Here is a 72089-nt window from a genome sequence, read left to right on the forward strand (position 1 = left end):
GGTGTACAGTAATGAGATTTTGGAATTCTTGAATAACAGGCATAGACTCAGAATCAAAGTGTTAGACAGAATGTTAGAATTCATTACTTCATTCAGTAAGTATTTTCTGAATGCTCCCTTTGTGCCCTGCCCTGTGCTGTGCTGGGAATAGAGGATTGAAGAAGACAAATGTGATTTCCATGCTCGTGGGCAGTCCATTCCAGAATCATGGAAAAATCAGAGGTGGGGGCCCGGGAAGGGCTTCTCAGGTTTATCTTTTCATTTTCCCAGAAGAAGAGGGAATGGCAGGCTTGTGGAGCACCTGGCATCGGAGGGGAGGTCAGAAGGAGCATGAATTAGGAAGATTCTTCTGATCCCAGGAGAAAATCAGCAACAAAGCATGACTAGAGAGTGTGCCTTACTCCCCGTCCCATGCAGTTCAGTCCCCAGTGTCCTCATTGCCTTAAAGTAACTGCTCTTGCTCCTGTAGATCCACCTGGGTATGAGTTGCTGCCAGGAAGGCCACTGCAGAGAAAGGCAGTCATGGAGTGGCCCCTGCCTGAGGCTGCCTGAGCTCCCTGGGAGGAGGCCAGAGTGGCAGTGAGGGGCCTGGCTGCCCACCCCTCCCCTCGTTCCTCTAATAACCACCATTTCTATCTCCACCAACTCTGGAACACTCACCTGCAGGTTCAAGACCACTCACACTTGGGCACTGATGGGCCTTTATGGGGGTCAAGGAAGGACCTCTCAGGCAGTGGACCCCTGCCAAGGGGCCAAGCCCAGCTTTTGTTGCTTAGCCTTCTCTAAGGAAGACCCTCCCTGGGAAAGTTCTGATGACCACCACCTCCGACCAAGCTATACTTCCTGTAAACACCAGAAAGAAAGTGATTCCAAGCTCTATGAACTTTACACTACTTCTACAAAACAAAGCATATGGCTTTTAATGCTCAACTTTCTTAGTTATAAGTGTTAGTTTTTATCTTTAAATGAGCTCTTTCAGCTGAGTCAACTTGAGGAACTGAAATTATGTTGTGTTCCAACCTTACTTTTGAATAGTTCATGCATATATGGTTCATGCATCTGGTTTTAAAAATATTAGGACAGAGACTGATAATGAAAGTAGTGGCTCCTTGAACTCTGCTCCTCAGAGGTAACCAATTTTCATTTGTTTAGCTATGTCTCTTATTCATTCTCTCATAAAGCTAAATAATACATTTGTACCACTACCTCCTAGCTTCCTGCTGTGATGCTTATTTCTAGACTAGCCCATCTCCCCTTCTGCTGATATTATTATATTTGTAGTCCTTCTTTGGGTTACCTTGGAAACTTTACTTAATGGACCCATACACTTATTTCTGTAAAAGTAATGTTACATATTTTCAGGTACAGGGAATCTCATTTGCTGGCTCATGTGACTGGAAAATATGAGGAGTAGAATTCATCTGGTTTCTGGCTGGACCTGAGGCTCAATCTCATTCCTTCTATCTCTTATCTCCACTTTCCTCTGTGCTGACCTCATTCTCAGGCAAGCTTTCTCCACATTGAAGCACAGATGCTTAAGCTACTTGGGTTCTATTCCTTGCAATGAGAGGGTCTGCCTAAAATAAGCCAAATTCTAGGGACCAACCCAAATACCTAAAGGGAAATGAGGCCTGGAGCTGAGACATGAGTCACATTCACCAAAACCAAGCCCCTGACTGCCCAAGGCCCTGGGGATTTCCATGCAAACCAAGACCAACACAGTCTCTGACCTCATGGAGCAGATAGGTCTAGTATAACAGACAGATGCCAAAGAATACAATAAATTAGTGTGAATTTCCAACTGTCATAACTAATATGAAAGAGAGGGCTGAGGTGCTATAAAGGCATGTAGATAAGGGAATTGTCTTGTCACAGGAGTTCAGAAAGGACATCCCTGTGGGGAGATTAAAGAGTGAGAAGTGGACTGGGGAAATGGGGTCAGGGGATCATTCCATCAGAGGGGACAGCCATGCAAAGGCCCTGTGGCAGGAAGAAGTATGTCACTCAAAGGAGACCAAAGATATGTGAAGATCTGGAGATTGGTCGGGGAGGGGGATGGACATGTTAGGTATTATCCCAGAAAGAGAGGGGGGATGGATGTGACAGAGCAGGGCTGTGCAGATCAACATACTAGGTCTATTTTGTATCCTAAGAGAAAGGGAGTCATGGTGTAAGGCAAGAGAGACCAGGGAAAGAAGTAACCAGTTATGTGTTTCAGGAATATTCCTGGGCTGCCACATTGGGAACAAATTGCAATGGGAAAGTAGTGGAATCTGAGAGCCCAGCTAGGAAGCACCTGCTGCTGGACAGGCCCCTAAGCTAACGAAGGGCCTCCTGTTTGCCCCAGCCCATGCACCTGTCCCCTGAGCCAGGAGACAGGAATCATCCTCTTTTGAAAGAATCCAACATCTTTAAAACAGCAAATAAACAAAAACCTTTCAAGATGTCCTGGATAAAGTCCAAAATTATCAGAAATATGAATAATATAAAAATATGAACCAAAATGAAGAAACTGATAATCAATGAAGAACAATCTTAAAATTAATATAATTCAGATATTAGGATTATCAGACACAGATTTTAAAGCACATATTATAATTAACTAAAGGTTGTAAAATACATATATTCTCAGAATAATAAATGAAAAGATAGGAAATCCCAAAAGTGAAATAAAAACTCTAAAAATAAACCCAATGAAGAGTATAGAACTGAGAAATAAAATATTCTACAAATTCCTAGATGGTGTAATCAAAAATTGAAGGCAAAAGAAAGAGTAAGGAAATCCCAGATTTAGTGAGAGAGATATTTACAGATTGAAGAAACTCAGCAAACCCCAACTGGGATGAATGCAAAGAAAATTATATCAAGGCACATCATAGTCAAACTGCTAAAAACCAAAAAAAGATTTTAAAAGTTGAAAACAGAGAAAAATGGCACATTATATATAAGAAAGAAAAAAGTTGATTGATTGCTAATTTCCAATAAGAAGCAATGGAAGCCAGAAGATAGTGGAATGACATATTTAAATCATGAACAACACAGAATTCTATACCCAGCAAAAATATCACTCAAAAGCAATAATGACATAAAAACATTTCAGATGAAAGAAAACTAAGATACTTTATTAGCAGTAGCTCTTAACTGCTGTAGAACAGAACTGCTATACAACTGCCAAGAACTTAACTGATAGTTAACTCAATTTATAAGAAATGCTAAAGAAAGTTATTTAGGCAGAAGGAAAATGGTAACAGAAAATCAAATATTCAAGGAAGTAGTAAAAAACAAGAGAAATGATTAAAAATATGGGTAAATCTTAATATAAAATTCGATTTCTCATTTTATCTTTAAGATCCATTAGATTCTTTAAAGCAAGACAATACAATATTACATTGTAGAGTTTTTAATGTCTGTGGGTGCAATAATACATACAAGAGCTACAACTCACAGCATAGTGAGAGAGGACAGAAAGCAGACCCATAAAGATGCAAGGTAAAAAGTTAAAGGCATGTTTTGTCATCCTTGGATCCATCACCTAAAAATTTAAAAAACAAAACAAAAACAAAGAGGTATACCTAAAATACCAATAGATAAGTAAAAATGAAATTCTAAAAACAGATTCAGGCCAAGCATAATGGCTTATGCCTGTAATCCCTGCTGAGTATATGATAAATTATATTGTTTGCTAACAACAGAGGTGAGGAAAACCAGGCTGGCCTCCCCAAACAGAAAACTGCTTAGGGTGTTCTAAAGTAGTAAGCAGTATGTGTATATATCATACACCAGTTAAAACTAATTCTTCAAGCATGGGATATGTGACCCTGCCCCAGTGGCTCCCTCGTGGAGAATACTTTTTAGTTTGTATTTGATCAGCGGTAAAGAGGCACCAGCTGTCTGCCTGGTCTATCTTTGTTCTATGAGAAAACACAGAACACCTGTTTGTTAATAACGATCACCTGTTCAGAGAGAATAAATACGTGGGTCGGAGTCTGCTTGAGGATCTCAGCCTGGAATGCTGTCAGCCCTCTGAGGCTCTCAGCTTGGAAGGCTGTTGGCCCCCTGATCATACCACTTTGCAGTTCTAGCTGAGTATGTGCTTCTTAATTTCCTCAGCACCACCTGGGTGGTGGTCTCTATGGCAAAGCTGGTCTCAGTAAATCCCAGCACTTTGGGAGGTAGAAGGGGGTAGATCACCTGAGGTCAGGAGTTCAAGACCAGCCTGGCCAACATGGTAAAACCCCATTTCTACTAAAAATACAAAAAAAAAAAATTAGCTGGGCAAGGTGACACATGCCTGTAATCCCAGCCACCTGGGAGGCTGAGGCAGGAGAATCACTTCAACCTGGGAGGTGGAGGTTGCACTGCTTCTGTCTGGGCAACTTCATCTCAAATAATAATAATTTAAAAAACAGATTCAACTAATTGAAAAGAAGGCAGCAAAGAAGAAGCAAATAAACAACAGTGGAGATGAGCATAGTATCAATCGTTGGATAGTAAATCTTACTTCGACCACATCATGGTCATATTCAATGTGAACAGTCTAAACACTAATGAGCAGAGCCTCCCTTTTTCACTTTCTTTCATTCGTTCCTTTCAAACTTCTCCCTACCCTGAGACGTAGCCAAAGGCAAGGTTGTGCTACATTTTAGAAAAGAATCCACGGTGCAGAAAGAGACAATGGGTCAGTGGCAGAGTCCAGGATGGGAACTTCGGCCTGTCATTGACCTTCATGGGGCTGGGCTTTCCTTCGTGGTTCTGAAGAGGGGCATTAGGAATTGGTCTCTCCTCTGTTGCGAGTTGTTCCAACAAATATCAAATAGAAAAAAAAAAATGAAGCTCAGGCTGTTAAAGGTGGATTAAACTTTGTTTAGGGGGCTCAGTTCCCATGGAGAGGATCATGAGAGCAGGGACAGCTCCCTGCAGATGAGATCCCAGGCTCCAAGATAACTTATGTAGAGGCAGTAGGGGAAAGTGACAAGGGGCAGCGCCGTGCTAAAATGGGGCAGCATGGTGCTGGAGGTGTATCAGGAGCTCAGGCATCCTGTATAGATCTGAGTTCCCCCAGCCAGCCAGAGAGGTAGGAGCAATGGCCCCATTGTACAGATGAGGAAGGTGAGCCCTGAGAAGGAAGCAGCTCCCAGAGGATGCAGTGCTCAGACTTGAACCCAAGTCTCTGCCCAGTGCCCCATTCTCCCTGCGTGCAGGACAGGGACTCAGAGAACAGTCAGGCCTGTCAGTGCCAGAATTGGTGGTGTGTGTGTGTGGGTGGGGGAGTGGGGGTTGGGGTTGCATTGATTTGCTTCCTTCCACAGAGAGCCACCAAGAGGTGAGTCTGCATGGCGAGGTAGTGAGCACCGGGTCCCTGAATGGGGCAGGACCAGCACTGCAGTGCTCACAGGACTCCCTGCTGGTGGAGATTTGGAGCACCAAGGCCCCTGGGAGGAAGCTGGTTCGCACCTGGGGCTGGGGCTGCACAGAGTCTTCAGACCTTGCTACCACCCCTGTCGGGGCACAGTGGGCTCCACTGTATGCGGCTGAGGTGAAGACAGATCCAGGCTCGCCAAGCTGGGGAAGAGCAGGTCCATGGCAGGGCCGCCTGGGCCCAGAGCCCCATGCCAGCCCCTCTGAGGTCTCATTCTGAGGAAGGCAGCAGTGAGGTGAAGGCACATGTCTGCAGCTGGCCTGCTGCTCCCAGCTCTCCAGCCCAGATGCTTCAGCAGCGACTGTTTTATTATTTAAATCACATTCAATTATTTTCACCCCTTTGGCCGGACATTGAGAAAGGGTCTCAGCCACCGGGGGTGGAAGGTGAACACGGCATTGCTGGAGAAGAGGGAAACAGGATCAGCTCCACGGAGGCTGGGGCAGTTCAGGATGCAGAGAAAGACCCAGGCCAAAGAGGCCGGCCAGGGTCAGGGCAGTGGGCTCCCAGCAATCCCATTACCAACTCCTGCGCGCTGGAGAACCAGGGAAGCTGGTAGCAAGGCTCAGCTACCGAAGGCCTGAGAAACAAGGGAGGTCACAGTTGTAACTCTCAGTCTGAGGACAAAGACCTGAGTCCAGGGAGCTGCTGATGCGAGTCCTGAGTCCACAGGCTGGAGAACCTGCAGCTCTGACGTCTAAGGGCAGGAGAAGAAGGGCATCCCGCCTTTTTGTTCCCTCAGAGCCCCCAGCAGGATGAATGTCGACCCACGGAGGGCCGACATTCCCCACTCAGTCCACTGACTGTCATGCCAACCTCCTCCAGAAACACCCTCAGTGGCACACCTGGGGCAGCCCAATCATGCCAATCAAATGCCAAGCCAGCTGGAGTTCCCTTTCAGCAGAAGAGGCCCAGGCTCCGTGTCTGCTGAAGCATTGGGAGTAGTGAGTGCTTTCCCAGCTCTCCAGGCGTCCCTTAACCCAGTCACACTGACGTGCAAATCAACCAGCACAGGTGGTGAGGATCATTCTGCGCAGAGGCCACAGGGACCCTGGGATTCAGGATAAACAAACCCTCTTTAGACACAGCTCTCAAGGGCTGAGGTCCTGGATTTCCATCCTGACTCTCCACTATCCTAGAGCGTGGCCCTGGGCAAGGCACTTCCCTCTCCTGGGTCTCGGTCAGAGGACGGAGGGGCATTTGCTGACCCTGTGGCCTGGGCCAGGTGCCCTCACCTGAACATGGGAAGGATGGTAGGACCAGGGTAGTCGTAAGTAACAGAGGAGTCAGGAGTCGTCCTAAATCCAGCTTCACCTTCTCCAGCCCCACCTCCTTAAAGGGCCCGCTCTCTCCAGAGCAAATAGTGAACTCCCACTTAGGCAGAGTGCACCCCTCGCGCCCAGTGCAAAAACTGCTCCCTCAAAGGCAGAGCGGGTACTTCCGTGGGTGCCGCAGACAAGCATTGTGTAGATGAGGACTCCACCTGCTCCTCGAACACATTAGGCCAGGGGAAGCCACCGTGACTTTCCCACTCCTAATCACGTAAGGGGGAGGTGGCAGAGGCTGCCCCCGGCTCTGGCCCCCAGGACCAAGCACAATGTCTGAGCACAGTGGGTGCCGTGGTCATCCCTGACATCTGGGGGCCGAGGGCAAGAGCACAAATGGACATCCACATTCCCAAATACTTAAAATGATAAACCAAACCACCAAACTGGCAAGCAAAAGATGTTCTATCCTTCTCCCTTAACAAATGCAATTTTGTAACAACCTAGGAGGCCAGTTGTGAGTTTAAAGTGCTCAGGCCCCCTGGGGTCCCACCCCAGCTGTGGAGGTGCGGGGAGAACTGGCCTCGGCCCCTCCTTGACTCACTCCCTTCTTTTCCTACCCCAGGTCCCTCCCGCACCATGACGGGCTCACATGCTCGTGGACACCAGAGCACATCTTCAAGTCCATTCCATAACCCCCACAAACACTGGCCGCTCCTCAGGCCGGAGTGTGCACTCACAATGCAGGCCACCCTCAGGAGGATGGATCAGGAAGTGGGCTTTGGGATATCTGGGCAGGGAACGCTGCAGTCCCAGGCATCAGGCAGTGATCTAGAACAGCGGGAGGTGTCAGGAAGACTTGAAGTGATCGCGTCATCCCGTTGGCTCCACGGATTCCTTGTCCTCTGGGGAGACGCATGGCCAGAGCAGGGTCCTCTAAAGTACAGGACCCCAGGGCACAGGCCTCTTGCCCAGGTCTGAGGATGCTGTGAAATCAGCCCTGCTCCACTTGCCAGGCTGTCTGCTTAGCTCTATTGCGGGATGGACACCATCTGGTTCAAGACATGAGGGAGAGCGAGACTCACAGACCCCATTCCAAAGGCCATGGACAAGGGTCCAGAGACAGGACCCGAGTTCGGGCATGGAGGCCTAAGGATAGAGTCAGACAGAAAAGGGGCCTGGACTCCAGGGAGCCGTACAGGTGAGAGGATCCTGATGACCTGGCTGCTTTACCTGGCAGCGCAGGGCTAAGAGGCCTACATGGGCTGTGTGGCTTCCCCAGGTGTCACAGTTTAAAGTGGAAGCCGTGAGCACCCGTTAGGAGCAGCTCATTCCAGACAACTCTGCAGCAAATCAGTTCCCCCTTATATTGTCATGTTGCAATGGCCCCACGAAACTGCCAGCGCTTACACACTCACAGAGCCGTATTTCACGCTGCAAATGTTTTTAGGAGCCGCAGCTTTCCAGAAGTTCATGCATTCCCAGAATCATCCCTCTTTTGATAGCTTCCATGAGACAGAAGAATGAGTCAGAGGTGTTGACATTTAAAGAAAACAAAAGCGGGGAGAAAGGAAGGACTCGCGCCGTGGAAATGTTGCTTGTTACATGATGTGCCTTCAGAGTGTTGGCTGCATTTCCCCAGGTTGTTAGAGATGAGTCCCCCGCTGGTGAGGGCAGCCTAGGGGAGGGTGATGCAGCCCGAATTGCTCACAGAGACATCACACAGGCCCCTGACACGTCTGCGCTCTTGCCATTCACTGGGGAGAGGAGAATAGCAATTTCAGGTGGATTCACAAGGTCACGAGCACAGAGAATCCATTTCTGCACACCAAGCTCAGACCGGACCCACACTGTCAACCTAGGTCAGGAGTGAGAAAGAACAGGGGGCAGAGAGAAACAGCTGTTATGTGGGGTTCTGGAAGGGACAGGCAGAGCGAATGATAGCTGTGGGAATGACAAACCCTCCTCTGGTCCAGACTTCACTGTCTAAAAGGCCCCTGCAGGCCCCCCAGCTTGGGGTGATACCCACGGCCTGTGCCAGGCACTTTATGGGGATTATCTCCTGAGTCCTTGCTGCAGGCTGGAGGAAGGTGCTATTAGCATCCCCATTTTGCAGAGGAAACTGAGGCTCAGGGAAGGAGAGGGGACTTGTTCTGGGTCCCATAGCCATCAGGCAGCAGAGCAGGACACAAGCCCAGATGTGCCACTGTGGAGCCCACAATCCTGACCCCTGGGGGGTCCTGGCTGGGGGATGAGGAGGGAGGCTGTTTGTCAGGTGCCGGCCTGAGCATGTTACCCATGTATGCCTAGTGATCCATTACTGGAATGCTAAGCTTGCAGGAGTTATTTATATTCTACTACTCAAGGTCATCGCCAAGGTCTGATTTTTCACACAAAAAAATTTGCAAACTTCAACGTAAATGGGTTAAGGTTATCTCACTCCTCACTGCAGTCCTGGGAGGAGGCATTCTTTTGCCTGACCCTGGGTCAGAGTGGTGAGATCACTGGCCACCTGGGGCCACAGGGCTATGTGCATGAGGCAGGGTCCAATTCCCTCCACTCGCTCCACACCCAGAGGCTCTTCCCTACAGAGAGTGGCCCCTGGGACACAGAGTGTCCCAGCCACTCTGACCCTCTCTGTCCTTCCTGTGGCCGCCAGCATTGGGGCTCCTGCCTCTCACCCTGGTGCTGCTGCCCAGCCCCTTCCTGGGCTTGTTCTGCTTCCAGGCCCCCTGCTGGGCTCACCCTCCGCCACTGCAGCGTCTCTGCCTGGTCTGAGAGGGGTCCCGGCTGCTGGGCTCATGAGAGAGGGGCCGGCTCACCCCTTCCAGGCAGCATGGGCTTTAACTGGTGCCTCCGGAGACAGCACGCTACACACAGCTTCTTCAGAGTTGGATCTGGACTACCATGTTGTCCAGAGGTGCGATGTCCCGATCAGGGGACAGAGGCGGTGGGAGAGAGAGTCTCTTATCTGTGGTAGGCATCCCTGACTGTGTGCGCTCAGAAAGATCACTCCTGATGCCCTCCTGCACCGCCCAGACCTCAGTATGGTGATGTGGCTGCGTTAGCTCAAGGGGCCTTCCTAGCCCCACTTCTCTTTGAGTCCTTGAGCCCCGGATGAAGGGTTTCATTACATTCTCACAATCCCGGGTGGCCTGAGTCTGTGAGAGTTCAGGGAGTCCATGAGAGAGCCCACGAGAGGCCTGAGGTCCAGGCTTCCATGCTTTGGAGCGGTCAGCATCCCTCACCTGCTCACAGGTGGCACCGCACACCTGTCCCCTACTACTTACAGTCTTATTCTCTGAAGCCTCAGGCCCCACTTGGACCACCCTACCTGCTATCATAAAGCTCCTGAGTACCTTCCCTTTCACTGCCACGCGCCACCCCCCCATCAAACCTGACAACGCAAGGCAGCTCCAGCCCCTCCTGCCTTTAGGGGTGACTCAACTCCACTTTCTTCCTCATTCCCCAGAAAACAGGTCCTCCCTGACTGACTGGGACTCCAGGATGCCCCTAACCCCATCCCACCCTCCTTCCAGCCCTGCAGCACCAGGTCCCACAGAAAGGCGCAGTGGTCTTCATTGCAGACCGCACAAGGGGAATCGAAAACCAGAGCTACACTGAGGTTCAGCCCTTGAATTGAGAGCCTCGAGATCTGCCTTTCCTTCCTCCCGCTCCGGCCGCACATCTGGAGGGGCTGCTGATTTCACGTGACTAGAAACCCAGCTGTGTCTGTGCCTTGGCTGCGCTTCGGCTGTTCTTCCCACAACCAATGTCTTCTACTTTCTCTCCGGCCTCCAGCCTCCCACTGCGGGGCCCACAGGCTTTCTCCTCCCTAATGCATCCTTTCACGTTCCTGCAATTGCTTTTGGTCCCAGCAACACAGGTCTCCAACTTTGCAAAAGCGCATACTCTCCACCCTTGGAGGGTACATCCATACCTACCTTCAGCTTCCTCCCACCCAGACAGACTCCCTGATTTCCGGAGCCTCAGTGCAAGATGAAATAGCACATTTGCTGTGAGAGAAAGCTCTTTTCCATCTTGCTGAAGTCCATGAACCAGCCGAGGGGGTCCACCTGCCATGTTTACCGGTAAACACACTCCCCACGGAGAGATGGAGGCAAGGAGACGTGGGACCATCATAGGGATATTGGCAGGAGCCACCAACATCATGGCAATCACCCGGCAGGCTGCTGAGCTCAGATTCCTCGGACGTGGCCTGTTTGCTCTCAGCAATGCTGGCAGGGTGCCGGCGTTGGCCGCACCAACTTGGCTAGGCACACCTCCACTCTCTGCTCCTGTTTCTCGTTACGAGGGGGGTTCACGCATGAGCGTTGCTGGCAGAAGAACAACAACACTCATGTTATAGTAGCCACATTGTCACGGATCTACCGTCCCACTGAGCACAAAGGAGTTGGGCCTTCGATTGCTGTCCATTCTCTCCAGATCCTGCCCCCCTTCCTTCCAATCTCCTATTGGCTCTGCTCCTCTGGCTGAGCCCTGACTGATACATACGAAGTGCGAACTATTCATATGTCTAGTCTACAGCTTACAAGTGGAGAAGAATGTTGCCCCAGAATGGATCACATGAGGAGTCTCCCCAGACACCTGTTTTAGATGATCTTAATGATGAGAGCTAGGGCTTTTGAGCTGAAGAGATTTAGATGAGATTTTGCACTCTGAGTTGATGCTGTCATGGGTTGAGACTTTGGGAGCTGTTGGGACAAACTGAATGCATTTTGCATTTGGGATGGATGGGAATCCTTGGGGGCAGAGGGCAGACTGTGATAGGCGGAATAATGGCCCTCAAAAGATAACCACACCCTCTATCCCTGGAACCTGTATATACGTCAACTTTCATATCAAAAGGGGCTTTGTGGGTATGATTAAAGCAAGGAGTAGAGATGGAGAGATTACCCTAGATTTTTCTAGATGGTCTCCATGTAATCACAAAGCGCTTATAAGGGAAAGAGGGAGGCAGGAGAGTCAGAGAAAGAGATGCGATGACAGAATCAGATCAAATGATGTGGGGCCACGAGCCAAGGTGTGTGGGCAGCCTTGAGAAGTTGGAGATCAAAAAGGCCACATGGGAAAATCAAGGGGAAAAGGGCAAGTTCTCCTAGAAACTCCGGAAGGAGTGGAGCTCTACTGACCCATTTGAGACTTCTGATCTTCAGGACTTGAGGATGATAAATGTGCATCGTTTCAAGCCATTAAAATTGTGGTGGTGATTTATTATAGCGGCAGAGGAAACTAACAGATTTGAGTACTGTCAAATCTCAATTAAAGTACTGTACTGTTTAATCCCATCACATACGTTGATAAGCCAGTGGGTCTTCATGTCTAACCAGATGCTCGTTCACACACCAAAGAGAACACTCCCTCCCCCAGGCCCTGCAGACACACGCCTGCTGCACTCACGAACACACGTCCCTGTGTGCACTGATGAAAGGTCTTCATGTGTGCACGGATGGGTGTGCCCTGTGTACACCAGTGATGCCCTCCCCTGCACACAGCTGACCCTGGTCCCTAGGCATTCTGGATCCAGCCTGGCACTGGGCTCTGTAATGAGTGCATTTTCAGTACCCCTGTAAATCCCCGTCTAGGAGGCCCATTCCAAGTCCAGGGCCGCTGTTGTGGAAACGCTCACTAAGAAATGCATTCTTTCTCTCTCCTTCCTCAACAGTGGCGCTCCACAGACACTGGAGAGGCTCCACAAGTTTTGTCTCTTCCTCTGCTTAAGCTGATTTAACCTTTGACAAAGACCCTAATAAAGTGGGGGTGCCGGCAAAAAATGAAAATGACAAGCTCTGATTTGCCAGTTTCTGTGTGTCAATATTTCCACCGTGGCCAACTTCAAGCTGTCGATGGTTTAACAACTGGTTTGGAGAACTGAACGTTTGGCTGCCAATTGGCTTCTGTGAACTCCAGTGCATACCCACTGCCCAGCCCCTGAAGTCAGCCTTACTCCTGCAGCATAAAAAGACAGTAAATGGCAATTGTCTGGGCTTCATCAACTCCAAACACAGAAAGACAGTCGTGAGGAAAGGAGGCCCAGGCTGGAGGGGAGGTGAATTATGTGCTCCTGGAGCTTCATTACTCTCTGTTACCATCTTATTTGTCTTATCTTTATTCATTCTTGCAAATTAAATCAGCACTGTCTTTCCAATCTCCTTCTCCCGGTAGAATTAAACCACAGCAGCAGAGTGAATCGGTCATAATGAAGGTGTTTAGCACACTTTTGACCTCTGCTCCCTGCCTTTTAAAGTTCCACAACCTGAAAAATACCAGACAGGCACACCTCCTGGGGAAAGCGGTTTGGGGCACTGGGTGAGACGCTTACCTCTTCCTTACCCAGAGGGGAAGGAGTCTGCAAGGCCAGATCCAGGGGTACTTCTCCAGCTGCAGGAGCATTCTTCACCTCATTTGTCCCACCAATGAAATGAGTCCAAACTGGTATCCGTATAAAGAGCACAGGCCCCCGGGGACTAGAAGTGTAAATACAGGCTGGTCTCAGGATGCCAGGTGAACTCACAGCCTGGCAGCAGGGAAGATGAAGAGCAGGAAGAGTTTAGCTAGAGACGCCTTTTTTTAAAGCTGGAATGATCTTTGAGCCATCTCACAGCCCTCTGATCTGAGGACGCTCCACTCCAGAGGTGGCCAAATCTGTCTATTCATCTGTGAGACAGGTTAAAACATAGATTCCTGGACCACAGAATATCACTCTCCAGGACTGTGGCCTGGGGCACCTTTATTTTCTGAAAACTCTCCTAATAGTGCTGATGCAGCTGGTCTGCAAATAAGCATTTAGAAACCCCTGCTCTAACCCAAAGCTTCTTCACCTGGGCCATCCAAGTCTTGTGCTAAACAAGACCACGCTCTTTCCTACCAGGGTCTCCTCTCCATTCTGAGTGCATGAAAACTACACTTCCCAGCTTTCCCTGCAGGTAGGCGGGCCATGAACCAGTTCCAGCCAGTGGGAAAGAGACGCGTATCACTTCTGGGCTGAGGAAGGAAAAGGTCCCTGCCAGCCTTCAGCTCTCTCTTCCTAGTTGTGGAAAAGTATGGAGGCTTTGTATTAAAATGGGCAGTATACAACATTACAGCAGCCTGGATCCCCAGGTCACCCAGGACTGCAGTCACAGGAAAAAGTAAACCATGCTTGTTAAATTACTGAGATTCCAGGGTTGTTTGTTGCTCCAGCATGAGCCTAGCCTAGGATCATGGGATCCCTGTTCCTCTAAGAATCCAGTACTTCTGTCCAGGAAAAGTGCTGCAAACATTATTGCAGGGGGAGGTGGCAGAGCCCGGGCATCAGAAAGTGGTTGACTCACAGGTTGGTCAGAAGAATTTACCAACAACAGTATAGGTTTCAAATAAAGTTTTTTTTTTTTTTTCCACACAAATATATACAAGTATATTTTCATGGCACCCATTTACTTAGTCTGGCATTCTGAGGTTCTAGCAATATTCCTTACATTTAAATTTTTTTATTATTATTTTAAGTTCCACTATAGATGTGCAGGGCGTGTAGCTGTGTTACACAGGTGAACGTGTGCCATGGTGGTTGGCTGCATCTATCAACCCATCACCTAGGTATTCAGTCCTGCATGCATTAGCTATTTATCCTGATCCTTTCCCTCCCCCCACCCTCACCCCCCAGACAAGCCTCAGTGTGGAAAGGAAAGTTTGATTAGAAAGAAAGAACAGCGCAGAAGCAAGAGGGGACTGAGCACACCCTGATGGCTTTTTCCTTAGGGGTATTTATGGACCTTAAGGCGGGAGCTTAAGCCTCATCTGGACCATATTAGCCACATAGGTCAGGATAAATGATTTCATATGTGGACATTTTGGTCCCTTAATGTCAGCAAGGGTTGCACAGTGAGTTTCGACATGCGTGCATTCAGAGCTGTATAGAAATTTTTGTTACTTATATATATTCTTTAAAGCCTGGTACCGGATGCCTGCTTTGTGTAAGAGGACAGTCTATTTCTGAATTCCTCAGATGAAGAGTTTTCCCTCTGGACCATCTGCTTGATGGCCACCAGGTGATCTTTGCTTTCCTTGATTATATTTGGGGTTTCCTGGGTATCTGCTCTGGTCCCCTTTCCTCCTGTCCGAGTTTCTCCCCTGCAGCCTGGTAAAGGGCGACTCCCTGAGTCACTGGGACCTGGATTCAAATGCCAGGTCTGCCTCTTGTCAGCTGCCTGAGCCTGCCGGCCTCTGCTGTGTGGTCCACGTGTAAGAGAGTGTGAGTGTGTGTGTGCACACCTACCTGCCAGCCTCTGCTGTGTGGTCCACGTGTGTGTGTGTGAAAGAGAGTGTGAGTGTGTGTGTGTGCGCGCACCCACCTGCCAGCATCTGCTGTGTGGTCCACGGGTAAGAGAGTGTGAGCGTGTGCATGTGTGTGTATGTGTGTGCACCCACCTGCCGGCCTCTGCTGTGTGGTCCACGTATAAGAGAGTGTGTGTGTGTGTGTGCACACCTACCTGCCAACCTCTGCTGTATGGTCCACGTGTGTGTGTGTGAAAGAGAATGTGAGTGTGTGTGTGTGTGTGTGTGCACCCACCTGCCAGCATCTGCTGTGTGGTCCACGGGTAAGCGAGTGTGAGAGTGTGTATGTGTGTGTATGTGTGTGCACCCACCTGCCGGCCTCTGCTGTGTGGTCCACGTGTGTGTGTGTGCACACACCTACCTGCCAGCCTCTGCTGTGTGGTCCACGTGTGTGTGTGTGAAAGAGAGTGTGAGTGTGTGTGTGTGCACCCACCTGCCAGCATCTGCTGTGTGGTCCACGGGTAAGCGAGTGTGAGAGTGTGCATCTGTGTGTATGTGTGTGCACCCACCTGCCAGCCTCTGCCATGTGGTCCACGTGTAAGAGAGTGTGAGTGTGTGTGTGTGCACACCTACCTGCCAACCTCTGCTGTGTGGTCCACGTGTGTGTGTGAAAGAGTGTGTGTGTGTGCACACACCCACCTGCCAGCATCTGCTGTGTGGTCCACGGGTAAGAGAGTGTGAGCGTGTGCATGTGTGTGTATGTGTGTGCACCCACCTGCCGGTCTCTGCTGTGTGGTCCACGTGTAAGAAAGTGTGATGTGTGTGTGTGTGCACCCACCTGCCAGCCTCTGCTGTGTGGTCCACGTGTGTGTGTGTGAAAGAGAATGTGAGTGTGTGTGTGTGTGTGCGCGCATGCGCACCCACCTACCAGCATCTGCTGTGTGGTCCACGGGTAAGAGAGTGTGAGCGTGTGCATGTGTGTGTATGTGTGTGCACCCACCTGCCGGTCTCTGCTGTGTGGTCCACGTGTAAGAAAGTGTGAGTGTGAGTGTGTGTATGCACCCACCTGCCAGCCTCTGCTGTGTGGTCCGTGTGTGTGTCTGAGTGTGAGTGTATGTGTGTGTGTATGAGTGGGAGGGTGTGTGTGGTCCGTGTGTGTGTCTGAGTGTGAGTGTATGTGTGTGTGTATGAGTGGGAGGGTGTGTGTGGTCCGTGTGTGTGTCTGAGTGTGAGAGTGTGTGTGTGTGTATGAGTGGGAGGGTGTGTTTGTGTCCCTGTGTGTGCACACGTACCTCCTTCTCCGGGTGTGCATGAAGTCTACCTCAGTGTCTTCCCCGTGTCTCAGTGTATCCATGGAATTTCTCTCCCTCTCCTACACACTCGCCCCTCCCACCCCATGTTTTCTGCTGGTACCAACATGGAAATCTGGGAGACTCAGACGGGAGGGTTTCAAGGAAAGCAGAATCTGCTTCAGTGCAGGCAAGCAGCTCTCAGCTGGGCATTGGGAAGGAAGGAACATGTTACAAATCCAAGGGGGGGCGGGGCCTGAGTCACCTCATCTGGGGCAGCAGGAAAAACACGGGACTGCGACCCAGAGAATGAGAGCGGGAGCCCGCTTCTTCTGCTTCCTATGTGACCTTCGGCAAGTTACTGAACTTCTCTGACTTCGGTTTCCTCATTAATAAAATGGGTTTGCTGTAAAGATTCAGTGAGTTCATTGCTATAGAGCTGGAAGCCCAGTGCACGGCACAGTGGGTGCAATAAACAGATGGATGAGTCTGGACTGAAAGGCTGCCCCGCGTGGATGCAGGCCCAGAGGAAGACGAGGGACAGAGGAACTGCTGGAGGTCAAGGAAGGAGGCATCCTGGAGGCGGATGCAAAGGACAGGCCGTGGGGACATTGCACACTCTGGGTTCTTTCTCTTTGGCCCAGCCTCGAGCCTCTCCCTCTCCCGACCCCATGCACTCCGCTCTCCCCACAGAAGGGCTGCTCCCAGGGCTCCACAGAGGTAGAAAGCCCATGGGTCAGCGACCCCACACAACGAAGCTGTGAAGGATACAGCTGTTACGAGATCTTTAGGGCTTTGCTCTTCTGCTCAGAAATCTTTGTGGCCGGTGGTACCTTTGCCCGAGTTCTTGTTCTGTAACCGGAAAGAATGAGGTAAGCAGACAAGCGGAGAGTGAGCAAGACGAAGAGGCGCTTTACTGAGTGTTGGAACAGCTCAGAGGAGACCCGCAGAGGGTAGCTCGTCTCTGTAGGCAGGTCTTCCCATGGAGCGGTGAATTCGCAGCGGAGGAGGCCCTAGAGATGGGAGCTCCTGCCCGCAGCCTGTCATCCTGTTGTCTCTGCATTCTCTGCCCTGCTCTGGTTGAGCTGGGGTTTTTATGCACCTCAGAGAGGAGGAAATGTGAGCTGATTGGTCCATGGGCAGCCATGGGCAGGCCCAGAAAAGGCATCACAAGTCCCCACTCAGGTCAGCAGGTCTGGCAGCCCTGCCTCCAGTCTTCAGGCCCTCTCTTGCCTGAAGGTGGGGCTTTATGGGGGACCCCTCTCCTCCCACCTAGAAATCTGTCTGCCTGCTGGTGTTGTTGATGCTGGCTAAGCTCTGACTTTGCTCCAAGATGGAGGCAGTGCCAACAGCAGGGAGAAGCCAGGCAGAAGGAGCAGGCACCTCAGAACCTGCAAGGGCAGGGGGTCTTCCTGGGCCCCAAGAGTACAGGGATGCCTGAGGCTGCAGCCACCAGTCTGGGCCACTGCAGCTGTGTCAGGGGTGACAGGACTCCTCCCAGCTCTCCGAGAGCACACAGAGGCCTGGGTCTACTAACCCAACGTAGGTGGCTGTCGCCATCAGCGGTGGTGGGTGGGTGTCCAGGGCAGGGGCAACATCATCAGGAGCTCCCCCATTGCCTTGGCATTCAGGGGTGACCCGGGGCACAGCAGATTGCAGCTAGGGCCTGGCCAGAGTGGTGGCCCGGTGGTCACCCCAACGTGGGGCCACTTTGGAGATACAGCCCCAGGCAGCCCCACACAGAGCCTTCTCCCAAGGCCCGGGAACCCAGCACCCTTGGCAGGTTGGGTGCAGTAGCTGCACTGCTGGCCAGGTCCCTGAAGTGGGTGCCGCTCCCACTTCCCACCCCCGGTTCCTGAAGTGGGTGCCGCTCCTGCTTCCCGCCCCCAGTCCCTGAAGTGGGTGCTGCTCCCACTTCCCACCTCAGCTCTGCACCAGGGGCCCTTTCTGCCCAGCCACGCTGCTCCCCCGCTGTGCTGCTCCCCCACTGGGTGGTGGCCCGACCCAGTCCTGTCACAGCGGCCCGTCCACCTCCTCCCTGCGCCCTCCCTGCCGTGGCCAGCATGATAGCTATGGCCAGACTGGATGGTCTGCTGCTGCCATCACTGCTGTCACCGATTTTACGGACGAGGACACTGCAGTTCGGGGGGCGGCCTGGCTCAGCCCTTCTCCACCTCCAGGCTCTGGCCCCTCCCTCTGGCGTCTCTACCACAGCCCATCTGCCTCCCCCTTCTCCTCCTCTCCGTGCCAGGGTCTCCCCGTCCCTCCTTCTGTCACTCTTGCTCTTCACTTTTCCACTTGGCCACGCCGCATCCTGGCTTGGTGCCTCTGGTCTCCAGCCTGCCCGTTGTCTCCTCTGTCTGTGGCTTTCTCTGTCTCTCTCTGACTCTGTGTGTATGTAGATGTGTCTTTATTATTATTATTCTTTTATTAAATAGAGACAAGGTCTCCCCATGTTGCCCAGATCATCCTCAAACTCCTGGGCTCAAGTGATCCTCCTGCCTCAGCCTCCCGAAGTGTGGGGACTACAGGCATGAGCCTCTGTGCCTGACCAGATGTGTGTGCTTCTGTCTAGCTCGCTCTGTGTGTCCCTCTATATGCATCTCTGACTCTTTATTTTTTTCCTCTGCCTTTCTCCAACCACACACACACACACACACACACACACACACACGAACACACACACACACGCACACACACATGTCTTCCCCACCCCTCTCCTGTCTCCTTCCTGCTGCCTGGGCACCTGGCCCTTCTCTGGTGGCTGCTTGGTGGTTGACCAGGCTCCAGGTGTCTATTTCACTCTTGCCCAGGCACAGAGGCAAACAGGAGCCTCCGGGTGTGGGGGAGGGGCGGAGAGCCAGGACTCAGCAGGAGGGTCCCAGCCTGGACCTGAACCTTCCAGGGAAGGTGTGGTTTTCCAAGTCCAGACATATCAAGCATTTCCTTTTTCTTTTTCTCTGGTTTCTTCCACTGGCCAGCACCTCCCTCTCTTCCTCTCTATTATCACCCCAAAGGGTACTTGGTCAGGCCTTTGGGATGCCTGTGGGGCAGGACGCTCTGGGTACAGAGCTTTAAACAGGTGGGAGGAAAGAGGGAGGAGGGGGGAGAGAACCAGAGGTAGGGAGGGTCTCTGCTCGGCCAGCTGAACATCTCCAGCCCTCTCCATGGCACCCTCCAGCCTGCCCCCAGGAACCCTCTCCATGAAGACCTGGCAGACATGAGCCCCGGCCTGCAGCCTCCCCCACAGTGCGGCTCCTCTGGCATCCAGATGCGTTACCTCACTGTGACCCTCAGTAAGATGGAGCAAACACACGTATTACACCGTATGTTGTAGGTGGAAAAATACAACAGAGGAACCATTTGCCCAAGGTCACTCAGACAGTAGGTGCAGCTCCTGGACCTGCCACTCAGGTATCCTGATTCCCTCACTGAACTTTCCAGACTCCCCAGGGTCTCAGGCCCCCACTACTCCTTTCACTCTCCCCAAATCTTCACTTGCTGGCTTCTCTTCCACACTCTAGTCTCTGTTCAAGTGAAGCAGAGACTAGAGTGTGCCTAGTCTCCTTCCTCCAAGAAGCCCTCCCTGACCACCCCAACTAAAGCAGCCTCCTCCCCCTGCCTGGCACTTATTAACATCCAATCCTGTTTTACTCTGGTCACAGCCCTGATCACATATGAAACCAGCTTGATCATTTTTGGGGGGAACTCACTTCCTCTGAGCCTAAAATCTTCACTACTAAAGCAATGTCTGCGGGAGCCCCACCTCGCAGGGCAGAGCAGAAGAGACAACTCCTCCGCATGCCAAGCACCTGCCAGGGGCCCGGTGAGGGCTCAGAGATGGCTGGCTGCTGTGAAGGAAAGAGCAGTCCCATGTTCTGGGTGCTGGGCCCTGGGACACAGGGGCGACAGAACCTGATTTCAGGGTACTACCAGGAACATTTGTAAACAGCCATCCCACAAGGAGCAAAGCCTTGACTGAACAACAGCAAGAACCAAAGGGCTGCAGGCATGATCAGTGCAGCCTGAGGGCGAGAACTTCGATCTCATACTGTGGCCAAAAAAATAGAGGCTTGGAGATGGGAGGTGACACACATGGGGTTGCGAGATTATTCTGCTAGTAGGTGACAGAGTCTGGATGAGACCAGACTGACCCCCATGCTCTTCTTCCCCTCTATCCCATGACAGCTCTGAAATCAGCTATGTTTTTAAATTGTAAGACGATTATCCGTGAAGGAAGTCGAGGAGATCCCTGGGGCGCCAGCTGGGCAGGAGGAAGGAGGCCAGTGTTGCTCATGTCACTTACTGAATGTGACAGTGGCCACTGCTGGGCTCGATGCCCCTCCACAAGATGTACTGCAAGACAAGGGGGTGATGTCTGGCTTCTCTTCACTGGTGGAGCTGCCTCCAGCCTCCTGCTGGAGCCTAGGGATCAGCATTTCAAATCGACACATTGACTCTTGGCCAGGTGATTCTTCAGCCTCCTGAAGATTTGGACTCAGGGACTGAGTGTGCAGTGAAAGAGGTTATGAGTGTATGTCACAAACTTCACGGCCAGACAGCTAGTGCCCTGGATTCTAGAGCAAGCCCTGCCAGAAACAAGCCACAGCATCCTGAAGGCATCCGCATTTGTCTGTTTTTCTGCACATGTAACAGGGATTCTGCTCCCCACACCGCCCAGCTCATGGGACACACATGAGTGTGAAGGTGTTGGTGACTGTGGATATGGCCTAGTAACTGTGCAGGAGGCCCCGAGTCACCCTGACCCAAGATTTAATTCTAGCTCTGCCATCGATGCCAGTTTAATTTCCTTGTTTCTTTTACTATATTTTAAAATGATTTTTCGCTGGTTGCCTTGGAGATTACAATGAGCAGAGTAGTTTAAAACAATTTAGCTCAGATTAATACTATCAATAGTGCATGAAAACTTTGCTCTCATGAAGCTCCATTACCTCTCCCTTTCTTTGTGCTATTATTCTCATGCAAATGCTCTTCATACATTAGAATCCCACCAACACAGATTTATAATTACTGCATTGTTTCAGTTGTCTTCAAAATCAGACATGAGAACGAAAGGGTTACATGAAATGCATTTACATTCTTTTTTACATGTACCTTTTAGAGAGACCTTTTATATTTACCTTTTACAGATACCTTTACCAGTGCTCTTGAGTTCTTCCTGTGAATTCAAGTTACTATCCCTTCAAAGTCCTTTCATTTCAGCCTGAGGCACTCTCTTCCATACTCCTTGTAGAGAGCATCTCTGCTAGTGACAGATTCTCTGTTTTTGTTTATCCGGGAACGTCTTAATGTCTCCTTCTGTTTTGAAAGATAGTTTCCCTGGATATAGCTATCTATATATATCTATATAGATATATAGATAGATTTCCCTGGATATATAGATATATTATGTTAACACAAATGAGTTTATTATTATAACTTTAAATAAAATGATACGTTTATGTTTTTAAATTCCCAATTTTATTTTTTCATATGGTAGGTATTGATAGATAGGACCCAACGACATAGACAAAAGATCATCGGTGAGTTGTTTTTAATTTGGTGCCCTCTCTTTTTAAATTAATTAATTAATTAATTTTTAATTTTATTGTAAGTTCTGGGATACATGTGCTGAACGTGCAGGTTTGTTACATAGGCATACGTGTGCCATGGTGATTTGCTGCACCCATCAACCCATAAGGCCTGCATGCATTCACGTACAACCATTTGATCTTTGACAAACTGGACAAAAACAAGCAATGGGGAAAGGATTCCCTATTTAATCAATGATTCTGGGAAAACTGGCTAGTCATATGCAGAAAACAAAAACCTAGACCCCTTCCTTATACTTTATACAAAAATTAACTCAAGATGGATTAAAGATTTACACGTAAAACCTAAAACCATAAAAATCCTAGGAGAAAATCTAGGCAATACCCTTCAGGACACAGACATGGGCAAAGACTTCATGGATATAGAATTCTTGATTCACGTTTTACATTTTTCCTTTGAGTGCTTAGTATCTGTTATCACACTGCTTTCTGGCCTTCAAGGTTTCCGATGAGCACTGCTAGCTGTTGATCTCACTGAGACTTTCTCATGTATAATGAGTCATTTCTCTTCTGCTGCTTTCAAAATACTCTGTCTTGGTCTTTTTGACAATTTGACTATCTGTGTCTAGCGTGTATTTCATTGCATTTATCCTACATGGAGTTTGTTGAGCTTCTTGGGTTTGTAGGTTGACATTTTCTTCAAATTTGGGAACTTTGCAGCCATTATTTCCTAAAATTTCTGTTTTTTTCTCGCTTTCCTCTCGTTCTAGTAGTCCTATGATGTGTATGTTGGTATGCTTGATAGTGCCGTATAAGCTTCTGAGCTTGTTATTTTTCTTCTTTCTTTTTTTCCTATTTCTCAGAATGAGTAATCTCTATTACTTATTTTCACATTCACTAATTTTTTCTTCTGCCAACTAACATCCATTACTGAGTCACTATTGAAGTTTCCATTTCAGTTATTGTAGCTTCCAGCTTCAGGATTTCCATTTGATTATTTTAAAATGTAATTTCTATCTCACTATTTAGAGAAACATTATTTGTAGACTGTCCTGTATTTCTCTGGACATGGTTTCCTTTTGTTTTTTGGACATATTTATAACAGCTATCTTAAAGTCTTTGTCTGGTAAGTCCAAACTCTGAGATTTCTCAAGGATGGTTTCTATTGACTGTTTTTTTTTTTTTTTTTTTTTTTTTTTAAACTTACCTATGAGTTGTATTCTTGTATCTTTGCATGGCTTGTAAAATTCTTCTCTTTAAACCTGAACATATTAAATATTCTAATGGGCAACATACGAAATCAGATTTTTAATGACCTCCTTGGACTTTGTTGTTGCTGTTCCTACTGCTGCTTCTCTGTTTAGTGGCTTTCTTGAACTTAGCTATGAAAGTCTGTATTTCTTATCCTGTGTGGCCCCTGAATTCTCCACTCAGATAACTTAGTGATCTATGATTTTACAGAGATTTCCTCAAATACCTTGAACCAATCATCTCTCACCCTTTGCCAAAAGGCCCTGTGTGATTTCAGACACGCCTTCCACATTCTGATACTTTACAGCTCTGCCTTGGCCCCATACTTCCTGCTTGCGCAGGGCCGTAGGGTCAGCCAGAGAAGGAAGACGAGAGTTTTCACGGGTTTTCCTGGGTATAGGCTCAGCCCCGTACATGCACAAGACCTTCTGGAGCCCCAGGAATATGTTGACACTTTTCAATGCCCCTACCTATGGATATGTAACTTTCCAGATCCTCTTTTTCAGTTTCTTGGCCAGCAGATCATTTGCTTCAACTGCTATTACTGTTTCATCAGCTGCAAGGGTAAACAATTTCTGCTGATTGTTTTTAACAAACATCCTGAAGAAAGGACTTTCCCCAGTGAGTGACCTCTGAGTTAGAACAAATAAAGATAAGCCTTGTAATGGGGCTTATCCAGTGAGCTGCCTGGCGGGGAAAATGGTGACAGTTCTCTGGGTCTTTGGAGGAACGCCCAAACTTTGGTCTTCCCTCTCCAGCGCCTGCTATGCTGCTGGCTCTCACAGCTAACTGTGGCTGCTAAGTTGTTGCTTTTCAAGGTACTGCACGGGAAGAGCAGAACAGGCCAAGTTAAACCACCACAAAACTCTCTGTTCTTACTGAGATTCAGTAGTTGTTCTTGAACAGATGCTCCTTGGATTGTTGCAAGCCTTTGATTAATTTTCAGACTTTGTGAAAAAGTTGATGTTGACAATTTCACCAGTGTTCTTGTTTCTTTCATAGAGGGGCAGACTGTTTAAAGGCCCTTGCTCTGCCATTCCAGAATTTCTACCTTTAAGGCTGTTTGTGCTATTATTTTTTATAATAGCTTTATTGATGTATAATTCACATATCATAAAATCGCCCATTTACAGTGTACAATTCAATGGTATTTAGTATATCACAGATATGTGCAACCATTACCACAATCAGTTTTAGAACATTTTTATCACCTCATAAAGAAATCCCATACCCTTTAGCTATCAAACCCTTATTCCTCCATCCCCCAAGCCAGAAATAACCACTAATCTATTATGTGTCTCTATAGATTTTCATCTTCTTGATATTTTATGTAATGGAATCATGTAATATGTGGTCTTTTGTAACTATCTTCTTTTACTTAGCATAATGTTTTCAAAGTTTCTTCAAGTGGTAACATGTATTAATACTTTTTAATGTTCAAATAATGTTTTTTTCTGTGGTTAAACATTTTGCTTATCCGTTAGTCAGTTAATAGGCATTTGGGTTGTATCCACCTTTTGGTTATTATGGGTAATGCCACTGGAAACATTTGTGTACAAGTTTTTGTGTGGACATGTGTTTTCATTTATCTTGGGCTCATACTGAGGAGGAAAACTAGTGGGTTTTATGATGACTCTATGTTTAACACTTTCATGAATTGCCAGACTGTTTTCCAAAATGGCTGCACCTCCTACATTCCCACCAGCAGTATGTGAGGAATCCAATTTCTCCACATCCTTGCCAACACTTGTGACACTTTTTAGATTCTTCTGACTTTTCTAGTAGGTATGAAGTAGTATCTCATTGCGGTATGGAATCGCATTTCCCTGATGATTAATGATGTGGGGCACCTTTTCCTGTGCTTACTGGCAACTTGTATATCTTCTTTGGATATATATATATTCCAATCCTTTGCCTATTTTGATTGAATTCTTTGTATTTTTATTGTTGAGTTGTAAGAGTTCTTTATATAATCTGTTCTCTTTTTTTATTATACTTTAAGTTCTGGGGTACATGTGCAGATCTTGCAGGATTGCTACATAGGTATTATACACACACCATGGTGGTTTGCTGCCTCCATCCCCCTGTCACCTACATTAGGTATTTCTCCTAATGTTATCACTCCTCAACCTCCCCACTCCCTGCTATTGCTCCCCTAGCCTCCACCCTTTAACAGACCCCAGTATGTGATGCTCCCCTCCCAGTGTCCATGTGTTCTCAGTGTTCAGCCCTCATTTATGAGTGAGAACATGTGGTGTTTGGTTTTCTGTTCTTGTGTCAGTTTGCCTAGAATGATGGTTTCCAGATTTATCCACGTCCCTGAAAAGGACATGAACACATTCTTTTTTATGGCTGCATGGTATTCCATGGTGTATATTTTTCTTTATCCAGTCTATCCTTGATGGTCATTTGACTTGGTCCCAAGTCTTTGCTATTGTAAACAGTGCCACAATGAACATACGTGTGCATGTGTCTTTATAACAGAACAATTTATAATACTTTGGGTATATACCCAGTAATGAGATTGCTGGGTCAAATGGTATTTCTATTTCTAGATTCTTGTGGAATCACCACACTGTCTTCCACAATGGTTGTAATTTATACTCCCACCAACAGTGTAAAAGTGTTCTTATTTCTCCACATCCTCTCCAGCATCTGTTGTCTCCAGATTTTTTAATGATCACCATTCTAACTGGTGTGAGATGGTATCTCAATGTGGTTTGATTTGCATTTCTCTAATGACCAATGATGGTGAGCGTTTTTTCATGTTTGTTGGCCGCATAAATGTCTTCTTTTGAAAAGTGCCTGTTCTTAATTCTTTGCCCACTTTCTGATGGAGTTGTTTTTTTCTTGTAAATTTATTTTAGTTCTTTGTAGATTCTAGATATTAGCCCATTGTCAGATGGGTAGCTTGCAAAAATTTTTCCCCATTCTGCTGGTTCACTCTAATAATTGTTTCTTTTCCTCTACAGAAGCTCTTAAGTTTAATTAGATCCCATTTGTCTATTTTGGCTTTTGTTGCCATTGCTTTTGGTGTTTTAGTCATGATGTCCTTGCCCATGCCTATGTCCTGAATGGTATTTCCTAGGTTTTCTTCTAGAGTGTTTATGGTGTTAGGTCTTATGTTTAAATCTTTAATCCATCTGGAGTTAATTTTTGTATAAGGTGTAAGAAATGGGTCCAGTTTCAGCTTTCTGCACATGGTTAGCCAGTTTTCTGAACACCATTTATTAAACAGGGAATCCTTTCCCCATTGCTTGTTTTTGTCAGATTTGTCAAAGATCAAATGGTTGTACGTGTGTGGTATTACTTCTGAGGGCTTTCTGTTCTGTCCCATTGGTCCAACTCTCTGTTTTGGTACCAGTACCATGCTGTTTTGATTACTGTAGACTTGTAGTATAGTTTGAAGTCAGGTAGTATGATGCCATCAGCTTTGTTCTTTTTGCTTATGATTTTCTTGGCTATGTTGGCTCCTTTTTAGTTCCATATGAAGTTTAAAGTGCTTTTTTCCAGTTCTATGACGAAGGTCAATGGTAGCTTGATGGGGATAGCACTGAATCTATAAATTACTTTGGGCAGTATAGCCATTTTTGTGATACTGATTCTTCCTAACAATGAGCATGGAATGTTTTTCCATCTGTTTGTGTCCTCTCTTATTTCCTTGAACTAGAGGAGCAAGATCAAACAAATTCAGAAACTAGCAGAAGACAAGAAATAACTTAAGATCAGAGCAGAACTGAAGGAGAAAGGGACACAAAAGGCCTTCAAAAATCAATAAATCAAGGAGCTGGTGTTTTGAAAAGATCAACAAAATAGATAGAATGCTAGCCAGACTAATAAAAAAGAAAAGAGAGAATTGAATAGATGCAATAAAAAACGGTAAAGGGGATATCACCACTGATTCCACAGAAATACAAACTACCATCAGAGATTACTACAAATAATTCTATGCACATAAACCAGTAAATCTAGAAGAAATGGATAAATTCCTGGATTAATTTGCGAATAGTTCCTTCCATTCTGTGGGCTTCCTTTTTATTCTGTTGATAGCATCCCTTGAAACACAAAATATTTTAATGGAAAAAAGGAGGGCAAATTTATTGTTTTTTTTTTCTTCCTTTCTCATCTCTGTTGTTGGTGTCCTTTCCAAGGAGTCATTGCTCAAGACTAAACCAGGAAGAAGTTGAATCCCTGAATAGACTAATAAGGTCTGAAGTTGAGGCAGCAATTAATAGCCTACCAACCAAAAAAAGTCCAGGTCCAGACAGGTTCACAGCTGAATTCTACCAGACGTACAAAGAGGAGCTAGTATCATTCCTTCTGAAACAATTCCAAACAATACAAAAAGAGAGAATACTCCATAACTCATTTTATGAGACCAACATCACCCTGATACCAAAACCTGGCAGAGACACAACTAAAAAAGAAAATTTCAGGCCAATATTTATGATGAACATTGATGCAAAAATCTTCAATAAAATACTGGAAAACTGAATGCAACAACACATCAAAAAGATTATGCATCACAATCAAGCAGGCTTCATCTCAGGGATGCAAGGCTGGTTCAACATACACAAATTTATAAACACAATCCATCACATAAATAGAATCAAAGACAATAACCACATGATTATCTCAATAGATGCAGAGAAGGCCTTTGACAAAATTCAACAGTGCATTGTGCTAAAAACTCTCAATAAATCTAGATATCAATGGAACATATCTCAAAATAATAAAAGCTATCTATGACAAACCCACAGCCAATATCATACTGAATGGGCAAAAACTGGAAGCATTCCCTTTGAAAACCAGCACTGGACAAGGGCGCCCTCTCTCACTATTCCTATTCAACATAGTATTGGAAGTTCTAGCCAGAGCGATTAGGCAAGAAAAAGAAATAAAGGGTATTCAATAAGGAAAAGAGGAAGTCAAATTGTCTGTATTTGCAGATGATATGATTGTATACTTAGAAGACCCCATTGGCTCAGCCCAAAATCTCCTTGAGATGATAAGCAACTTCAGCAAATTCTCAGGATACAAAATTGATGTGTAAAAATCACAAGCATTCCTATACACCAATAACAGACAAATAGCCAAATCATGAGCCAAGTCTCATTTGAAATTGGTATAAAGAGAATAAAATACCTAGGAACACAACTAACTAAGGACGTAAAGGACCTCTTCAAGGAGAACTGCAAACCCCTGCTCAAGGAAATATAATCTGTTCTCATCAGATATATGATTAGCAAACACATTTTTCCTATCTTTGGCTTGTCTTTTAAATTTCTTGGCAGTGTCCCTTGAAGCACAAATGCTTTTGAGATAATCAGTTGGATTCTACTAACTGATTCTTGTTTTGGCCTCTGGAGCTACACAGAGTTAGTCTGATCTCTTTAGTAACTGCAAAATAAATTTAATAAACCCTATTAATTTGTATAATCTCGTACACAGGATGCAAAATTTCTGTGCTTCAGAAATTTTGTTCATAATTACTAGCACCATAGAAATTTCAGGGATTAGAGATTCAGCTGGAAATAAAGACAGATTATGTCACCAAGAGTTCAAATGAACCAAAGCCCCTGTACAACAAGAGAAGCCTGGATTTACATTAAATTTAGGAGGCAGGTCCAGGCCCTTTAATTCCATACAGAGTATTAGTTACTTTCTAGGGTTTGCTTAGGAAACTCAAAAGCAGGAAGATTTGAGGTATTTGTTTTTTTTTTAAAAAGTCATCACTAACATTATACTTAATGGTGAAAAACTGAAAGTTTTTTCTCTAAGATCATGAAAAAGAGAAAAAAAAGGATGCCTGCTTTCACCACTTCTATTCAACATAGTACTGAAAGTCTTATTCAAAAAAATCAGGCAATAAAAAGAAATAAAAGGCATCCAAATTGGAAAAGAAGAAATAAAATTATTTCTGTTCACAGATGACATAATCTTATATGTAGAAAATCCTGAAGATCACACACATATGCACACACACACACACACACACACATGCACTCACACACATGCAGAAACTGTTAAAGCTAATTAAAAAATTCAGCAAAGTTGTAGAATACAAAATCAACATACAAAAGTCACTTGCATTTCTATACACTAACACTGAGCAATTCAAAAAGAAAATTAAGAAGACAATACATTTACAATAGCAAATGATTCATTTACAATGAAAAAGAAGATACCTAGGAATTGGCTTAACCAAGAAGTGAAAGACTTGTACATTGAAAACTACAAAATACTGCCGAAAGGAATTAAAGAAGACACAAATAAATGGAAAGATATCCCATGTTGATAGATTAGTACACTTAATATTGTTAAGATGCCAATGCTGCTCAACTTGATCTACAGATTTAATGCAATCCTCAACCAACTGTAATGATTGTGTGATTTTTTTTTTTTTCTGAAATAGAAAAACTCCTCCTGAAATGCATATGGAATCTCAAGGGACTCCAAATAGCCAAAAACAATCTTGAAAAAGGAGAATGAACCCGGAAGTCTCACAGTTCCTGATTTCAAAACTTATTACAGAGCTACAGCAATAAAAACAGTGTGGTTTTGACCTAAAGACAGACATATAGGTCAATGACATACAATAGAGGACCTAGAAATAAGCCCTCACATATATGGTCAAATGATTTTGACAACAGCGCCAACAACATTCAATGAGGAAAGGACCACCTTTTTAATAAATGGTGTTGGGAAAACTAGATATCCACACACAAAAAAATTAAGTGGGACCCTTACCTTATACTGTATATAAAAATTAATTCAGTGTGGACCAAAGACTGAAATGTAAGAGTTAAAACTGTAAAACTCTTAGAAGAAAACACAGGAAAAAACTTTATGACACTGGATTTGGCAATGACTTCTCGGAAAAGACACAAACAACATAGATGAAAAGGGGAGAAAAAGATCAGTACATTTGGCTTCATTTTTCCACTAAAAGCTTTTGTGTTTCAAGGGATCCTATCAACAGAGTAAAAAGGCAGCCCACAGAAGGGAAGGAACTATTTGCAAATTAATTTCTGATATGGGAATAATATCCAGATTACATAAAGAACACCTACAACTCAACAATAGCAACAAAATTTAAAATGGGCAAAGGATTTAAATAGACTTTTCCCCAAAGAAGATATACAAGTGGCTAATAAGCACATGAAAAGAAGCTCAACATTACTATCACTAAACATTGGGGAAATGAAAATCAAATCTCAATGAGATGCCATTTTACATTCATTATGATGGTTACGATTTTTTTTTAAAAAAAGGAAAGGAGGCCAGGCATGATGGCTCACGCCTATAATCCCAGCACTTTGGGAGGCTGAGGCAAGCAGGTGGATCACGAAGTTAAGAGATCGAGACCATCCTGGTCAACATGGTGAAACCCCGTCTCTACTAAATATACAAAAATTAGCTGGGTGTGGTGGTGTGCACCTGTAGTCCCAGCTACTCAGGAAGCTGAGGCAGGAGAATTGCTTGAATCCGGGAGGCAGAGGTTGCAGTGAGCCGAGATCGCGCCATTGCACTCCAGCCTGGGTAACAAGAGCAAAACTCCATCTCAAAAAAAAAAAAAGGAAGCAACATGTGTTGGTAAGGATGTGGAGAAGTGGGAACCCTTGGGCATTGCTGCTGGGAATGTTAAATGGGATAGCCACTATGGAAAACAGCATGGTGATTGCAAAAAAAAAAATAAATAAACATAGAATGTGATTCAGGAATTCCACTTCTGGGCATATAAAGAACTGAAAGCAGTTAAACAGGTATTTGTACAACAAGGTTCATGGAAGCGTTATTCACAATAGACACAGATGTTCAAAGATAGATGGATGGATAAACAAAATATGGTGCATACATACAATGGAACATTATTCTTTCTTGAAAAGTAATGAAATTCTGATACTTTTTACAACATGGCTGAAACTCGATGACATGTTAAGTGAAATAAGTCAGACACAAAAGGGCAAGCATTGTGTAATTCTACTTACGTGAGATATCTGAAACAAATTATTTGAGACAGCAAGTGGCATGGTGGTTACCACAGGCTGGAGGGTGGAAAGAAGGAAGAGGTATTGTTTAATGGGTACAGAATTTCAGAGTGGGGCTATTCTTGGACTGCCTGTTAGTGTCCCCCCAAAATTAATGTGCTGAAATCCTTACCCTCAGTGGACTGACATTAAGAGGCGGGACCTTTGGGAGGTGATTGGGTTTAGATGAGGTCTTGACAGTGGACCCCTACCCCATGATAAAATTAGAGTCTTTTTAAGAAGAGAAAGAGGCTAGCATTCTCTCTCTGCCATGTGAGGACACAACACAAAGGCAGCTGTCTATGAACAAGGAAGACAGCCCTCACCAGAGACCTTATCTGCAGGTGCCTTGATCTTGGACTTCTCAGCTTCAGAATTCTAGTAAATAAATGCTTGTTTTTTAGGCTATCCAATCTGTACTATTCTGTTACAGTAGCCTGAACTAAGACAGAGATAATGAAAAAGTTCCAAGAGAGAGAAGTAGTGATGGTTACACAGCAATGCTTAATGCCACAGAACTGTACACTAAATTTTATGTTATGCGTATTTTACAATTAAACATGCAAAACACATACATAAGTTTACATTTAAAAAATAATATACAGAAATAAATGTATTAAATATCTGTGTTAGAAGGATTCTTAGGAATCATCTAAGCTTATCTCACTTTCCAAATTGAACATTTACCCACTACTATCACCTCCTCACCTCTACTTTTGGCCTCCAGGGAAGCAGAAAGAACATGCTTGCTCAAGGACATGCAGATGCAGCCAATCCACAGAACTGGAATACAGCCTTTCTGACACTTCTGCCAGTGACATTCCCACCACACAGACTCATCAGGGAAGCAGAGAACACCGTATTAGCAACAGCAGAGCTTTCTGCTCAAACGTTTGTGTGATCCACAAGAAACAGTGGGATGTGGGTGATAAAGCAGGTCCTGAACCTCCCAGCCTCTCTTTCACTCCCCAGCTCACATGTGGCACACATCACTACTTCCCATTACATGCCCATGGCAGACATGATTAATTGATTATAGTACCTGCCCCGTTAAGTCGGAACCTGACCTCACAATCTTAACTCAGTACTGGGGTTGACACATGGATGAAACCTGTCAACTTTCCTGGGTCTTCATAAACTGCATCTATCACCAGGAGAAGAAGCGGGTAGAATGAACTTTCTCATTTATTTCCCAAATTACTATCAGATATCTGTTATATTCCATGTGCTTGGTCAGAAACTTTACCCACATTACCTCAGCAATCCGCTCAATGAAGGCAAGGCATCCAACTTTACACATGGGAAGACTGAGTCACAGAGAGACAAATCCACTTACTTGCCTATGGCCAGCCTGTTAGTCATTCACAGAGCTGAAGCCGAAACCCAAGACTGTCTGACTTTAGCACCAGCCTTTGGAGGAGCTGGAGAGTCTCTCATGCTGGTCTAGCAAGCAGGTTCTCTTTCACAAGCTAATGTCGCTTTGTTGGTTGTGTGTCCTCTTGACTTATGTGTTGCCTTGACAAGGAGTTTGGAACTGAATTCAGGATCAGGAACAGTGCAGTGATTGATTGGTGATGTCTGCCACAGGAGTGCAGAGCAGGACAGAAGTGTCACATGCATGCTGTTCGAGCTGAAGTCTCACACTTGCCAAAGCCCAGTGTATGAGAGCATGCTGGGTCCCACATCAGGACTTGTCCCTGGGGTGGTGCAGGTACGTGTGAGCATTGCCTGCTCTTACCTACGATGGATGGCCACGCAGGCTTGTTCTACTCTTGAGTGCTGGTTCTCCAGCTTTCTGTTCTGCTCCCAGGGGACACAGCCTTGCCTACTCTTTTGGGTTGGTGCTGGGATTGAAAGAGGTAATGGATAGAAAACACTTAACGTCCAGGTGAAAATACTGGTGAAGGCACATTCATATTTCATTCCTCTCTCTCAAAACCGACCTAAAAAACACCACCACAAATGAAAAAAGGGTATGTTTTTATTAGGATTTATACTAGAAATTCCATCCAAAAAATCTGAAACGTATCTACCACATATTGAAAAATCTATACCAGAACAAATGAAGAAACTGAGAATGGATGTAAAGATCCTGGATGTACCAGCCAGTTTTATTAAAATAAAGAATCTTCAACTCGAGAAGTTGGTCCAAAAATATTTAGCGTAAAGTGCTGAGACCCAGAAAGGCCCCCTACGGGGTGGAGGTCATCCCTGGGGAGACACAGTTGGATGCTGCAGGTCTGCAGAGAGGTTGAGCTTCTGGAAACGTCACACTTATGTGCCACTTCACAGCCCCAACCCTACCTACCCAGGGAGCTGGCAGAGGCTAGGTAGGGAGAGGGAAGACAAGGGCCCAGCCAGTCCTGGGAACAGTCCCCAGAGGCTGTGACTTAACCAGCCTGGCTGAGGCCATCATGACCACTGGGATGTAAAACACAGAGCTCTGCTCCCACTGCAAAGAAAATAACTGCTGTGGTCAGAATATCTAAGACAACAAATTCAAATGGAAGCTGCTAACCACCTGAGGCCATCTTTCCCATCCTTTCCCATACTATCATCCCACACAGAGCTGGCCCCATCCAGAAATGGGTTAAAAAGAAACTGATTCAGGAACTCTGAATAGATGCTATAAAAAAAGAAGAAAAACCATGAAAGACAGATGAAGAAAATATACCACAAGAGGAACTGCCTGAAGAATCAGGGGAAGACATCAAAAAAATTGTTTTTCATAGTATTAAGAAATGACAGACAACATGATACCTCTTTGAAAAAACCTAAAATGAATTGAAATAGAGCTATAATATAACAGCACAAAATTAAGTCAAGCTGTGCATAGGTATGAAATGAAATAAACAGGAGAGTTGAAAGCTACATTCAAAACACCAGAAAAGACTAAGCATAATTAAAATACTATAAGGAATATTGTGAACAAGTTAGAATTAACTAGAAAAAAACTTCGTTTCTTTTCCAAATTAGGTAGACAGTGGTAGAGTTGAAAGACAAAGACTTAATTAGGTAGACAGTGGTAGAGTTGAAAGACCAAGACTTAATTAGGTAGACAGTGGTAGAGTTGAAAGACAAAGACTTTCAAACGTATGGGTATCCAGTGTCACAAATGGCACAACATAATCTAAGAAATAATGCAAGAAAACAATCTTAAAATTCAAATTAACAACAATTCCCGAATCTGTAGATCAAAGTTGTACAACATCTTTTATGGAAAAAAATGATAAAATATGTCAATATGTCAAGTAGATTGGTAGGATACAACTGAGATTCAAAAATAGGGTCTCACTGGTCAAGTCACAATGATGGGGGGAAATTACTTTGGTGCAAACTTATCCACAGCAACGCCAAAAGGTGGCGGAACCACATCTATCGAAGTCTGAAGGCAAGAAAACAGAACCCTGTCATTTTACACCCAAGCAGTTGATTTTCCAGGTGTCATGGTAACAGATAATCTGTCTCAACTGTGCCAGAACACAAGAAGCGATCTTCCTGACTCTCAAAAAATAGTACTAACAAACCCGTCAAAAATTATAAAGAACTCAGGTGAGATGAGGCCAGCCATGTGTGTGTGTGTGTGTTTGCAGGGGCCGGGAACAGAAAGAAGAGAAGAAGGAGGAGGAAGAAGAGGATTCCTGCTGAGTATTGAATCTGTATAAACGCATAGCAAAGTCTAAGCTTAAAGAGACACAATTGTGGTTTCAGAAGAGCGGGAAAGAGTATAACTTTGACACAATGTGACAAAATCAGGAGGTGGTAGAATGAAGGGTGAGAAGAAGTATCGGTGTACTAATTTCTTAATCTTTTTTATCCAGGCATTGTCACATTCAGTAAAAGAATTTAATCAGTGGTTATTTCAAAATCATGACTATACGGCCTTAAGGCTTTTCAAAATGCTTTCTGTACAACTATTCAACGGTGTGTTTGTGTGAGGCAAAATTCATCTGAAGTTTATAATTCCTTCGATTTTATTACAATTTACATTTCTTCTCTTAAATTCAAGGAAACATATGATCCTATCTTTTTTTTCTGTCAATCAATCTCCTCTGTCACATCCTGTTTATGTTCCTGGGGATATGCCTGGAATTTGCTCTCCAAGAGTTTATCACAGCTGTTTCTGGTCCTTGGAGGTGTTTATTTTACTTTCTTTGTTGCGTTGTTCCATATTTCTTGAATTAATATTTACAACGTATATTTGCCACTTTTCTGGAAAAAAATCCTTATTTTTTAATGAAAATAGAAATAGAAGTGTCAATTGTTGCACACCTGTGAGGTTTATCCATTATTTGTTTAATTATGCCTCCCTCCATTCCTGTAAGCCATTGAGGCAGCTTACCAAAAATACACATAACGCAAAATGACAATATAAGTAACTGGAAACTGGAGGAAAGAGAGATTGGGGTGAGAGAAGCACACAGTGATGCATCTGTTTATTCCTGCATCATTGTTAGAGCTCAGCCATGGACCTGGCCTTGGGCTTCCAAGTTGCTGAAACAAAGAAATGAACCCAGCCCAACTGTCCCACAGAACTGATGTTTACAGTTTCTTTTGAATATACATGGAAATTTACCCTTCCAGTCTTGAAATCTGAAAAAGTTACATTTGTATTTTTTTTTTTTTTCTATTTGAGACAGAGTCTCGCTCTATTACTCAGGCTGGAGTGCAGCGGCACAATCTCGGTTCACTGCAACCTCCACCTCCTGGGTTCAAGTGATTCTCATGCCTCAGGTTTCTGAGTAGCTGCAATTACGGGTGTGTGTGTACATTTCTCTTAACCAAGTTTCTTTCTCAGGAAACCAACCATCAGAACCCCCAGATAGTATCAAGGAGCTGAAATTCACCAGATCACCGAAGCTGGGCAATGAGGTGCCAGATCCCCGCCCTGTTATGATTGCCTAACCCACTGCCTGCTTTCTCTTGACCAACTCTTCTTCCTTAACCCTCTCTAAGTCCTGTTTTCCATGTGCAGTTCCATTTCTCCCCTGCTATATAAATCCCTCATTTCAGTTGGTTGAGGAGATGGCTCTGAGACTGATCTCCATCTCCTCAGCCACAGCACCTGAATAAAGCCTTCTTCCTGGCAATACTTATCTCGGTGACGGGGTTTTTGTGAAGTGAGCAATGAGACCTGGAATTTTGGTAACAGAAGGAACAATGCTCTTTTTATAAGTTAATATTTTTTAAAATGGATGCATAATAGCTGTACATCATTTCAGGATGCATGTGATAACAATACATTCATATAATTTATAAATATCAAATTATGTATGTAGGCAATCCATTCTCTTAAATACTTATCTATTCTTTATGCCAGAAACATTCAAATTATTGTTTCAGCTATTTTGACATGTACAATAGATTATTCTCAACTGCACCCTCCCTATTTCTCTGACACTGTCTTATTTCTTCTATCAAACTGTATACTTGTACCTAATCAACTTCCGTTCATCTTCCCCTCCGCCTATTCTTTCCACCCTCTAGTAACCACCAATCTATTCTCTATCTTCATGAGATCCCCTTTTTTTAGCTCCCACGTGTGAGTGGAAACATCAGTATTTGTCTCTCTGTGGCTGGCTTGGCTCAACATAATGCCTCCAGTTCCTTCCATGTTGCTGCAAATGGCAGGATTTCATTCTTTATTATGGCCGAATACTATTCCATTGTGTGTGTGTGCCACAGTTTTCTCATCCGTTCATCCACTGGTGGGCACTTCAGGTTGATTCCATAGTCTGGCTACTGTGAATAGTGCTGCCATAAACACAGGCGTGCAGATATCTTTTCAATGTATTGGATTATGGGACTGTCAGTGCCTGGCACCCGGACGGGCTCACTCTGCTGGCCTAGGGAGAGGCTGCAGTTTCTCACTGGCACATCCGGGAGGCTGATCTCAGCCCCTGAAGTCCCAGCCTCTTTGGTCGACCTCCCCTTGCACACCCTGCGTCCCCCCAGTGACTCGGCCTCAGTTTCTATCTCGGGGCAGTCCCTTGAGCCTGGCTTTAGGGTAGACAAGCCGACTGCTGGGCCCTTCCCTCTAGCCCCACCAGACACGCTCTGCTGTGTTTCCTACGCTCTCCAGCTCGGTCTCCATGAGCCAGCCGTTCCCCTCTGAGGCTTGCAGAGTCTGTGAAGGTCTCCACCTGCTTCCACAGGTGTGTCCAAGAGGCAGGCTTGGGCCAGGCCCCTCGGGAGGGACTTGGTCATGTGTGCTAGACTGGGGGGATTTGAAGGCAGAACCCCAGATGAGGGCTTGGGAATGGTTCCTAGGAAGCACAAACGTGGGGGTAGGGGGAATAAGACACAGGAGGGTATGATTGGGCTCAGGAGGGCTGAGCCAGCTCCCACAGCCCCAGAAGCAGCTCTCAGGCCAGAAGGCCGGGGAGAGTAAGCCCTTGAGGTGGGCCGCTACCTGCTGGCCAGGGAACTGATCTCTGCGGCTGCAGATGACCTCAGAGGTGGCTGAGCATGGAACTAGCCCTGGGCTTGGGAACAGATGGCCCCCTTTCCACTCCCAGCCCTCCCCTCCCCATCTTGGAGATGCTTCACTGTTTAGTGTCTTGGTCCCTTGGTAGCTTACTTAGAGGCCTGGCAATGGAGTCTCTTTTATCCCCTGCCTACCTGTGTGTCTGAACAAGTTCCTCAACCTCTCTGAGGCTTCATTTCTTCATCGGTTAAAAAAAAAAAAGTCTCCTCAGAGATTTGTTATGAGGATGAATGGAAAAGGTGCACAGAAAAGGGCGCAGCAAGGGCCCAAAAAACGGGCCCCGGGACGGGTGTCGCAGCTGTGGCAGCTTCGGGGGACCGTGGTGCCAACAGACTCAATGAGGCAGTCACAGCACCTCCTCTCCTGGGCACCTGCCCCTCTGAGGTCCCTCCTGATGGCTGCCTGGTGGCCCGTCCTCAGCCAGGCTGGGGAGACAGGCCCTGTCGAGCGTGTCCCTTGCTCCTGGGCCCACGTCTGCTCCTGCTTCTCGGCATCCCCGTGCCCTCACCGCGGCCTCCACTGCATCCCGACAGCGTTTGGTGGCTGTCAGCCTTCTCTCCATCTGTGTCATGCTTGGCAGAAATCGAAGCTGGCGTTTTGACACAAGGGGAGAACTCCATAAAAATCCACAGGGAGGATGTCAGGGAGCTCACTGAGAGACACTGCCATGGTCAGTCACGGGGTGCCTGGCCTGGGAGAGACCCAGGGGGTCAGGGAAGACATGGCACAGTCCGGACATCGAGACCCGTGTGGCACCACCCCGCCCCCGACTGTCAGTCCCCGTGATGGACGAGGGTCGCCCACCCCTGCCATGTGTGGGTGTTTCCTCCCAGCTAACTCCACACGCCACTGTGAGGCTGGTGACAAGGCTCTCCCCATTGCACAGGTGAGGACTACGTCTCCTAGAGGCCACGCGACTCACCCGAGGTGTCACAGCTTTGATGTGCTGGAGTAGGGACTTGACCATGGAGCACGTCTGACCTTAGGACCCAGTGGCCAGAACCCTCAGCCACACAGGGTTACGGCAGCCACAGCCCTCATGTGGCTGCCACATTCCGAAGCAGTTTCTCACCCAACCACACACTCGCTCAATCTGCATCACCGTGTGAGATGCCAGGCAGGATGGTCACGCCCACCGGTCAGATGAAGAAACTGAGGCCTAGTGAGGGGAAGCGACTTCCCTGGAGCCACCCAGGGCTTTGGGGTTAGGGGTGGAGGCAGAACTAGAGGCCCAGCCACAGGGCTGTGAGCACTGGAGAGACCTGAAGGCAGGGATGCAGGCTCAGAGGTGAATCAGGGAGGGCTTCCTGAAAGAGGCGGGCTGAGAGGACTGAAACGGTGAGGCCTGCTGAGAAAGGAGCTCAGAACTGAAGGGCAAGGGGAGCTCAGATACAAAGGCCAAGAGGAAAGAAAGCTGCTTTCCGTATGGACATGCAGATGATCTGAGGTCCTGCGGGCACTGAGTCAGGGCCAAGGTTTAGATGAGAGCTGAGACCCTCGAGGGGCTTGTCTATCCCGGAGCATGTCCTGTCTGCAAGTAGGTTGTTCAGACACCCTCACATGGCATGCGCTGTGTGCCTGGCACCCCTGAGCAGCTCTGCAGCTGTGAGCTGACCTGCACTGCACCTCAGGCTGTGACACAGGGACTCTCGTGAGTGTCTGCCTCACAGGTGGGGTTAGGTCACTGGCCCCAGGTCCCACAGCTCTGAGTGGTGCAGCCAGGGTCTGTGTGGCTGTGATGCCACCTTGCCACTGCCTGCAATGGCCACTCCCCTGCCCTTGCCCTCCCCTCCTCTCCTGGGAGGTCATATAATGATGGCAGGAAGATTTCACCCACGTGTGGTCATCCAGAAGAGTCCACCACCAGCTCAGCCACCACACCGGACCACACTTGAGTCAGGGGCACAGAGCTGTCTGGGGAGATTGGAGATCCAGCACTTGGAGATGGGTTCAAGCCCTGGCTTAGCGCTGTAATGGCTGTGTGACCTCAGGTGAGCACTTAGCCTCTCTGGGCTGCCCTTTCCTCCTGGGTCCTGCTTCCTACTCAGTGCCCTGGGATGTTCAAGTGGATAAGGATGCATTTTACAAAACAGAGAGATTATTGTGAGCCCATGGGCATCATAGTCCCCACAAGGGCCTCCTGTTCTCGAGCAATCCCTGGGCTCAGCAAGCAGCTTTTCTTTCCCTCCCTGGCACAGTTTTCCCTGAACTAAATCCCCCAGCAGGCAAGTAAGCGAGAGCTATGACTGAATCGTTGTCAGTATTCCTCCCACTGTTTGCCATCTCCGCGTCCCTGGGGAACGTGGGGAATTGGCAAGAAAAATCCCTGCCTGACTCTGAGAGCTCTGATTCTCACCATGCCCTTCCTTGGGTTTTGTAAAAATTTGGAATGCTGTAGCTGGGTCTGCTGTTAGACTTCATCCAGCCCGATTCCTTTACTGCACAGATGGGGAAACTGAGCCCTGAGGGTGGGAAGAGCAGCAGAGGAATATTAACAGCTGCATCAGCACCTGCAGTGACGGATGATGGGAAGAAAATGCGACATAACTGATCTCACGAAGACGGAGGTGGAGTCCACGCAGAGCTCTTGCTTCAGGAGCAGCTGCAGCAGTTCCAGCCCTCACACCTCACGCTCAATTCCAGAGCGAAAGAATCAATGCCTTTGTCCTTCCATCTCCAGCAGAAGTTTTACTGCATCTTGGTTCTTACTGGACTAAGTGACCTCCCCGAACCAAGGGAGTCTCAGTCACCTGAGTCTACCATGGCTGGAACTCATCACATGCACCTGAGAGGTTGTTTAAAACACAGATTCCTTGGCTCTGCCTTAAAGATTCTGTTTAGTCTGGGCTGGGGATTGGACGCCCAGGGGAATTTGTCACTGGTTCTCATTTGGGCTTTCCAAAATGACAGCAAGCAAGTCACTGCCAGCTTACTGTGTGGCCTGGAGCAAGTCGCTCTCCCTCTCTGGGCTCCAGGTGCCTCCCCTGTACAAGCTTTGGAGTGAACTGTATGAGCTGAAGGATTTCTCTCCAGTGCTCCAATTTCATTCCCCCAGTCCACACCTAGGAAGTATTTTCTAGATGAAGCTATTAAGGCCCCAGTGGAGCAGAGCTGGAGCCCCAGTCCCGGTGTGTCTGGCTATAAAGGCTGGTGTTGCTCCCCAACTAGCCCACCCCCAGGGCTTCTCAGTTTCCTGCCCTCTGCCATCCATCAGGGGCACTCCGTGACGTCGTCTCTCCCGGTCAGGAAGGCCCTGACCTGCGGACCCAGTCGTGGCCAGCGAGGCCTCCAGCTCCCAGCACCAAGTCACTTTAACAGCTGCGGCTCCAGGCCCTTCTCTCCGGTTCCTGCTGGCCTATGTGGAGCCTGCGACTATTCCTCCAACACCCATGGGCAAACGTCTCCTTCCCAGCAGGTGGGAGGGTAATGGGCATCTGTGCCATGTGGGACCCTGCCTGAGGCCGGCAACCAGGGAGCCAGGTGAGAAGAAGGGGGTATGTAAAGCCAGGCCTGGGGGCTGTGCGGAGGTGGGGGCGGGTGAGCCGAGACCTCAGTTCTCATGCCAGTCCCACCTATCGGCAAGCGCCATGTTGCTCTTGCCTATCCGCAGACCAGAGGTGACGTTTATGTCACCTGGTCCCAGGCAGGGCTCCCATTTGGGACTCCCATTGGGGTTGGTGTCAGGATTAGAATAATTACTGGATGTAAAGCGGAGATTGGGGCAGAGCACACAGCAGGCACCTACTGAGTGCTCGTGGTGGTTGTTAGTCTACCAGGCGTCCCCAAACTACGGCCTGCGGGCCGCATGCGGCCCCCTGAGGCCATTTATCCGGCCCCCCGCCGCACTTCAGGAAGGGGCACCTCTTTCATTGGTGGTCAGTGAGAGGAGCACAGTATGTGGCGGCCCTCCAACGGTCTGAGGGACGGTGAACTGGCCCCCTGTGTAAAAAGTTTGGGGATGCCTGCTCTAGATTCTACGATGGAGGCTGGATCTGTGCAGCATGCTCACCTCTGTCGTTAGATGCCAGACCCTGGGTGAGAGAGGCTGAGTGACTAGCTTACGGTCACACAGTCAGAAAAGCAGGGCCAGGCTTCAAGTCTCCATCTGCCCCGAGGTCTGGGCTCGCAGAGTCCCCTTAGTGACACCTACTGGCCTGAATCACTGGATCCACTGCTCCCAGGGGGCACTGGCCACCCTCCTCTGAGGAGGGATCAGCTGGAAGCAGGCTGCCCTCTCTGACTCATAGCATGTGGTGGATCTGCCCACGTGTCACCCTGGGCCAGGCCTCTGTCACCCCTGACAACCCTGCAGCTGCCTCTTCTCTGGCCTTCCTGCCTCCATTTCCCCTTGGTGATCTGACCAAGTCACTTCCATGAGCCCTACTGGCCTGACAATGAAGTCCACACACCTCACCTGGCATCCAAAGCCATTGTCACTTTGGCCTCATTGACATCTCTGGCCCTGTGGAGGCCATGGCCCCATGTACCACTTTGGTCCAGTCTCCATGGACCATCCCCCACCACTCTCGGCCTTTGTGCCTGCTGCTCCCTCCACCTGGGATGCCCTTTTCTACCTTGAATGCCAGATAAACTCCTACTCATCCCTCAAAGCCCCACTAAGATTTTACATCTCCTTCTCTAACAGCCCCAGGACTGACCACCTGCCCCATGTCCCTTTTTCTCCCACTCACAGGTTCCTCATGCCCTAATCCTGAATGGCTGTCATTCTCCATTTACAAGTCTTCCACCTCCGGAGACTCTCAGGGCTTCAGTGGCCGAAGCCACGTCCAAGTACACAGAGTGCACGCCAGGAGGGTTTTGTCATCATTTGTTACTGAGCCCCACTGCCCTTGTACACGATGTCGTGTACGATTTCTCCCCACTCGTCCCCAGAGCTCTAGGTCTATCGTGCCTTTTTCTGGGAACCATGAGTTATGGAAAATAACAGTTTGCATTAGGTCCCTTAATTGGGCCTTGGAGACCAGGGCTCCACTAGCTTTAAGCAGCTGCTTCGATACTTTTATGTACTGTTGCTGTAAGCTGATAACTGCTGTCCCATGATGAAACCCTAGCTTGAAAATCCCCTCGAACTTGGAAATCCGAGGAATTGGAACCCAACGCGCACCCATGGCTTACTGCGCAGTCACGTCGCTTTTGTTTTCCAGGGTTCCGTCTCCATCTGTTGCAGCGTTCCTCAGGTGGGCACCACCTGCTGGGTCTGCCCCGCGCACCCTGGCCGAGCGACGATGGAAGGAGTACTCAGACACAGGTATGCAGCGAAAGAGCAGCTAGGCGACTGCCCGGCTCTAGTGGCTACAGAGCAGCCCCGAGAAGCTGGAAGGACTTGCTTTTATTCAGCGCAGGCACAATGCCGAAAACCTGGAGCCAGCACAACCTGCAGGTAATTAACATTTATCACTCCCCTTTCAGGGAGTGTCACGTGTGCGGATGATCAACGCTCAGTTCTTGGTCAACGTAAGTAAACAAACCTGTTTAAGATTAAATTCCCCCACACTCCGTTGTACCTACTCCTTGCCCTTTGCCTCAGGGTTATACAACAGCTACCTTCAGCTGTTCTTCCCCAGGGCTCTGCCAGAAGCTTCCAACCTTTCAGAAGGTTTGCGTCCTTTCCCTGTAGTTTTCTACCACTCTGATCAATCCCCCACAATCATTCACTCATCGTTCACCTACTCATGGACAGGCCCGCACTGAGCACCCACTCCAGGTTCCAGGACAGGTTCCGGGAGCCGGGGCTGCAGCACAGAGTCAAAGCCTTCCCGCAGGAGTCTGTTCAATACACCCCCTAGAGAGCATGTGATCATGCCTGACATTAAGCACTCTGAAGGAGAGGAAATGGACACTCCCGAGAGGGCAAACGAATTTAGATCAAGGCTGGGCTGGCAGTCAGACAAGTGTCCTGAGGAGGCCACAGGATGTACAGACTTGAAGGGAGACGGGAGCCAACAGGGCCACACAGGGGCCAGGTCCCAAGTGGAGGGAGCATGGGAGCAGACACTCCGGGGAAGGAGAAGAGTGTCCAGGAGGGACCTGGGGCCTGGGACCTCCAGGGAGGGGGACCGGGGTGGGGACAATGAGGTCAGAGCAGTGGTGGGGGTCAGTCACTGCAGTCCTCATGGCCCTGAAGGGTGAAGACCCAGTTATGAGCAGAGGGAGGCCCTGACAGGATCCAAGCAGGAACACGACATGGTCAAATTTTCATTTTGAGCCTGTCACTCGGCTGATGGGTGAAAAATGGACGTGGAGCCAGGTAGGAGGAGGTGAGGCAGCTGTGGGCTGTGATCAGCGTCAGGGGAATGGAAAAAACGGGGGGAGACTCAAGGGGAAATTCAGAGGTTGGTTGGAACAAAGAATGAATGGACGAGGGGCTGATGGCAGTGTTATGGGAGGTCAGGCAGTGGAACTGCCCCTCATATTCTCCCCACTTCCAGCACTTGGCAGTCCAGGTCCCGGGGTGATCAGGGCCCCCAGCGTCATGACTGAGGAGCTCTGCTCACCGCTGAATAATCCCCATGTGCTCTCTCAGGTGGAGCTTGCTGCCCTGATGGGGCTGAGACACAGAGTTGGAGAAGGAGCCAGGCTGGGGGCATGAGGTGTGTCCCTCTGCATCTTCCTTGATGGGCGGGGTGACCTTGTGCAAGACCCTGCCCTCTTCTGGGCCTCAGTGTCCCCATCTGTAAAAATGAGGAAGTCCCTTCCAGCTTCAAGCTTCACCGGTGAAACCAGTCTGCCACCCCCAGCCCTCCCCCACCACGGCATGAGGAAGGCTACAGGAGGGCACAGGGTTTGGGGGCAAGGTGACCACCAGTGAAGTTTAAATGGAGTCTTCCAGGGAGGCCCCAGAACCCAGTGTCCTCCCTGTGGTGGTCTTGGTGGGAACTGAAGGGGTGGGTTACTGCTGTGACGTTCAGAAAAGGCCAAAGTACTCTCCCCACCTACCCACCCTGGCATGAATTCAGTTTGGTAAAGTAGTAGTTACGCTGGAAATTTAATCATCATTTTGGATGATAAAGGAATTGAAAAATAAATTGAAAGTGTCAAGCACTGCATTAGGGGGAGTGATGGAGTGAGGCAGGGGGCCGGTCACAAGAAATTACACAAATTTTGGTTTTCATAATTGCAGGCTGAAGAACCAAGGGTGATGGGGCCACAGGAAAGCGGGCGTCCCATGTGCTGGAGCTGCCTCAAACCAGCTCACAGAGCTGAGGAGTAAACGCTAAAGAATTTTGTCAGCATGCTATTTAAACACAGACCACTATTAAAAATTAAATTAAATATTATTAAATATACTATTGTTAACATCTGATGAAAAAATTACATTAAACACAAAAGTAATAAGTACTCAGGATTAGCCCCTAATTCTCTTTTAATATTGTACCATTGCATATGCCTTTGAGATTATTGACATCTATCGTGTCTATTGAGGTTAATCTATTTGAGGTTACTTACAGTTATTGTATGGTGGAAATACTATGTCATAGCGTGTTACGTGTTTCTCTCCCAAACTTCCTGTTCAGTGACAATTCACTGAGAGCTTGATGTTGACCATGGTGGAAGTATTTATACCACAGAGAAGGGCAAACACCACTAGTCAGGGCTTATTTTCCTGAAGAGCCAGTTGTTAAACATTTAACAACAGAGTTGGGAAAGAGGGAAAGGCAAAGGGAAGAATAGAAGGAGGAGATTCCAGTCTGGAGGTGGAGTCAGCATGAGAGACCATCCAGCCCCGACCCCGAGCCACCACCCACACACTGCTTCTTGGGCAGCTGAGCACACACACACACATGCATGGATGCACACACACACAAGCACACACACGCATGCACACACACATGCACACACACACAGACAAGCACACACATGCATGCACACACACATGCACACACGCACACATGTGCATACACATATGCACATGCACACACACATACATATACACAGGCACACACGCACACACACAGGCACACACACACGCACACATGCACACAGACACAAGCACACACACAAGCGCACACACATGCGCACACATGCACACAATATACATATACACAGACACACACGCACACACAAGCACACACACATGCACAGATGCACACAGACATAAGCGCACACACATGCACACACACGCACACATGTGCATACACACATGCACATGCACACACACATACATATACACAGGCACACGTGCACACACAAGCACACACACATGCACACACAAGCACACACATGCACACACACGCACAAATGTGCATACACATATGCACACACATACATATACACAGGCACACGTGCACACACAAGCACACACACGTGCACACATGCACAGACACACAAGCACACACACATGCACACACACACAAGCACACACATGCATGCCCACATGCACACACAAGCACACACACGTGCACACATGCACACACAAGCACACACACATGCATGCAAATGCACAGACACAAGCGCACACACTCACGCATACACACATGCACACACACATGCACACACACACAAGCACACACACGCATGCACACACATATGCACACACACACAGACAAGCGCACACATGCATGCACACACACATGCACACACGCACACATGTGCATACACATATGCACACGCACACACATACATATACACAGGCACACAGGCACACACACGCACACATGCACACAGACACAAGCGCACACATGCACACACACACACATGTGCATACACACATGCACATGCACACACGTACATATACACAGGCACACACACACACAAGCACACACACAAGCACACACACACATGCACACACACATGCACACATGTGCATACACATATGCACACACACATACATATACACAGGCACGCGCACACACACAAGCACACACACATGCACACATGCACAGACACACAAGCACACACACATGCATGCCCACATGCACACACATGCACACACATGTGCACACATGCACACACAAGCACACACACACATGCACAGATGCACACAGACACAAGCGCACACACGCATACACACATGCACACACACATGCACATACACAAGTGCACACACACATGCACACATGCACACATGTGCATACACACATGCAACATGCACATATACACAGGCACACACACGCACACACATGCTCTCTGAACCCCATGACTCAGGAGGGCCCAGGGCCACCTGGGGCTCCTACCTGTGGACAGTGCCTCTCCCTGCCCAGGGCTGCCCATCTGCACAGCAGTGTAGGCATTGGGCAGAGGCTTGGCAGGGCTGGCTCTGCCTCTTACCTCTCCCTGAGCTGCCCCATCTTTTCATGGAGCTTCGACTCTGACAACCCAGTGCACCCCAGCACTGAGGGGGGGCTTGTGATTGTCCCCCACACCATGCATTGGTTGTCCTGTGAGACCCTCCTTGACCATGGTTCCAGAAAGTCTTTGAAACATGGAGGCCATCACCACGCAGACGCACTGGCAGGCATGCTTACTCTAACGGTGGCAGGAGCTGAGCCGCAGCCATCTCTGTGGCTGGAAGCCTGGTCTCCATCGTCCCACCTTACATGGGTTGCTTGAGTTACCTACTTGACTCATGAAGACACTTGAGCTTATGTCTCAGCCTGCTCTTTACACAGATTAAGTCCACAGAGAGGCAGGGACTCCTCTGTTCACCCTACCCTGGAATGCCACAGGCTTGAGGACAGGAACAGATACAATGGGGTTACCATTATATCCCCAGTGCCCAGAACAAGCCTGGCACTTAGGTGCACAATAGGCATTTATGCAGTGTTGAACTTGTTGACTCACTCAGTGAGTTAGAGACACAGCCACAGCTCTGGCCCACCTCCCCACTTCCCAGGCCAGGATCTCCCCAGCCCCAGCTGGTTCTCCCTTTACTGCCAGAGCCCAAGACACTGCCTTCTTCCTTATACATATGGACAGGCGCACCCTGACCTCAATCAGCTCAGATGCCTAACAGCCTGTTCCGAGTTAACCCCAGAGAGGAAGGCAAGCCTTCTGCAGGAATCATCATTTATCATAATCTTTTTGACCACGAGGGCTGTTTTTAACATTTAATAGAAGTGTGGGACCCCCACTTGCTACAAGCTGTCCTTATAAATTGGAGATAGCAGAGAGCAGCGGTGGTGATGCCTGTGGTTTCGGGCAGAACTGAGATCAAATATTCCATTCACCACAATCTGGCTGTGTGTCTTTGGACATGGCGCTTTAATTCTCTGAGCCTCAATTTCATCATCCATAAATGGGGATAACAGTACCTACCCTCAACAGGTCTTGTGGGGATTAAATGAAATATCCCAAGTAAATCACTAAGCCCAGGGCCCCGGAACATGGTAGGTTCTTGAGGAATGGTGGCTGCTATTATTATCACTGTCCCAGCGACTACCGTTAGATCCCAATGGCGGAGGAAATATGCAATGGACAAAGGCTGCTAGAAATGCAGAAATGTCTCTCAGTAGCACATGCAGAGAGTGCAGTGGGGCTCTGTTATGTGGCAGGCCAATTATTCTGTCTAGAAATAGCACTTGGTACCCAGGTGAAGTCAGGGCCCCTTGCAGTCAGCACCCAGCAGTTTTGGGCCCCTAGGCTGGGAGCACCAACCACGGTTGTAGTCAAAACCAGTGGAGAGTTCTGCACTTCCGTTAGGGTGGCGATAGCAGGCACCACTGGCCCAGCCTGGCCTCCCTTCCTTCCTCCAAGCCATATCCTGAGTCAGAGAGGGCAAATCCTCCCCTGGTCACCCCTCCAACCCAGACACTCAGGCCTGAGCGGGTTTTCTTCCCTATGAATACAACATCATCTCACAGGATGGATCAAGTGATGTAATAAAACTGGCTCGTTATGTCCCTGTACATAGAGCCATTTAGTGAACACATGACTGCTGGCCCTCCATGGTCCCTGAGCCATAGGCAAATAAAACAGTTTCCACAGTGCCACTTAATTAGCTGGGGAGGGGCAGGACATGGGGAGAGGGAGGAGAGAGTATAGGACAGAGGCAGAGAAAGAGGGGTGGGAGGAAGGAAAGAGGTGGTCGGGAGAGGGGCAGAGAAGATGAGGAAGGGCAGGAGGGAGGAGAAAGGGTGGGGAAGGGGAGAGGTGATGAGCAAGGAAGAAGTGGAGACAGGTTTTTAAAAATGTGCATTTGACTCTTCAAATCTCCCCTGAACAGAGGGCAGGGTTGGGCAGTCTCATTCCCATTGGAAGTCAGGACACCAAGTCCCACTCTGTGCTATGCAGAGTACTGGGTGCTGGGGACCCACAGTGGATGAGACAGACAGGGTCTTCCTTTGTGAGGCTCACAGTCTGATGGAGGAGGCAGGCACTCAGCAAATAATCACATCCATAATGCACAGACGTACAGGCCAGCGGTGTGATCATAGTGTGGTGATGTTTAGAAGAAGCGCAGGGCAGCAGTTCAGAGGGTGAGCTCTGAAGAGTCACAGTCTGGGTGGGCATCCCAGCCTTGCTACACACAGGCTGTGTGACCTTGGACTAATTACTTAACCTCTCTGGACCTCAGTTTTCTCATCTGTAAAATGAAAACAAAATACCTAGCTCACAGGATTATTGGAAGGATGAACGCAGCCAGTATGTACAAAGCAATTTGAACACTACCTGTGACAGAGTGAGCACTTGATAAATGTTAGCTGAGAACAGTGAGAGCTGAAAAGGAGGAACAAGGGTTGGAGGCTTCTGAACTAAATCAAGAGGGTATGCTAGGTCATCTCTGAAAAGCTGCTTAAGACCTGAGGTCTCATCCAGATGTCAAGGAGAGAGAAGGAAGTGATGCCTTAGGCATTCGTTTTTTGTTTGTTTGTTGGCATCCTCAATATATCCTCCTTCTCTGCTGAACATCGCTCTAATTTTCCTTTTTGAAACAAATGACTCCCCATCTCAATCCACCCAGGTGGAGCTGATGCCACCCTGTGACTTCAGAGTGGGCTCACCACCCCTGCCCGTCCCATCAGTGATTCCTCCACTCTGCAAGGATGGAGAAGTAGGTTGAAGATCCAAGCCAGGCCAGAGAGTCATACTCTGTGCATCTGTTGTGCATTGCTATAAAGGAATAGCCACACAAATGGGTAATCTATGAAGAAATGAGGTTTATTTGACTCAGTTCTGCAGCCTGCACAAGCATGGTGCCAGGATCTACTCAGCTTCTGGGGAAGCCTCGGGAAGCATTCACTCATGACTGATGAAAAGGGAGCAGATATGTCACATGGAGACAGGAAGCAAGAGAAAGAGGGGGAGGTCCCGGACTTTTTAACAATCAGATCTCACAGTAACTCACTGCAATGGGGATGGAGCTAAGTGATTCACGAAGACTCACCTCCGTGCTCCCACCAGGCCCCACCTCCAGTACTGGGGATCACATTTCAAACGGAGATGTGGAAGGGACACACATTCAGCCCATATCACATACCAAGAACTTTTGCTAAAATTATCAGGAAAGAGAGAGGTGAAGCCAGTGGGGCGTAAATGTGGGGATTTCCATAGGATGGCATTTCCCACCAGAGGGGAGAGGATAGCTGAGGAAAACTCCACGGAAAAGCACTGGTCAGGAGATGGAAGACAAGGTTATAAGATGTTATCCCTTAAGCCACTGGATTCAGCTGTGCTGAGAGCCATCAACCCTTGGACATTTTAGTTGAATGGGCCAATAGATGCCACATTCCTTCTCTGCTTTGTTTAAACCTACAGGGGTTAGATTCCCATCCCTGGAACTGAAACTGTACTGACAGGTAAAGCACATCCTTGGCCAAAAAAGATGACTTGAAATGAAGCTTCACGAAAGCCCCAAATAACGGTGATACGCCTGCAGCACGGTGGACAAGGCGAGAGGAGCCTCTGTGTATCAGACTCAGGGGGACCAAGGAGGCTTGTTGTAAGCTGGGTAAGGGGTGAGGACCGAAGTGGAGGCTAAACGACTCACTGTATTCAGCGAGACGACTTCAGGTTCCTAGGATAGATGTCCTTCAGGGCCATCCCCAGGAGCTTCACTTCTCCCCGAACCCAGACCCAGCTTTGTCCACTCCTGAAAAGTCCAGAATCAAAGGGTTTTGGCCAATCAGGACTGGAAGGGACCATTAATAACACTCATCTTTGCTTTCCTTTTGCATGGGCTAAGTCATATGTATGAGTACATTCGCGTGGATGTAGTGCATTCTCATGCAGGTACATGGTCAAAAGTCTGGCCATGTGGAGAAAGAAAATAACCTTGATTTACAAATAAGCGTGGGCCCAGGCACCTAAATTGTGGGGAGGGTTCCATGAGGTAATGCGTGTGGAGTGAACAGTGCCTGGTACCTAGCAAGTGCTCCAGAGCGTTCTTGAAGCTCTCGTAGTGCACTGTGGATGCCCGTCTGTTTCTGCAAAGCCTCCTGCATTGATCTCAGGGAACCTAAAGGGCAAGGACCAGACTGATTCGCCTCCTTTTCCTGGGAGCCTAGAACAGGCTCTGTGAAGAGTTCAGATTAGCAACGTTGAATGAAAAGATGCATGAAGGAGGAGTTGGACTGCCAGTGTGTCGGGGGACCCAGAAAGGGTCTCTGAGGGCAGATGATTAACAGAGGGGTGGCCCCAGATTCCTCCACCCCATTTCTTACACCTAAAAAGCAAGCAGTCCTCACTCTGTGGCTGGCTAATGGAAGGCATCCCCACACCTGTGGAAAATGAGTGCTGAGCCCCTTTCATGGAAGAAGAGAGTGAGGTCACCCTCTTGGTTTCTGTCCAAGGCCAGCCTTTGGGGTGATTCATATGGGTCATTTATCAGTGCAGACCTGGCCTCAGGGGCTGCGGGACCACACTGAGGTGAAGGCAGCAGGTTCTCAGGAGCAGGGATTTCTTCTCTGCTTGCCAAAGGCCACCCTGCAGCTGGACTCAGCCATTCCTCCTGCCCCGACGGCGTCTCCCTGCCCGTTCACTCGGCAGGAGTCCCTGTGTTCTGCGGCCCACACCTGGAAGTGCCCTCCTGTCTCTGCTCACTTTTGAAGAATCCAGTTAGTAGACACTCCATTTTCACAAAACACTCCTCTTGACATCCGTCCTCCCGAGCATGAGCACAGGCTAACCTGCTCCTCACCCACTCTCACCACCACGTGTCAGCACAATCTGCCCTGTCGAGGAGGCTCATCAAGCAATACTCAGCACATGTCAGCAGGTTGCTCTGGCCCTCTGGTCTTCATGCCGCGACAAGGCAGTCACCAAACCTTGTCTGGTTCAGCGTGCATCTCAAATCTCTGCATAACACACCACCACAAACAAAGCCCCTTACATGATGGGTCTTTTTGTGGGAGATGAAAACTAACCTTCAAAAATGAAGAGGAACCTAAGACATTCCCAGATAAACAAGAATGGAGAGAATCTATTCCGAGTACAACTACTGTGAAATGGGATTCCTTTAAACTGAAACGAAATGACCCCAAACAGTGACTTGAATCCACATGAAGAAATCAAGAGCACCCTCAAGTAACTACACGGGTGCTACGTGTTAGAGTCTCCACTCTGCGTCTATCACTGTTCTCCTTACTTCAGCTAATACAACAGCCCTAGGCGTCCATTTCAGCTCTTACATCCATCCCTTCGATACCATTCCCACTGTCATTCATTCATTCATTTATAAAAGGATGTATTTAGATATCAAAAATATATCCATTTGAACATTTTAATAGAAACACTTGTTTCATGGAGATATCCTGAAATACCAAATCAAACTCAGTTAAAGTACATCTTGGTGTCTCAGCATTCTGTGTCGAATTTTAGCGAAATTGGCCAACTCTTTTGAAAGTTATCATAGCATACACATAAATTTGAAATCCCATAAAGGCTGTATACAAAAGAGGGTCTTCAAGTGGCTTATAAAATTAAGCATACATTTCCCATGTAATCCAGAAATCCTCCTTATAGACATTAACCCAGGGAAATTGAATACTTCTGTTCACACAGTGATACCTACACAGATATTTATAGCAGCTACATGCATAATTACCCAAACTGGAAACTACCAAGATGTCTCTCAATAGGTGCATGCTGATATAGCCATGTAATAAAATACTGCTCAGCTATATAGAGGAGCAGGTTTTATTTGCACACGCACACACACACGAGAATATTGACCTGGCGAACAAAATTAATAGTGGTGCGTAACATTTACAAATCATGTAGAAGCAAAACCTATAACAATAGTACAACGGTGGGAGAGGAGAAGTGGAAGTACACTGCTGAAAAGGTTCTTAAAGTGAGAAATGGTGTAATGTCTCCTGGGCAGACTGTGCTAACGATGTCTGCTGTAAACCCTCAAGCAACCACTAAAATGCAAAACGTAGAGTTATAGTTAACAAGCCAACACAGAAGACAAAGTGGAATCATAAATAATATTCAGTCCAAAAGAAGACAGAGAAAGGGAGAGAGGTATACAAATAACAGATAGGACAAATAGAAAAATAATGAGATCGAAATTCAAACCCAATCAAATCACCATGACAATCTCCTTTTCCAGGGAAGGAAACCAAGCACAGAGAAGGAAAGGAGGCTGCTCAACGTTATGGAGAGAGTACGGAGGGTCCTGGCCTTCAGCTCAGCCTGTGGGGCCTGCCCTCATAACCCAATGGGGAGCTTTCCCTCTGGCTAAGGACCTGGAGACTTCTGCTCCCCAGCATTTTGTCTGCTGCCGGATCCCTTGATCCGTGTGGGCACAGGGGTGGAAGGAGCCACAGCAATGATCTGCTCAACTCCTTCATTTTACAGCTGGGGAAACTGAGGCCCTAAGAGGCAAAGGGGCTTGCCAAAGGTCATGTCCTGAAGTAAGGCCACAGCTGGAATCACAGCCCCACTGCCAGCTGGGTCTCTCCCACCTCCCCCACTGCTGTGGCGGCACCTGCCCTTGGTTTTTCCCTCAGGTCCCGGCAGGCATTAATAAGTGTGCTCATCATTGCATTTGAATCACCTTGGAAATGCTCCTGAGGTGCTTTCCAGGAGCCATTTATTTGAATTTCTTCCTCCATATAAGTACATTCAGAGTCATCTGTCTTCCACAATCAGTAAACGCCGGGCTTCTGACAGTGTTAGTGACTTCTCACTTCTCAGAGGGCTCCTGGCCCATCAGAGCTGGGAAACTGAGGCTGGGAGAGGAGGGACTTTCTCAAGGAGGCACCTTGCAGGTGAGGAGTGAAGCAGAACCTGAACCCGGGTGTTTGGGCTCCTGGATTCAAATCTCCCCTGAACAGAGGGCGGGGTTGGGCAGTCTCATTCCCATCGGAAGTTACATGGATTCTGCTCTTTCACTGGCACTTGCACCTGCTCAGCTTCAAATGTGGCTTTGAGACTCAATTTCCAGGTGGAGTCATGATGTCAAGGTCACCTCGTTTCTGCCCCTGAGCATCAGGCCAGCTGATTATTTTTTAAAATAGTTTCATAAAACAAATGATTCACACTGTCTGTGAAACATTCAACTGATACCAAAACATAAAGAAACAGACTGTAATGAGAGCGCTGAAGCAATGCCACCAGCTTTGGAGGAATATTCTGCTAATCATCCCTGGCTGCTTGTTCTTCACACTCTAGTTCATGCTCCATCTTCTCCTGTCCAGCTCCGCACCAGGGAGGCTGCCCTGTGTGCACTATGTCGGGGTGCTCGTGACAGCTGGTTTCTGTTGGGTTCAGCCAATGGGAGGTGCCACCAGGAGGCCAGAAGATAGGAGGAGAGAAGGTCAGGGTATTTCTTCCTGCTTTTTCCTGGATTTGACTTCATGTCTGCAGGTGCAGGCTTAGGCAAGGTGCAGGTAGTCATGGTCAGGGAGGTGGTGACAGAGATGGCGTCTCCTTCACTCCTCAGCTCCTCCCCATTGTGCCACCCTCCTCCCCTTCCCCTGCATTAGCTTTTGCAGAGGACTCTTCAGGAGCTGGCATTGTCTCTTTCTTTGTTCTTCATAGGTGTCCCCAGCCACATTGCAAATGCCCTGAAGGCAGGATGGAGTCTATCTTGATCACATGTGTACACCTAGTTCCCAGAACAGCATCTCTAGGTGCTTAATAGATAACTGCGTTAAGGATGATGGGACAAACGAAGAGCTCCCAGCCTGGAGGAGGACGTTGGAGGACATTGGAGGAGGATGACCAGCACTCAGTAAACCATCCTAGGGGTACAGGGGTGGTTTAGGGAGAAGTCATGGAGGAGGGGCCTGAGCAGGATGCAGAACGGGAAGGGGCGAACCTGGGTCAACATTCAATCCCTCCCTCCCTCCCTCCCTCAATAATCAGACATTCCCTGGTCTCTTTCCTTTCTGTTAGTTTCTGTTTGAGACAGAGTCTCACTCTGTTGCCAACCTGGACTTCAGTGGCGCGATCTCGGCTCACTGCAACCTCCGCTGCCCAGGTTCAAGCAATTCTTCTGTCCTGGGCACTTTCTACGCCCCAGGCACTGAGATGGAAGTAAATGCTGGGCATGTCAGACTCTGTATCTCCCCTGAGGAGTTCTCAGTCAAAAGGGAGGGACAGATACTCCCCTAGGCACCTGAGATTAGGGAGAAAAGAGCTGTGGTAGGGTATGCAGTGACTGCCACTGGAGTGAAAGCAATTAGTTACTGAGCTACCAAATTCCCTGGGCCTTCGACTCTCAACCAAAAGAGTCCAGCTGCTTTCCCCTAAGAGGGAATGTAGTTGCTTGTAGAGCCAAGAGAGACAGCAGGGAGTAGCCTCAGGGACAGCTGGGCTCAGGGGCTCCAAGGACATCACTGGATGGCTCATACTCCTCATCTTTCTCTACGTTTGCTTCTGACCGTATAGATTTTTTTTTTCCTGTGGGATTTATTCATGAGGCAGGAAAGGGAAGGTGGAAGGGGAATCATAACCACTGGCAGCTCCAAGCTTAGATCATCCCATCCAGTGACTCCAGAGGGTAGAGAGAACCGCTGTCCCCTACAGCCATAGATAAGGTCCCCATCAAGAATTCTAAGAGGCTGATTTTGGTTACATGCTCTTCTTGGACCAGTCACTATTTCCTGGGGGAATGGGTTGCTGTGATTGGTTTAGTCTAAGCTGATACCCTCTCTCTAAGGAGAGGGGTAGGATAGAGTCACTGACTGATAATCTGGTCAGAATATCAGGGCCTGCGGAGTGCAGGAAGCTTCCTTTCCCAAAGGAAGGGTGACAGGAGTGATAGGTGCCAAAAACAGAGAGGGAAAGAGACGCCGGATGAACCAAAGCAGCCCAAGTGCGAACTGCAGGAGATATTATGATTTCCTTTTATAAATAGAGAAACTGAGTCTCAGAGAAGCTAAGAAATTGGCATAAATTAGCAAGCGGCACAACAGACCCTTGAACCCTTCTCTGCTAGACAGAAGTGCCCCATGTTTTAGCCCACGGATGGCAGTGCTTCCCAGGAAAACCGGCCTCTCCAGGCATCTCAGCACCTCCTGAGTTCCAGCAGGTTTTAACTCATAATTCCAACCGAAATAGGAAGATTCTTAAAGCTCAGGCATTCAGGTCCCTCGCAGGCCCCATGGCTTACAAACCTAATCTTCATGATGGATTTAATTGAAGGCCCCCTTGCCTTCTGGATCACAGGGTGCAGGAAAATGCCGCTCCTGGCAATTTCTTGACAACTGAGCCATGCTGGGAGTGAGCGCATCAAAGGGAACAGAGACCATGTCGGTGCTGCCAGGGGCAACGTCAACCTGGAGGTGCCGGGAGCATTAAGATGGCTGAGGTGTGAGCTGCTTGACATGTGACGATGTTCTCCAGTGAAGCACACAGCTCAGAGCACTCAGACTCAGCTAGAACCTCCACAAGCCTTCCCTTCTCCTCAGGCTCCTTTTCAGCCATCACACCCTCCTATCCCTCCTGCCAGACCCAACCTGTCCGTTTCATTTAAGGACTGATTCACAGCATACAGCTCAACAGGGCTAGAGGGACCTTGTGGAACCTTTATTCCAACCTCTTTCATCTTACAGATGAGAAAATAGAGCCCAAGAGACCCAGACACTTATTCAAGGTCAGAGAGTCAGTCAAGGGTGAGGCTGAACCAGAGAACATCAGGACCCCCAGAGGGAGGGCATCTCATGTCCAGGTCCTGGCACGGACTCTTTAACATGCATACTTAATCCTCGCACAACAACCCTGTGCAGTGGGTGTGATGAGCCCCACTTTATCCTTGGGTAAAAGAAAGCTCTGAAAAATTAAATGCCATGCTCAAGGGCACAGAGCTGCGTTTCAGACTGCTTTGGTTAGCACAGAAGTCCAAGCGCTGAAGCACTGTGCAGGTCATTTGTCCATTGGCTGTTTGCTGTCTGTGCCAGGAACACCACTGTGTGATGCTGGATTCCAGCTGGCTGCATCTCCTGGACCCGCTCGCCTGCTGGCTTCCAGTTAGCCCTGACAATGGCAAGTGTTAGTGAAGACTGAAAGGTGGGAGCTGGGGAGAAGCTGCTTCTGAAAGAGGTTCTGGCTGTACCAGGTAGCTACCAGGGCAACGGCTCTTTGGTGACTCTGGCAATAGCTACAGTGGCCAGTTGCAGCTGCCCGGGGTGTGGGTGGCTCTGGCAGCAGTGGGCCTAGTGACGGATGACATCAGCAGGACACGCAGTCTTAAGCTCTGCAGCACCACCTCCTCTGGTTTGTGCTGCCAGGGCTAGGGCTTCTATCTTTTTCTTTTCTGTTTTTGTTTTTTTTTTTTGAGATAGAGTTTTGCTCTCATTGCCCAGGCTGGAGTGCAGTGGTGCTATCTTGGCTCACTGCAACCTCTCCCTCCTGGTCTCAAATGATTCTCCTGCCTCAGCCTCCTGAGTAGCTGGGATTACAGGCGTCTGCCACCACACCCAGCTACTTTTTGTATTTTTAGTAGAGACGAAGTTTCGCCATGTTGGCCAAGCTGGTCTCGAACTCCTGACCTCAAGTGATCTGTCTGCCTTGGCCTCCCAAAGTGCTGGGATTACAGCTGTGAGCCACCGCCCCCAGCCTTCCTATCTTTTTCTTTTTGTTCTTTCAGCCCTTTCACCACTTTGATAATCAGCTCCCTGCATTCACTCCCTTCTGTCTGCAATTTCTAGTGGACTTCCTGTTTTCTCTAAATGAGCCCTGAATGATATAGCACTTGGTATCAGCCGTGCCACCAGAAAACAAACCTTCAATAATGGGATTTGGGAGTGGGCTGTTCGACTTGATTAGGCTTAAACACAGTGAGAACCTCATGGCCAGGGACAATGGGATTGTGGTATTATGCCTTGGTGTGCAGGGACATTGAATCACTTAAATCATCACTTATGGTTGCCTGGGACAAAGTGCCTATTGAACGCTGAGAATTGTCAGCCCAAGTGGCTGCTGCACTTGGCCTCTGAGGTAGTAATCACGACTTATCAGAAGGAACGAGGGGTGCAATGGCCACTTATGACAGTACTGGAGAGTTTATAGAAAGAAAATGACAAGCACTGTGTTTCACCTCTCTGCTCAAAGCACGGACAGATAACCAGCGATTAGATTGCCCTCAAGGAAACTTTTGTTTCATAGCTACAGGGCAGACACAAATGAAAATCAGATCTAAAATGTCATCCCGTGAGTAGAAGAATTGCATCATTTGTTGGGCTCCCAACCTTACTGTCTCTTACTTGAAAGCGAAGGCATTGACTGGGGAGGAGAGGGCCTCTAGGAATGAGGTGTATTCTGCGTGCGTGTGCTGCTGCAACCCGTTTTCTGAATGACTTGTAAACCTGAGTAAGTGTTAGAGGCCAGAAAGGCCCTGCAGCAATGCCAACCTCCAGGCCGGTGCCCCGACACCTGGGCCTTGTAACCCAGCCTGTCTGGTGGAACCTAAGCCTCTGTACCAGGAGAGATGCTGTCTGGGGCCAGCGGCAAGCGCCAGTGGGAGACTCAAGCCCCAGCGAGAGACGCCAGCGGCACAGCTGCCTAGGATTTTGGTGCAAAGCCCTGTCCTCTTCTGCTGATAACTTCTGCATCTGAGAAAGAGCTCTTGGCTTTCCACTGAGCCCTGGTGTAACCAAGTGGCTTCATTTTTCCTAAGAAAAAGAAAATGAGTTACTATTATTTTATCATGATTTTCTCTTCTGTTCTCCTCTCCCCTCCCCCTATTCCCTGTTTCCTACATAGCCCTTCAGAATTGCGGATGTGACCTTTCACCTCCAGGGGATGGCCCTCCAGGACCTGCCTGGGACGTTCATCCATCAGGAAGGTATATGGAAAGCATGCCCGCTTTGCCTCTTTTATGACTTATTTCTGCCCAGGAAGGCGCCAACTCAGCCGTCTGGTAGTTAAGACACCAGGTTAGACGGGGGACCCTCTGCCCTCACACACTCCCCCGCTTATCTTATAAAAATGTCTGCTTTCTGCTTCAAAGGTGAAGCAGGACGTTTAAGGGCAGGACACTTTTTACCCCTTCCCCAAGCTGGCTGTGAAATACATTCACTTTAGCTCCAGCAGGCCTCGCTCTTGTCAGTGGGACTCTCCAATGCAACGAGCAGGCAGTCTGCCGTTCGGATGCACAGGCGGAGGCGGAATGCCTGACCCTGGGCACCCAGTGACCGTGACCCCGGCAGCCAGTCTTGCCTGAGCGTTGCCTGCTCCACGGGGTTACAGAGTCAGCATGTGCGGCGTTCGCCCGTCATCAGTCTGGGCCTGAGCACATCCTGCAGGCAGGCCAACTGCACGGGCCAGCGGCGAGGGTCTCAGCGAAGCAGGTGCGGCCACGAGCAAACCTCTCCAACCTCGGCCTGGGAAGGAAGCGGCTTTGTATTCAGCCGGGAGTCTCGGCAGACTCGCATCTCAAGAACCGAGCTTGCTGACTAGAACATCCTGGCCTCTTTTAAAGGCTCACAGTCTTAGATGGTACGTGTGAGAGGGTCGGGATCGATGAGGTAAGCGAGGGGTACCTTAGGTGGGGTCTAATCATGATTAAGCAAGAACAAGGCTTTCCAGGGAAGATTCCTCCACACCATGCCTGGGAGCTATAGACAGGATAGGAACTGGGGCAGGGGAAGGGGGCGGGGTAGATGGTTCCTTCATCTGTCACCTCCAGGTTCCTCTAGTGGCCCCGGTTTTGTCTCCTCTGCTGACCTTGTGCCTTCTATTTTCAACTTGCACTTCTCCTTTTGAAATGCAAGGCTAAGGGGAACTGGTCTTAGAAGCTTAAGAGGAAGGGGTCTCCTTCATCAGAGCACCCTCTCCAGTGGCACTGCCATCTTTTCCTCAACCCACACCTGAGCCTCGAAGAGCCTTCCCCTTCATCCATGGTATTTGTTTCCTGTGACTTCTGGAACAAATGGCCCCAAACTCTTGTTGGCTTACAACAAGAGAAATATATTCTCTCGAAGTTCTGAAGTCTGGCAATCAAGGTGTCAGCAGGGCCAGGCTCTCTCCATAGGCTGTAAGGGAGAAGCTGCCTTGCATCTTCCAGCTCGGGGCTCCTCGCACTCCTTGGCTCGTGGCTGCATCACACCAGTCTCTGCCTCCAGCTTCACACAGCCTTCTCCACCCTGTGTCTCTGTCTTCTTCTTTTCTGTCTCATAAAGATGCTTGTCATTGGATTTAGGGCTTGCCTAATCCAGGATGATCTCATCTTGAGGTCTTTACCTTAATGATGTCTGCAAAGATCCTTATTCCAAATAAGCTCAGATTCTGAGGTCTGGGTGGGCACACCTTCTCAGAGGGAGAGGAAGAACCATATACCCACAGCAGGTGACATATGCTAGACCAGCCAGAGGGGATTCCGCAGCACTCCGGAGGGACCCGAGACGGGAGAAAGAAGTCCTCCCAGTGGGCAGGTCTTCAAGTGGCACATCTCTCTGTCCACTTAGCTGCGATGGGGAAATAGAGGCACAGATCTGATTCACAGGCAGTGGCTAAGTGTTCAGCCAAATGATCAGGGACTTGCAAAGAATAAGATGGAGGGATTGGCAATAAGATTACGGCCCCCAGTGTCTGCCAGCCCTGATGCTGGCACAGAAGTGGCCTGGACTGCACCGTGCCCCACGGTTCCATGGATATCTCATTTCCATGGTATGATGTTCGCTTTTTATTTTGATAACCAACACGGGGGAATACATGCACCATCCATACAGTGAGAGAGTGGCTCCTGAAGTGAGTCACGCCTCCCCTTCCACTGCCTCTTGCTTCCTGCCAGCTCCTACATTCCATGGATGGGTAATTACCTTTTACATAGTTTTCTTTTTTAATACTCCAATAAATATCACCTGTAAAAATCCATTGGCATTTTCTATACTTAATGCATAATGACTGGTCTTATAAATCTAAATTATCCCTATAAATCTAAATTAAATGCCCAGGTTTAAATATATTCGGGTCATTTAATTAATAAAGTGTTAGCACATAACCACTACTAAGCTGCTTACTTCAAGCCAACTTTTCCGCTTTGAAGGATGTATTTCTCTGCAATGTGTGGGTGAGAGAAAGGAGGGATCCCAGGGTCCCTGGAAAGTTTGCAAACTGTAGGCACTGCCCATCTTCAGGGTGCCCTCTAGGGCAGCCTGGGCCTCTTTGCACCTGGCCTCCTCCGGTCTCTGGGTCACTTTCCATCCGGGGATGGATGAGAAGGTTATCAGAGCGGCCTGAAGGTGTCGGCGTGAGCAGGAAACAAGAGGTCTCGCTTAGCCATGAAAGTGCTGTGTGACCTTGGACAAATTGCTTACCCTCTCTGGGCTTTGGTTTCTCCTGCATAATAAGGCAAGGACTAGGTTGTCACAGAGGGCCTTCTTAGCAGCTGTGGGGAGGGAGTTGTGAGTTGTAGGGGGTTGACCCATGATACACAAGAGGTGTGAGCTTCAAGTGACTTAACCTCAGTTTCTTCATCCATACTTGTGGGGTAGTACTAGTACTAGCCTCATAGGGTTTGAGTGAACCTGAGACAGAGAAACAGATGGAGTGTGCTTAGTTCCGGGTCTGGCTAGTCAAGTGTCCTGTAAACGTCAGCTGTGACTATCCTCCCCGGGCCGCATCTCCTGGGTAGTTTGTCAGGTTATCAAAATGATATTAAGAGGATTTAGAGCAAGCGAAGTGAAAACTGGGAACACAGGGCTAAATTCTCAGCGCACAGTGCCGGTGTCTCCCCCGGGCTCTCACTCCCTGACCCCTGCCTTTGGTTTTAGCTCCTGCTGCCTCTGTTCCCAGTGTGGACAGCCCAAGGTCCAGGGCTCCAAAGGTCAATTTCTCTGAGCATCTGGGAAAGGAAAAGCACAGATCTGCAATGAAGTGTGCCTCCAAAAAGCCAAGAGCTCTCTCAGCGTCGTGTTCAGTGTCCTCTGCACAGCTCAGGAGGCAGCGGCAGGGCTTCAGGGAGCAGCAGCTCTTGGCATCCACAAGAACCTGGAACCCTCAGTGGGACCCAGGCTTGGGCCCCCAGCCCTCACTCCTCTGCACCCCTCCCCAGCCTTTCCTCCACTCCACCCCTCCCCCAGCCCTCCTTCCACTCTACTCCACCCCCAGCCCTCCCTGCTCTCCACGCCTCCCCCAGCTCACTCCACTGCACTCCCCCAGCCCTCCCTGCTCTCCACTCCACCGTTCCTCTGGCCTATCCCCTACTCCACTCCTCCCCCATCCCTCCCTCCACTCCACCCCTCCCAGCCTACTCTCCATGCATTTCTAAAATGCACATCCCGGAGTCTCCCCAAGGCTCCCTGCTCCCCAGGCTCATCGCCACACTCAAGGTCAAGGTCAGACCCCTCCTGGGGCTCCTGAGGTCCATGGGGTGCAGCCCCTGCTGCCTTATTGACCTTCTCAGTCCTCGGCCACACCTCACCTCCCATGACCTGCGGAAGCCGCGGGCACTTCCGTCCTGCTGGCATCTCGCTCACTTCTCTAGGGCCTTGGCATGAGCTCTTCCCTCGGCCCTGAAAGCCCCTCCCTCCTCACTGACCTTGGGCCTCCAGGTCTACACCTGGAGATGAATAAGATCAGCTGGGACCAGGATCTTCCCGACTGTCCAGTCCAAGAAGGGCTTCCTCTGTGCCCCACAGTTCCATTCTCATCAGAGAACTGACCACCTAGATGGACCGCCCATTTCTCCACTACCTCCCTCATCTGACCAGGAGCCAACTGAGGGCAAAGGGGCATCTCACCCAGCCCTGTATCCCCAGGACCTGGCTTCAGGCCTGGCCCAGTCAAGGGCTTCAGTGCACATTGACAGAGGCATGAAGAATATCAAGCTGGCAGAGTGTGGAGGGGCAGTGTGTCCCAGTGGTCACATGGAGTGACCAACACCATTTGTCACTCACTAATACCCACCTGCCCTCTATTCTCCCTTCTCTTGCCCTTATGGAGGATAGATGCCTATTATTGGGAATGATTCTGATTGGTCTAAATTAGCCACGGTAATCCCGTCTCTCTTGGCCAGTGATTGGTCCAGGATAAGAGATGGACTCATGTGGAATAATTCTGTGCCTTAGTGCCCTCCTTCTTTCTGGCTGGCACTCAGACACAATGCCTGAAGCTGTGGCAGCCCCCTTGTGACCATGAGGTAACAAGCCAAGAATGGCAGAACCGAAAAGCAGAGACGCCTGGTATGTGATGGCATCATGAGTGCCCAGCACCAGCAATTGTCCTCTGGACATCATTTCAGGTGAGAAAAATAAACCTGTATTTGTTAAAGCTACTATTAGCCAAGTTTTCTGTTACAGTCACACACAGTTGTCATAGATCTAGGCAGATCCCTATTCTGTCACTGACTAGCTGAGTGGCCTTGGACAAGTCACTTAGCTTGTGAGCCACACTTACATCCTCTGTCCAGTGGACTGCTCCCTTGTAGTATGCTTTTTGAGGCAGGGACAATAGCTGTCGTGTTCAGTGAAGAACTCGTACAAGCCTAACACTGCTGACATTCATCAAGAGCTTATTATGTGTCAGCAATTGGTGGGAGCATTTTGCATAAATTATCTACCTTAGATCTTCCCAGAACACTGGGAGATAAATAATATTATCACATTCTGCAGATGAGAAACTGGGGCATGGAGTGGCTGAGTAACTTGTTCTGGGACTCACAGCTGGTAAGCGACAGAGACGGATTGTGAACCCAGAAAGTCCACGTTCAGCACGCGCACTCCTGACCACCATGCTCAGTGCCCTGGCACACGGTGGATGCTCAAAGCGTAGTTGCTGAGTAATGAATGGACCAGAAGCAAGAGTTACTCAGGAACACACAGACCAGTCCAGCTCCTTCCACCACTGCCTCGGATTGCAGGGAAATGCTGGAGCAGGGATGAAGTGGGGAGCCCCTGAACTTGCCCCCAACTCCCAATCAAGGCCACACCTAGGATTCTTGGCCCCTTTGGTGCATAGCTGGACTGGATGGACTAGACACCCTCTTAGGATCTTCTGTGATTGAGATCATGTTTGGTTTCATGTTAACTTTTATGGCTTACTGATTTTTCCCGATTGCTTTAGCTGTGTCTATTTTTATTTGCTTAAAGTAATAGATGCTGTTTGGTGAGAGGAGCAGGGTATGAATTCTGTAATCACAGCCAGAGATCCTCTCCCATAGTAATGAGGCCATTGCCCCCTGAGAGGCCAGGGGATGGGACCTGCCTATCACTCTGGCCACAAGGACTGGATTGGGAGGGCCTGAGGCGGGGGTGTTCTCTCACCAGGGTTAGTGGTAGGAGCTGAGTGCAGGCGCAGGCTCTAGGTGAGGGGTCTGGGTCTGCAGGCAGAGGCAGAGGGTTTGGGGTGAATGCAGGGCTGTGTTCAGTGGGAGGAAATGGAAGGCCTGGTGTGGAAGCCCAGGCAGTGCCCAGGTGGGAGGGGTGGTGGGACAGCGGGCAGGGTTGCCAGGCCAGCCAGGGCCCCAAGAGAAGGTGTGAATGGTCCCAATTTCCTCTCCATTCCTTTCACTGTTTTTGTTATCTCTGGCCCCATTGATGCCTCTGGCAGGGAGAGGGACTTTCTTAGCTCCTAACCATTGTACGTTGCTGCCCTGGCACACAACAGGGGCTCGATAAAGAATCCTTCAGCAGACGAACCACCCCATGCCATGGGCTGCTCGGCCACCTGTGTGCCAAAATATTTGTCCCACTGTTCTCGGTAAATGAGTCATTTAGCATGCCAACTTTGCCAACTAGTTTGTGAGGAGTTGTTTATCTGAGAGTTGGGCTCTAGAAATGGATTTTCAGTGGATTGTCTAACTCGGAAGAAGCGTGACACAGTCTCGGAGAAGGGGGCAGGTTCTGGTAGGGCTGGATGTGGCGGGAGATGCTGCTGAGGGGAGGTTGGGACGGGCCTGGGAGGGTGAGCTGAGGGATGTGCTCAGCCCTGAGGTGCTCTTAGAGGGCCCCGGGCCAGGGGAGCCATGCCTGTGTTTCGGTGGTAGAAAGGCTGGCCTGGGTGCCCTGTCCTCAGCCCCCACCCCTGATGTCAGGAGGAGCAGGTGAGCATGGCCCGAGTCCTTTCAAGTCCGCTGGGACCCTTGTTCTTGCCTTTCCCTTATTTGATGGATGATTATTTTGATTTAGAGGCAAGACTGAACCACAGCTGTGGCTGAGGAAGGAACACTGGCCCATGAATGAGAAGATGTCAGTCAATTCCAGCAACCTCAGACCAATTGCTTCCCTCTTGGGGCCTCAGTTTTCTAGTCTGTAAAATGGGCTATTAAACTCAGTGCACTAAGGGCCCTTCCAGTGCCAATATTCTGGTTCCTTGGGCTGGTCTCAGACATCTCCATGGTCACTGTGAGTCTATGTGTGGAAGGGACATTGATCAAGCACCTTCATTGCCTCCTTCAGTCCTCACCATGGTCCTTCCAGGGACTGTTCCTGTGACCCCATTTTCCAGACAAGGCATCCAGTGTCACCCCAGTGCCAGAGTATTTAAACCAGGCCAGAGTATCTCTGGAGCCCAAGCTTCAACCACCCCTGTACTCACCAGCTGTGAGGCTTTGGGAAAGCGGCCTCACCTCTCTGTACTGCAGCCTCCCCGTCTGCCAAATGTGGATAGTACTTACCTCGACAGGCTGATATGAAGGTTAAATGGGTTAGCATAAGTAAGGTGCTGGATTAGGCACTGGGCATGCAGTAAGCGATCAATAGATGCTCACTGTTACTCTGCTCCCTGGAAACCCTACTGTTTGTTTTTCCTTTTTTTTTTAGAGACAAGGTTTCACCATGTTGGCCAGGCTGGTCTCGAACTCCTGACCTCAGGTGATACGCCTGACTCAGCCTCCCAAAGTGCTGGGATTACAGGTGTGAGCCACCACACCCAGCCTCCTACTGAGGGTTGAGTGCACTGGAGGCTTCTTATGAAGCTGGAGGGTGGTAGTGGTGAGAGCCATTGAAACACTGAAGCCAGCAAGGTAAAGCCTGCTCAGTGTGGAGACGGCTCTTCCCAACCCTCGCTCCGAGTTCCATGTCCCAAATCCTGTGCTGATTTGTGTTTAAGAACAATGAGAATACATGGACACAGGGAGGGGAACATCACACACCGGGGCCTGTCAGGGGTCAGGGGCCAGAGGAGGGATAGCAGGGGGTGGGGGGGAATTGGGGAGGGATAGCATTAGGAGAAATGCCTAATGTAGATGATGGGGTGATGGATGCAGCAAACCACCATGGCACGTGTATACCTATGTAACAAACCTACACATTCTGCACATGTACCCCAGAACTTAAAGTATAATAATAATAAAAAGCGAAATAAACCACTTAAGGATACTCAAGTGTCAAGTAGGGCGAGATGAGAGGCTTTTCCCGGAAGTCACCCTGAGTTCCGCATCAAGCAGCTCTGCCCAGTTTCCTCTTCAACATGTTGTCAGCACCAGCGCACTCACACCAAAACTAATTACTGAGCACCTACTATGTGCTGGGTACTGTGTTGCTGCTGGGCTTGCAATGCTGAGCCATGCCTCCATCCAGCCCGCCCTTGCTGTCCCAGAGCAGCTCAGAGCCTGGGCGCAGGTGGGGCACAGTTATCCAACGGTCACAGCACAATGTGGAATGAGAATGTGACAAGCTTCAGGAAGAAGGCAAATGTGCTGTGGTTTGTGCCTCTGTGTGTACCCACGAGTACATGCACGTGCATGTGAGTGTGTACACACATGCCTGTGTCATTGTGTGTGCATGTGTGTATGCATGTACCTCTGTGCACGTGCCTGTGTGTGCATGTTGGGCCCATGTACACGTGTGTGTGTGTGTGTGTGTGTGTGTATGTGTGTGTGTAGTATGGGAGCTCAAAGAAGCATTCTCTTTCTGTCTCTTTTCCCACACAGCCTCTTCTGCCTGGTTAATTGCCTAAGATCGGCATTTTCCTCCTTTGGTCCCACTCCCCACCTCTACCTCGCATCCCTCACTGTCCCTTGCTCTGCTCCGTCGACCCTGCAGAAGAACCTGGCTAGGGCCCCGGGGAGGGTCACCTATTCCCTTGACATGGTGGACCCTGGACCTCCCTGCTTCCCACCCACCCACACAGTCACATCTATGAAGCTCTTTGCGAAGCACGAAGATCCGGGCAGATGGAGATGAGCACACGTCTCCATACTTGATTACTCACGCACATTAACGACAGTGGAGCAAGTTACCCAGATGACCAGTAGCCCCAGAGACATTTGCATAATTACGCCACTGTGGCACTATCACAATGAACCAACCAATTCTGGCTCACATGTCTGATATGTCCCTGCCTCTATTGTCCCCCAGGAGCACTCCGTGAGGACAAGACCTGCCTCCCTTGTTTTCTGCTGCATTTGGAGGGCCTGGCGTACATCAGATGTTCAGTAAATGTCTGTTCCTTGCAGAAGCCCCAGGCCCTCCCTGCTGGCTGCCATGAACCCTGTGGGCTGCTGCAGGCCCAGCATTTGCTGCTGTACCTCCCCATCTCCCTGTAGCCGGGTGGTCACATCCCCCAAGCTCCCGATGTCACTCTTCCTCTTCCCTCCTGATACCGGAAGTCTCCGTAGAGACTTGGAAGTCTATCTGAGTTCAAATAACTAAGCACACACCTAAAAACACTGCTTGTCTTCCCCTACTTCTCTGCCTCCATCCGAGTGCTGTTCTCGCTTTCCCACCCCTCCAATCTCCAGCCCTCTGTGGCCTCCTTCTGCCATCTCCCCAGCACCAGTGGCCCACTTTGTTTGTTTGTTTGTTTGTTTGTTTTAAAGCAATAGAATGATTGAAGAACTAGAAGAGGGCCTGCATGTGGTGAGGGCTCAGAAAGTGTTCGCTGAATGAGTGACCTGATGAACGGACAAATGATGAAAACTGCTATGATGCTACAATAACTCCCAAATGCCTTGATAGATCTATGGTACGGAAGCCTCTAGAAGCAGACTCTGAGCCCACTCTTAGACAGTCTAGCTCTCTCAGCCTTATCTGTGGTCCTCACCCTCCACACAGATTAAAAACATCTGAAGCTCAGAGAGGCTGAGGGAGCTCCCTGAGGTTGCATAGCAGGTTAGCAGCACAGTCAGGCTCATACCCTGCCCCACCCAATTTTCAGGCCACTTTACCACCAGCTTCTAGATGGCTTCAGCAGAAGTCACATTCATGGATGTGTGTGAGTCCTGGATAGGTGAATCATGGCTAATATGGCTTGGAGCTGTGTCCCCACCCAAATCTCATGTGGAATTGTAACTCTCAATGATGGGGGAGGGAGCTGGTGGGAGGCGATGGGATCATGGGAGTGGATTTCACCCGTGCTGTTCTTGTGATAGTGAGTGAGTTCTCATGAGATCTTTACCACCTTTGTAAAATTGTAACAGAGGAAATTATGATAGTGAAAAAGATCAGATCTAACTGACTCCATCTTGCTTCTAACCTTTAAGCTATCCTTGTTTATTCCTGGGCATAGGCTAAACTAACCATGCAAAGAAATTCAGTTTCTGGTTTGACTCTGAAACAAAATTGATAACAGCTCTTTCTCCAAAAAGACCCCCTTGTTGCCTGGGGACCAGCCTGCCATTGAAAGACTAACAACTTAGCTACAAGATTAGAAATTACAGTTTAAGGGTCATGCAGCCTCTGGCTCCAAGAGTCTAAGCCTTCCCAAATTGCTCCTGGGGATAACATCACTATTGTAAAACCTAAGATCAGTATTTGAGATGCTTTGCAGACCCTGCACTTGATGGATCAGCTGACAACACCCAGACTGGTGATCTGGCTTAACCAGTTCTGTCATCCCACCCAGGAACAGAAGACAGCAAGAAAACTCACTTCCATTTCCTATGACCCCACCTCCAACCTGACCAATCAACACTCTCCACTTCCCAAGCCCGTACCCACCAAATTGTCTTTAAAAACTCTGGTTCCTGAATGTGAACACACAGGGAGACTGACTTGAGTAATAAGAAAGCTCCAGACTCTCAGCCAGCTCTATATGAATTACTCTTTCTCCATTTGCAATTCACCTGTCTTGATAAATCAGCTCTATCTAGACAGCAGGCAAGGTGAACCCACTGGGGAGTTATGTTACAACATGACGGTTTAAAATCATGTGGCACTTCCCACCTCACTCTCTCTTGGTCTCCTGCCATCATGTGAGGAAGGTGTTTGCTTCCCCTTCTCTTCCACCATGATTGTAAGTTTCCTGAGGCCACTGAGTCATGTTTCCTGTTAATCTTGTGAAACTCTTAACTAAACCTCTTTTTTAAATAAACTATGTAGTCTCAGGTAGTTCTTAATAGCAGTATGAGAACAGACTAATATAGAAAATTGGTGTTGAGAGTGGAGCACTGCTATAAAGATATGTGAAAATGTGGAAGCAACTTTGGAACTGGTTTAGGGAGAGGTTGGAACAGTGTGGAGGGCTCAGAGGAAGACAGGAAGATGTGAGAAAGTTCGGAACTTTCTAGAGTCTTGTTGAATAGTTTTGACCAAAATGCTGATAGTGATACACAAAATGAAATCCAGGCTGAACTGGCCTCAGATGGAGATGAGAAACTTATCAGGAACTAGAACAAAGGTCATTCTTGCTATGCTTTAGCAAAGAGACTAGCAGCATTGTGCCCCTGCTCTAGAGATCTGTGGAACTTTGAACTTGAAAGAGATAATTTAGGGTATCTGGCAGAAGAAATTTCTAAGCAGCCAAGCATTGAAGATGTGACCTGGCTGTTCCTAAAAGCCTATGCTCATTTGCATAAAAAAGAGATGGTCTGAAATTGGAACTTATATTTAAAAGGGAAGCAGAGTTTAAAAGTTTGGAAAATTTGCAGCCTGAACCATGTGGTAGAAAAGAAAAACCCATTTTCTGGGGAGGAATTAACCCCAAGCCAGCTGCAGAAATTTACATAAGTAAAGAGGAGCCTAATGGTAATAGCCAAGACAATGGAGGAAATGTTTTCGAGGGACTTTCAAAGACCTTCACAGCAGACCCTCTAATCACAGGCCTGGGGGCCCAGGAGAGAAAAATGATGTTGTGGGACAGGACCAGGGCCCCACTGCTCTCTGAAGCCTTGGGACATGACACCCTGTGTCCCAGCTGCTCCAGCTCCAGCCATGGCTAAAAGGAGCAAAGGTGCAGCTTGGGCCATTGCTTCAGGGGGTGCAAGCCTCAAGCCTTGGAGATTTCCATATGGTATCAGGCCTGTGGGTGCACAGAAGACAAGAGTTGAGGTTTCGGAACCTCTACCTAAATTTCAGAGGATGTACGAAAATGCCTGGATGTCCAGGCAGAACTCTATTGCAGGAGCAGAGCCCTCATGGACAATCTCTACTAGAGCAGTGTGGAGGGGAAATGTGGGGCTGGAATCCCTACAGCGTCCCCACTGGAGCACAGCCAAGTGGAGCTGTGAAAAGAGGGCCACTGTTCTTTAGACCCCAGAATGGTAGATCCACTGACAGCTTGCACTATACACCTGGAAAAGTCACAGGCACTCAGCACCAGCTGTGTTAAGGGGCTGTACCCTGCAAAGCCACAGAGGCAGAGCTGCCCAAAACCTTGGGAGCCTTTGCATCAGTGTGCCCTGGATGTGAGACACTGAGTCCAAAGAGATTATTTTGGAGCTTTAAGACTTAATGACTGCTCTGCTGGGTTTCAGATTTGCATGGAACTATAGTCCTTTTGTTTTGGCCAATTTCTCCCATTTGGAATGGGAGCATTTACTCAATGCCTGTACCCTCATTGTATCTTGGAAGTAGCTACTTTGTTTTTTTATTTTACAGGCTCATAGTCGGAGGAGACTTGCCTGGTTTTAGATGAGACATGGGACTTGACTCTTGGGTTAATGCTGAAATGAGTTAAGACTTTAGCGGACAGTTAGAAAGGCATGATTGTGTTTTGAAATGTGAGAAGAACATGAGATTTGGAAGGGGCCAGGGCCAGAGTGATATGGTTTAGCTCTGCATCCCCATCCAAATCTTACATTGAATTGTAACTTCTAATGTTGAGGGAAGGACCTGGCGGGAGGTGATTGGATAATGGGAGCAGATTTCTCATATACTGTTCTTATGATAGTGAGTGAGTTCTCATGAGATCTGATGGTTTAAAAGCGTGTGGCACTTCCCCCTTCGCTCTCTTTCTCTCTCTGCCACTACGTGTAGAAGGTGCTCGCTTCCCCTTTTCTTCTGCTATGAGTGTAAGTTTCCTGAGGCCTCCAAGTTATGCTTCCTATTAAGCCTGTGGAACTGTGAGTCAATTAAACCTCTTTTCTTCATAAATTACCCAGTCTCAGGTGGCTCTTTACAGCAGTGTGAGAACTAACTAATACAGAGGCCAAGTGGACTTGCAGGCCTGGTTTCCTGCCTGATGTCTTCCCAGGGCCCATACCATGGTTGGCATCCATAAACATTTATTGAATGACTGAAGAGATAAACCAGGTACCTTTATACACATTATCTCGCTTAATCCTACCCTGCAATGCAGGAAAGGTGAGCCTTGTTATAGAAGTGTGGAAACTGAGGCTCAGAGACAGAAGACACTTTGGCTGAGATTTCAGGGCTGGTGGGAATTCAGAAAGGAGTTGAATAGCCAAGATGGAATCAGCTTCTTCTCCCTACTCTTGACTTTTCTGAGTTCTAGTTGATTCCCCACCCACATATTAAACGTCTAAGTTCTGCTCTGCAGTGTTTCTCGGTGACCAAAGTACCCAACAGGAATCAGCCCCTGAAAACCTCTACTTTAAGCTTTGCTGAAATTTCCAAGGCCATGAATTGGTCTTAAGACAGAGAAAGGAGGGTGGACTACAGACACTACCATTTAAATTGCCCTTCTCCTTCTCCCTGGTGTTGATCTGTAATAGAGTTAGGCTTCTGCTTCTTAGTAGGATCTAAGGACATGGCGGGGAGCATGAGCAGGACCCATGCTCTGCTTCTGACTCCAGCCTGTGACCTGGCATTATCAGACTTAATATCAGATACGCTCAATTTGATCTCTATGTTTTCCAAGCTTAGCACAGCAGATTTTCCTCATTAATCTACATTTACCCTTAAAGACGGTGCACCAAAGTCCAATGCCTTTTGACTTTGTTGGATGAACATGAAAAGGTCAAAAGACTTTTTCATAATTAGAAAGCTTCTCTCTTCTCCTTCCTGCCTGCCTGCCTCCCACTGCTCTGGGCTTTTCTTCTCTGCTACCTTGC

This window comes from Saimiri boliviensis, chromosome 11, assembly GCF_048565385.1.
Source record: "Saimiri boliviensis isolate mSaiBol1 chromosome 11, mSaiBol1.pri, whole genome shotgun sequence".
Classification (NCBI taxonomy): domain Eukaryota; kingdom Metazoa; phylum Chordata; class Mammalia; order Primates; family Cebidae; genus Saimiri; species Saimiri boliviensis.